A 72,089-nucleotide genomic window follows, 5' to 3' on the forward strand; every position below is an offset into this window, starting at 1 on the left:
ATAAACTAAATGTCTCTCACAGTTAGCTTAGCATAAGCCCAGGAATGATTAAGGACAGTTTGGAGGTTAAAGGCAAGATGGAGGTTGGTTAGATCAGATCTCTATTACTGTCATAATTTTCTCACTGTTATAATTTTTGCAAGGGTGATTTCAATAAGATGAATAAAACAAACAGGAAATGATGCAATAAATGATGGTATTTTATGTGGCGTGGCTGGGTATGGATTCTGGAAAAGGTAACAATGGAGTAAAGGAGTAACCTATTTATATCTGAGAAGAACTTTCTAGGCAGAGGAAGAGAAAATGCAAAGGTCCTTAGGCATGTTCTTGATATGTTCAAGGCAGAGCAAAGAGGCCTGCAAGGCTGGAGTATGTTGAGTAGGGGCAAGATACGTGAGATATGATCAGAGGTGTAACAGGGAGCTGCATGAGTTAGGTACTTCTGTGTAACAAAAAAGATCTTGGGGTTTATTTTGAGTGTGAAGAGAAATCATTGGAAGGTTTTGAACAAATAAGTGACATAACCAGAACAACGTGTGTGTGTGTTTTCCTAGTCTCTCTTTCTAAATCAATTACACTTTTTATTACAAACGTAAACACTCTAAAAGTTGTCACTCCCATACTAACAACAAGAGAAAAGCAGAAAACACTAAACATTACCCATGCTTTCTTAAATCCATCACATAATTGAGCACACAGCAATGCCCTGAAACTGGAGAGAGACAGACATGAAAATACAAAGAACTGGAGCACGCTGGAAGCAGAAGCCAGTGAAGCCACTGGAAATGGTAAGAAAACTTAAACTGTGATTGATAAATGGCAAGATTCTAAGTGAGGATTGGCATGAGAGTTAAAAACTCCAGGGTGCCCAGTCTTAAAAAAGTCCTCACACTTTTGTGAGTTTTACCTGCAAGAGCCCTGATAGCTTCTCCCACTAAAGACCAGAGTAAACACCTTCACGTTCTTTTCAGGGGGAGAAGTATAACCATTCTAAATACATCCATAGCATTCTGTTCTTTACTTTAAGATAAACTACTTCACCAGAGCTTAAATAGCAAGGAGGAAGGAAATACCCAACTCTAGCCCCTGCTAGTCTCCCTGTCTCACCTAAGTGGTGGTGGGAGGGGATGAGGGGACTCAGAAGCACTTGGGAAAGTCACAGCCTAAGGGCACAGTCTCATTAAAAGACTGATATCTGTTCGTAGGATTGTAGAATACACTACTCCTTCAATCTTATGCCACATCACAGGGCTGCTGTATCATAACAGAGGATTATGGTTGAAATAACTGCAAAGTGCTCAGACCCTATTTAAGGAGGAGTGTCAAACCCAAAACAAGAGAGACACAAACAAGCATGATAGAGGAATTTGAAACCTCATACCCAACAGCCACAGAAAATTGTAAACACCTTCTAACTCCTAGACATATAAACATAAAACTTAATGCTAAAACCCTATTTGCTTAGTTTCTATTACCTAATATATTATGTTCAGCTTTCAAAAAAATCTACAAGGCATAAAAACAAGTGAAAACACAGTTCGAAGAGACAAAGTAAGCAACAGAACTAGACTCATACAGGATAGAGATTTTGGGATTATCAGATGGAGAACTAAAAATAACTGATTAATATGCTAAGAGCTCTAATGGAAGAAGTAAATGACATAGAACAATTGAACCATGTAAATAGATAGGTTGAAACTCTAAGAAAGATACAAAATGAAATGCTAGACACCAAAAATAAAAAAGAATGAGAAAATGGAGCAGAATATTTAAGAAATGAGAGATAATTACAAAAGGTATAACATATGTATAGTGAGAATAACAAGAAAAAAAACAAACAGAAGAAATATTTGAGGTAATATGGCTTGGAATTTTCCAGAATTGATGACAAACACCAAATCGTGGATCCAGGAAGCTCAGAGACATAAACCAAGGTAAATACTAAAATATATGCATCTTGACATATCATATTCAAATTGCAGGCATAAAAGACGAACAGAAACTCTTAAGACAGAGGGACTGGGGAGAGACAGGTAGAGAGAAAGAGAGAGAGAGAGAGAAAGAGAAAGGGAGACTTTACCTATAAAAGAACAAGAATTGCACTGAGTGTCTCCACAGCAAGCAGGCAAGTAAGAAAAGAGTAGAGTGAAATATTTAACAGTCTGAAAGAAAAAAACAAACAGAATTCTGTGTGTAGTAAATTTATCCTTCAAAAGTGAAGGACAAATACTTTCTGAAAAGGCAAAAACCAAGGGAACTTGTCATCAGTACACCTGCCTTGCAAAAAATATTAAAAGAATTACTTCAGAGAGAAGAAAACAATATAGGTCAGAAACTCAGACCTACGTAAGGAAAGGAATAGTAGTAGAGAAAGAACAAATAAAGGTTAAATACCATGATTTGTTTATTTTTATTAATTGATCTAATGGGTAGCTATTCAAAATAACAAAAACAATATATTGGGTGGTTATAGTTTATAGATAAGTAAAATGAGTGACAACAATGCTATAAAAGATGGGAGGAAGAATTGAGAATACTCTGCTAAGGTACCTGAATTACTTGTGAAACAGTACAGTGTTGTTTGAAAGTGGTCTTTCATTAGTTGTAAATGTATATTGCAAACTCTAGAATAATTAGAAATAATCATGAACAATTTAAAAAGAGGTATTATTGATATGTGTAGAGAAAGGAGAAAACAAATCATATAAAATAATTAAAACCAGAGAAAGCTGAAAAAGAGAGAATAAAAAAAGAAACAAAGAACAAGTGTATAAATAAAAAAAATTTACAAAAATGGTAGATATTTACCCAACTATATCAATAATCACTTTAAATGTGAATTGTCCAACACCAACTAAAAGACTGAGTGGAGAAAACAAACAAACAAACCGAGACCCAACCACATATTGTAAACAAGAAACTCCTTCTAAATATGAAGACATAGAGTAAATAAACACCATGCTAACACTAACCAAAAGAAGACTGGAATAGCTGAATTAATTTCAGACAAAGCAGACATTAGAAGAAAGGAAATTATAAAGGATAAAATGGGTCATTAAATAATAAAAAGTAATCAGTACTCTAAGAAGCCAGAATAGTTTTATTGTGTATATGCCTAATAACAGATTATCAAAATATGTGAGGCAAAAAATGATTAAACTGCAAGCAGAAAAAGGCAAATCTACTCTTATAACTGGAGATTTCAACACACCTCTATCATTAATGAACAGATCCAACAAGCAGAAAATGAGTAAGAATATAGTTACCCTGAAGAGCATCATTAATCAACTGAGTCTAATTGACATTTACCAAATACTTCAGCAACATCAAAATACAAATTTTTCCTAAGCCCACATGGAATATACACCAGGGAACAAACTCTGGTTTATAAAATATACCTCAACAAACTTAAAAGAATAAGAATAATATAAAGTATGTTCTCATATCACAATGGAATTAAACTAGAAATCAATAACAAAAAAGGCTGGAAAATCTCAAAATATTTGGAGATTAAACAGCACACTTCTAAAATCACATAGATCTAAGAAATAGTCTAAAGAGAAACAAAATATTCTTAACTAAATAAATATTAGATACACCTTAACAGAATTTGTGACATGCAGTAAAAGCTGTTCTTAGAGGCAAATTTATAGCACTGAGTTTACATGCAGATATACCTTGGAGATATTGCAGGTACAGTTACAGACCACTACAATAAAGTGAATATCACAATAAAGCAAGTCATACAAAATTTTTGGTTTCCCAGTGCATAAAATATTATGTTTACAATAAACTGTACTAAGTGTGCAATAGCATTATGTCTAAAAAACAATGTGCATACCATGATTTTAAAATACTTTATTGCTAAAACATGCCAGCAATCATCTGAACCTTCAGCAAGTCGTAACCTTTTTGCTGGTGGGTGCTTTTGCCTTGATATGGATAGCTGCTGACTGATCAGGGTGATGGTTGCTGAAGGCTAGAGTGACTACGACAATTTCTGAAAAGAAGAAAACAACGAAGTTCGTCCCATTGATTGACTCTTCCTTTTTTGAAAGATTCCTCTGTAGCGTGTGTTGCTTTTTGATAGCATTTTATCCACAGTAGAACATCTTTCAAAATTGGAATCAATATGCTCTAACCCTGCCCCTGTTTTATCAACTAGGTTTATGTACTCTCCTGAATCCCTTACTGTCATTTCAATGATGTTCACAGCATTTTCACCAGGAGTAGATTCCATCTCAAGAAACCACTTTCCTTGTTCATCCATAAGAAGAAAAAGGATAATCTCCAACAGACAGTTCAGGAACAACTGGACATTCACATGCAAAAAACAAACAAACAAACAAAAAGATGTAGATGCTGAATTACTTCTTTCACAAAAATAAACTCAAATGGACCATAGACCTAAATAATAAAATGCAAAACGTAAAACTTACAGAATATTCCATAGGAGAAAATCTATGTGACCTTCTGTTGATAATTGATGATGACTTCTTAGATACAATACCAAAAGCGTTATCCATGAAATAAAACATTGGTAAGTTGGACTTCATTAAAATAAAAAGCTTTTGTTCTGTGAAAGACACTGGTAGGAGAATGAAAAGACAAAGCACAGAGTGGGACAAAATATTTGTAAAATACATGTCAGAAAAGGACTTGTATGCAAAATACACAAATAACTCTTTAGAAAACTCAACAATATAAAAACAAACAACTCTACCAAAAATGGGCAAAACTCTGAACAAACACCTCACTAAAAAAGATACACAGAAAGCTAGTAAGCATATGAAAAGATGCTCAACATCATATGTCATTAGGAAATGGCAAATTAAAATAACGAGTTACTACTGCATACCTATTAGAATGACTGAAGTTTAAAACCAACAAAAAAACTGACAATACCAAGTGCTGTTGAGGATGTAGAGTAACAGGAACTGTCATTTATTGCTGCTGGAAATGCAAAATAGTACAGTCACTTTGAAAGTTTTTCATGGTTTTTTAGAAAACGAAATGGTCTTATCATTCAGTCACTTTTAGGTACTTAATTAAATAAGTTGAAAACTTATGTCTTCAAAAAACCTGTATGCTAATGTTTATAGCAACTTTATAATTGTCAATTTATAATTTATAATTTGGGCAATTATAAAAATGCTTTTCAAAAGATCAGTGGGAGATATTTATTAATCTAGTAGCTATAAAAAATTATAGTTAGTAGAAATATGTTATTCTGTTCTATATCACTGTAGGATGACTATTGCTAATAAAAATATATAGTTTCAAATAGGTAAGAAGATATTGAGTGTTCCTAAAACAAAGAAATGGTAATTGTTTGAAATAATGGACATGCCAATTACCCTGATCTGATCACTATACATTAGATGTGTTGAAATCTCATTATGTACTCCATAATATGTAGAATTATTGTATGTCAATTAACAATAAAATTCTGAAAAGGTGAATGGAAAAAATGGTATATCTGTACAATGGATTATTATTCAGCCATTCAAAGAATGAGGTATCAAGCCACAAAAAGACATAGAGGAAACTGAATAGCATATTGGTAAGTGAAAGAAGCCAGTTTTAAAAGCCTACATACTGTATGATCCTAACTTTATGACATTTTTTAAAAAGCAAAGTTTTAGAGAAAGTAAAAAAAGCATTAGTTGCCAGGATTTTGCGGGCAAAGGGTGAATGGTGAAAAGGTGAAGCACAGGGGATTTTTAGAGCATGATATATATCGTGTAATGGTGGATAGGTGACATTATGACTTATAAAAACGTAACAATATACAACACAGAGTGAGCCCTAATGTAAACTATTAACTTCTGTTAATAATAATGTATCAATATTGCTTCATCAATGGTAATAAATATAGGACATGATGCAAATTGTTAATAATAGGAGAAACTTTGCCTTGAAAGAGAGGGGCTATATAGAACTCTCTGTACTTTTAATTTTCTGTAAACCTAAAACTGCTCTAAAAAATAAAGTCTGTTAATTAAAAATCCCTCAACACAGAAACAGATAAGCACACAGACAAACATATACTTCATAAACTATAAGGGAAATATCCTTGAAACCACCACCCAGATTTAGAAGTGGAACTTTGTTAACCACCATAACACCTCCCCCAATATGTCCATCCCATTGCACAAAAGTTACCACTATCTTAAACTGTATAGCGATTAGTTTTTAGTGTTTTTCATGGTTTTAGCTTGCAAGGATGTACCTATAAGTACCATAGTTTAGTTTTGCCATTTTAAATAATTTGATATATTCAAGTTTATAAATAAATGTACAGCTAGGGATATTTTGAAAATATCACTATGGGTTTTTGTGTGTGTGTGTGGAATATGGACTACTGCAGTACAAAGATGGAGGCAGGAGGAAACACTAGACTATTACAATGGCAGCTTAAACAAGGGTGTCAGCAAGGAGAGGTAGATGGAATCTCTTCACATTGAGAAAGTTGAATGCCAAAGATTTGGTGATGGATGGCATATAAAATAGGAGAGAAATAGAAGAACTGAAGATGACTGAAAGAAACAAATTGTCACTTGCAGAAAGGGAGAAAGATTGGAACAGTTACAGTTATTTAAAAATCATAAGCAGATCCATACTGATTTTGAGGATGTATGTGATATTAATTTAAAGAACCAATTTTTATTATTTGAGTATAATATAGTAAGTAATACAAGAGTATGTCCTCTTTCTACATCTTTCAAAAATGTGTGCACATTTATTTTACATTTTTTATAATAAAGGAAAATATGGAAAATAATCTAAAAACTGCACATAATTGGATCTATGGGAAAGAGAATTTTACAGTAATGTATGAGAGACTACTAATTTTATTGTAGAACCCTCAGTACTCTTTAGTTGTTAATATGAACATATTATTTCTGTAACTCAAATAATCAAAATTCTGCATACATATATGTGCATATATATACACCATAATTTTGAGCATACCAAGTCTTTTCCCTACAATGAATACATAGCTTGTAAGTTTAGAACTATAAAATAGTTTTGAATACCATGATTTTCAATTGCAGGCAGTTGAGAGTGAAAAACTGATTCAATAGGGGCCCAAGCCAGCCTCAAAAAGCCCAAAGAACTGGAGGTGTCGGAGAGAGTTCTTCATCCCCAAATCCCCCAGAAGGAATGTGAAAGTACTGAGAGGAACAGTGGATTGCAAGCTGGTTGGAGTAGGACAAAGAGGATAGATAGTGACACTAGCCACTGTAGAATCGGACAGGACTGTGGACACCCGTCATTATTTCTGGTTTATCACAAAGGCTCAGGTGGGATGAAATACCGTGTCAGAGGGGAGGGAAACTAGGATAAACTGAATCTCTTCTCTTAAAATAATAATAATGGCAAGCCCTTAAAATCTTAGATCAGCTCCAAGTAGAGAGGATAAAGGGGCAGGGAAAGCAGATAATATGGAATTGACTCAGTTTAAATACAAAATTAAACACATTTAAATCAGGAAGTATTTGAGAAGAAGTACTAGTGTGTGTGTGTGTGTGTGTGTGTGTGTGTGTGTGTGCGCGCGCTCTCAAATAGCTTAAGGGAGGGTCAGGGAGAAAGAGAGACAGAGGCTCTGGAGGATGGCAAAAAATAACTTTTGTGTGAGCATTTCGTGAAGTGACCACTTAATAGCAATTTAAGTTTATTTATTGTAAACATAGATTTGAGAGTTTGATATTTACAGTTTGATATTAATTTTACTGGGTGCTTTTTTGCAGTTTCTGCGTGATTTTATTCAAAAAAATATGTCCATTTTATCTGGGTAAATTAAAAAATTATCTGTGTTTTCAAAGGAATTAATTTTTTATGAAATTCCTGGTTACCTGAAAACTATTGATTTTTAAATTCATTAAATTTTGGTATGTTTACATTTTAGTGTAAAGTCAGTATGTTTATAATACGCATGATGAAAATCTCACCTGTTTTCCTTATATGTATAAAAACAACAATGGTATTCATTAATGTTTTCTGGTTATCAGGTATTACATACACACAAACACTCATATAAGGGAAAAAAGGCCGTTTGTTATATTACTGATGGGGAAGATTCAAAGGGAAAATAATAAAAATATGTTGAAAACTATGCTTTAAACTATGTTTGCTTTGCAAGCTATGCAGATTGACGTTTCAAATTGTGATTAGAGAAAATAGAGAATAATTACATTGAGTCTTTTCCAACTATGCATGCTGGTGTTCCAAAGAATGACAGGTCAGTTGAGGCATTAGTACAGGTCCTTTTAGCTGGATTCTTCTTTCTCTTTTAAATGGCATCAGTCAGCTGCAATTTCAGATCTATTGTCTATAGACCAAGCCCAGGGCAAGATCTTACTGTGGCACAATGACCTTTTTTATTTCTTTTCTTATAGTTCCATTAGTCTTCTTAATCTGTCTAATGCGACAAGTTTATGTCAGATAGCATTGTCTTAAACTGACATTACTTTGTCAGAATTTTCCAAACAGTTTAACAATTTGCCAGCTGTTGCTTTTCATAAAGAAAAGAAGGTTATATGTATTATTCAGCTGATGGTAGTGCAGGAGAAAAAAGGAAAGGAGGGGAGAGAAATTGTTCATTTCCAGTGCCCTAGCTTTTTAAACTTTGCCTGTGTTTTGAGGGTGCTGATACAGGGTGAAATAACCAAAGTGTAACTGGAAAGCAAGAAAGTGGTACTTTGGATGTATTTTCTGCAGTTATTTAGTAATCATTTTCTTTTGGGGAAACTTTATATTTTATAACTTGAAATCAATTTCTTTTATGCTAGAAGTAAATTCCTCCAGACTTGACTTTTATAAACATACATGGAGGTATATTCACATACACACACACTCACGTTTTCCTCTCCACTGAAGCTCATCTTGTGCTCTTGTTCTCTGGTCACCTCAAATGTTTATACTCTCCCAAGGACAGGATTAGAAGAAATTCACTTATTACAGTGTTCAGTGATAATTGATAGCTGTGCTGAATAATGAGAATAATCTATTAACTTGAAGAATGGCTCTATATTGGCTAATTATGATGGAGTTACAACATTATATTACAATAAAGAATGGATAAAATAATGTACCAAATTCTACAAGTTTGCTTATAAGGATGTAGAATGTTGTTGTCCACAGAACTATTTAGGTACATGTTTTGGGATTTGGGAGAAGGCAGGAAAATATATGTTTTAAACAGATATTTTTCATCAGTTTGAGGTTTTTATGGCCCATACATAAAGATTGTACTCTCATTACCAGACAGATGCTAAATGCTCACATAAAGAGAGTAAATATCTCTTCTGAGAAGCAATGTGGCCTATGTGTATTCATATGTGGAAAGCCAAGATGGAATATTCATAAAATACTAAGAATTCATGTCAAACAGGAATCAATGAGATGTAATGCAAGAATCAAAAGTTCTCAGAAGACAAAAAGATAGAGGAGCCAGGGAATTATACATTTTTATCAAGTTATAAACAGATTCTTGTTTAGAGATTTTTAAATCAAGTGAGTAGTACTTCCTACTGGTGTATGAAAAGTAATAGACTTTTATTATCATTGAGTCAAGAAGAATGAGATCAATATGAATCAATTTAAAGAATTTTCAAAAGGAAAGTCGATAGACCTTGGGTATTCTAGAAGTGTATACATGAATCAGTGTAGGGTTTTTTTTGTTTTAAATTTCTCAGTTTTTGCAATATCTATTTCAACTATGTTGACCCAATAGTTGCCTCCATTGTTCTTTAGGATTTACGTGAGTCCCAGTGGGAAAGGAATGAGAAGATTGGCAGCCTGATACAGCAGTACCTTCTCTTTCATGGCTGCCTTCCTGGTTTTCTGGTTCAAAAGGTTGAACTTCTGTCTCCTTTTCCTGCTCATGCCATAGGCTCCTTGCTATTTTAGGGTCCTGATTACTGAGGTAGATCCTCATCCCAGACTGCCTTTGCCTTCTTGCATGCTTCTGGGGTTTGTCTGACTTCCTTACTTTTTCTCCCAGGCTTATCCTCACCCACTCTTGGCATTCTTTTTGCCTGAGTGACCTCAAGAGGTAACTGTTTAAAAGTAAAAATATTAGAATGAAAATTAATTGAGGGCAGGGGTCATCTTGCTCTTAGCTCTTTATAAGTGACTAAAATAATACTTAGTGTGGTAGGCAGAACAATGACTGCTAAATATGCCCACGTTGTAATCGTGAAACCTGTGAATATGTTACCTTCTATGGCAAAGGGACTTCATATATGTGGTTAAGCATCTTGAGATTGGGAGATTTTTCCTGGATTATTTGAATAGGCCCTGTGATAGTGCGATATAATAAGAAACAGAGAGTCTCTGTTCCAGTTCCTGGCACATAGCTCCTAAAACTCCTGGAATCTCTGAAGTGATGAGTGTCTTTTGTTTGCTAATGAAATGACTGGTGTCTGGCAGCTCCTGGATAACTTCAGGATATAGGCAGGCCACCAGAATGACCAAAGCCTGACTAAAGTTTGGGACTTTCAGCTCTATGTCCTGACCCCTGGGGAGGGGAGAGGGGTTGAGTTGATCACCAGTTGCCAATGATGTAATTAACCATGCCTATGTAATTAAGCGTCCATAGAAACCCAAAAGAATGTCAATTGAGGAGCTTTGGGATAGCTGAACACATGGAGATTCCTTGAGGGTGGCATGCCTAGAGAGGGGATAAATGCTCCATGCCCCTTCCCACATACCTTGCCTTATCCATTATTATCCATATAATAAATGGTAAACATAAGTAAAGTGTTTCCTTGAGTCCTGTGAGCTGTTCGCAAATTAATCAAACCTGAAGAGGGGGGAAACATGGGAACCCTGGTTTATAGCTGATTGGTTAGAAGCACACGACACAACCTGGGGCTTGCAATTGGCATCTCAAGAGAAGAATAGCCTGTGGGATTGAGCCCTTAACCTATAGGACCTGACACTACCTCCAGGTAGATAGTATCAGGATTGAATTAAATTGTAGGACACCTAGTTGGTGTCTGCTGAAGAACTGATTAATTTCTGCTGGGGAGAAATTCCCACACACTTTGGTGACAGGTGGTGAAATATTCTGTGTTGAGTATGTGAGAATAGAAAAAGAAAACACTTTAGTTTGTCCCATCTCTTCAGAAGCCCTAAATGTAATCACAAATATTCATACAAGACTGAGGCAGAAATGCTCTAGAAAAAGGGGAGACAATGACTAAGGAAGCACAGATGGCAGTGATAAAGCCAGTAGCCAAAGAATGCAATTAGTCTCTGTAAGTGGAAAAGGCAAGGAACAGGTTCTCTCTTGAAGCCATCTAAAGAAACCAGCTGCTGACTTCCTAATTTTTGCTTTTTAAGACGCATTTTGGACTTCTGATCTGCAGAACTGTAAGAGAATACAGATGCCCCTTGACTTATAATGAGATTATATCTCATAACTCCATTGTAAGTTAAATTTTTTATTTTTTTATTTTTATTTTTTTAAATTTTTTAATTTTTTTTATTATACTTTAAGTTCTAGGGTACATGTGCATAACGTGCAGGTTTGTTACATATGTATACTTGTGCCATGTTGGTGTGCTGCACCCATCAACTCGTCAGCACCCATCAATTCGTCATTTATATCAGGTATAACTCCCAATGCAATCCCTCCCCCCTCCCCCCTCCCCATGATAGGCCCTGGTGTGTGATGTTCCCCTTCCCGAGTCCAAGTGATCTCATTGTTCAGTTCCCACCTATGAGTGAGAACATGCAGTGTTTGGTTTTCTGTTCTTGTGATAGTTTGCTAAGAATGATGGTTTCCAGCTGCATCCATGTCCGTACAAAGGATGCAAACTCATCCTTTTTTATGGCTGCATAATATTCCATGGTGTATATGTGCCACATTTTCTTAATCCAGTCTGTCACAGATGGACATTTGGGTTGATTCCAAGTCTTTGCTATTGGGAATAGTGCCACAATAAACATACGTGTGCATGTGTCTTTATAGCAGCATGATTTATAATCCTTTGGGTATATACCCAGTAATGGGATGGCTGGGTCATATGGTACATCTAGTTCTAGATCCTTGAGGAATCGCCATACTGTTCTCCATAATGGTTGAACTGGTTTAGAATCCCACCAACAGTGTAAAAGTGTTCCTATTTCTCCACATCCTCTCCAGCACCTGTTGTTTCCTGACTTTTTAATGATTGCCATTCTAACTGGTGTGAGATGGTATCTCATTGTGGTTTTGATTTGCATTTCTCTGATGGCGAGTGATGATGAGCATTTTTTCATGTGTCTGTTGGCTGTATGAATGTCTTCTTTTGAGAAATGTCTGTTCATATCCTTTGCCCACTTTTTGATGGGGTTGTTTGTTTTTTTCTTGTAAATTTGTTTGAGTTCTTTGTAGATTCTGGATATTAGCCCTTTGTCAGATGAGTAGATTGCAAAAATGTTCTCCCATTCTGTAGGTTGCCTGTTCACTCTGATGGTAGTTTCTTTTGCTGTGCAGAAGCTCTTTAGTTTAATCATATCCCATTTGTCAATTTTGCCTTTTGCTGCCCTTGCTTTTGGTGTTTTAGACATGAAGTCCTTGCCCATGCCTATGTCCTGAATGGTATTGCCTAGGTTTTCTTCTAGGGTTTTTATGGTATTAGGTCTAACATTTAAGTCTCTAATCCATCTTGAATTAATTTTCATATAAGGAGTAAGGAAAGGATCCAGTTTCAGCTTTCTACTTATGGCTAGCCAATTTTCCCAGCACCATTTATTAAATAGGGAGTCCTTTCCCCATTTCTTGTTTCTCTCAGGTTTGTCAAAGATCAGATGGCTGTAGATGTGTGGTATTATTTCTGAGGACTCTGTTCTGTTCCATTGGTCTATAGCTCTGTTTTGGTACCAGTACCATGCTGTTTTGGTTACTGTAGCCTTGTAGTATAGTTTGAAGTCAGATAGCGTGATGCCTCCAGCTTTGTTCTTTTGACTTAGGATTGTCTTGGCAATGCGGGCTCTTTTTTGGTTCCATATGAACTTTAAAGCCGTTTTTTCCAATTCTGTGAAGAAACTCATTGGTACCTTGATGGGGATGGCATTGAATCTATAAATAACCTTGGGCAGTATGGCCATTTTCATGATATTGAGTCTTCCTATCCATGAGCATGGTATGTTCTTCCATTTGTTTGTGTCCTCTTTGATTTCACTGAGCAGTGGTTTGTAGTTCTCCTTGAAGAGGTCCTTTACATCCCTTATAAGTTGGATTCCTAGGTATTTTATTCTCTTTGAAGCAATTGTGAATGGAAACTCATTCATGATTTGGCTCTCTGTTTGTCTGTTACTGGTGTATAAGAATGCTTGTGATTTTTGCACATTGATTTTGTATCCTGAGACTTTGCTGAAGTTGCTTATCAGCTTAAGGAGATTTTGGGCTGAGTCAATGGGGTTTTCTAAATATACAATCATGTCATCTGCAAACAGGGACAATCTGACTTCTTCTTTTCCTAACTGGATACCCTTTATTTCTTTCTCTTGCCTGATTGCCCTAGCCAGAAATTCCAACACTATGTTGAATAGGAGTGGTGAGAGAGGGCATCCCTGTCTTGTGCCAGTTTTCAAAGGGAATTTTTCCAGTTTTTGCCGATTCAGTATGATAATGGCTGTGGGTTTGTCATAAATAGCTCTTACTATTTTGAGGTATGTTCCATAATACGGAATTTATTGAGCGTTTTTAGCATGAAGGGCTGTTGAATTTTGTCAAAAGCCTTTTCTGCATCTATTGAGATAATCATGTGGTTCTTGTCTTTGGTTCTGTTTATATGCTGGATTATGTTTATTGATTTGCGAATGTTGAACCAGCCTTGCATCCCAGGGATGAAGCCCACTTGATCATGGTGGATAAGCTTTTTGATGTGCTGCTGAATCCGGTTTGCCAATATTTTATTGAGGATTTTTGCATCGATGTTCATCAGGGATATTGGTCTAAAATTCTCTTTTTTTGTTGTGTCTCTGCCAGGCTTTGGTATCAGGATGATGTTGGCCTCATAAAATGAGTTAGGGAGGATTCCCTCTTTTTCAATTGATTGGAAGAGTTTCAGAAGGAATGGTACCAACTCCTCTTTGTACCTCTGGTAGAATTCAGCTGTGAATCCATCTGGTCCTGAACTTTTTTTGGTTGGTAGGCTGTTAATTATTGCCTCAATTTCAGAGCCTGCTATTGGTCTATTCAGGGATTCAACTTCTTCCTGGTTTAGTCTTGGAAGAGTGTAAGTGTCCAGGAAATTATCCATTTCTTCTAGATTTTCTAGTTGATTTGCGTAGAGGTGTTTATAGTATTCTCTGATGGTAGTTTGTATTTCTGTGGGGTCAGTGGTGATATCCCCTTTATCATTTTTTATTGCATCTATTTGATTCTTCTCTCTTTTCTTCTTTATTAGTCTTGCTAGCTGTCTGTCAATTTTGTTGATTTTTTTCAAAAAACCAACTCCTGGATTCATTGATTTTTTGGAGGGTTGTTTCTGTCTCTATCTCCTTCAGTTCTGCTCTGATCTTAGTTATTTCTTGCCTTCTGCTAGCTTTTGAATGTGTTTGCTCTTGCTTCTCCAGTTCTTTTAATTGTGATTTGTTAGAGTGTCAATTTTAGATCTTTCCAGCTTTCTCTTGTGGGTATTTAGTGCTATAAATTTCCCTCTACACACTGCTTTAAATGTGTCCCAGAGAGTCTGGTATGTTGTATCTTTGTTCTCATTGGTTTCAAAGAACATCTTTATTTCTGCCTTCATTTCGTTATGTACCCAGTAGTCATTCAGGAGCAGGTTGTTCAGTTTCCATGTAGTTGAGCGGTTTTGATTGAGTTTCTTAGTCCTGAGTTCTAGTTTGATTGCACTGTGGTCTGAGAGACAGTTTGTTAAAATTTCTGTTCTTATACATTTGCTAAGCAGTGCTTTACTTCCAATTATGTGGTCAATTTTGGAATAAGTGCGATGTGGTGCTGAGAAGAATGTATATTCTGTTGATTTGGGGTGGAGAGTTCTATAGATGTCTATTAGGTCTGCTTGGTGCAGAGATGAGTTCAATTCCTGGATATCCTTGTTAACTTTCTGTCTCATTGATCTGTCTAATGTTGACAGTGGAGTGTTGAAGTCTCCCATTATTATTGTATGGGAGTCTAAGTCTCTTTGTAAGTCTCTAAGGACTTGCTTGATGAATCTGGGTGCTCCTGTATTGGGTGCATATATATTTAGGATAGTTAGCTCTTCCTGTTGAATTGATCCCTTTACCATTATGTAATGGCCTTCTTTGTCTCTTTTGATCTTTGATGGTTTAAAGTCTATTTTATCAGAGACTAGGATTGCAACCCCTGCTTTTTTTTGTTCTCCATTTGCTTGGTAGATCTTCCTCCATCCCTTTATTTTGAGCCTATGTATGTCTCTGCATGTGAGATGGGTCTCCTGAATACAGCAGACTGATGGGTCTTGACTCTTTATCCAGTTTGCCAGTCTGTGTCTTTTAATTGGAGCATTTAGTCCATTAACATTTAAGGTTAATATTGTTTTGTGTGAACTTGATCCTGCCATTATGCTATTAACTGGTTATTTTGCTCGTTAGTTGATGCAGTTTCTTCCTAGCCTCGATGGTCTTTACATTTTGGCATGTTTTTGCAATGACTGGTACCGGTTGTTCCTTTCCATGTTTAGGGCTTCCTTCAGGGTCTCTTGTAAGGCAGGCCTGGTGGTGACAAAATCTCTAAGCATTAGCTTATCTGTAAAGGATTTTATTTCTCCTTCACTGATGAAACTTAGTTTGGCTGGATATGAAATTCTGGGTTGAAAATTCTTTTCTTTAAGAATGTTGAATATTGGCCCCCACTCTCTTCTGGCTTGTAGAGTTTCTGCCGAGAGGTCTGCTGTTAGTCTGATGGGCTTCCCTTTGTGGGTAACCCGACCTTTCTCTCTGGCTGCCCTTAAGATTTTTTCCTTCATTTCAACTTTGGTGAATCTGGCAATTATGTGTCTTGGAGTTGCTCTTCTTGAGGAGTATCTTTGTGGTGTTCTCTGTATTTCCTGAATTTGAATGTTGGCCTGCCCTACTAGGTTGGGGAAGGTCTCCTGGATGATATCCTGCAGAGTGTTTTCCAACTTGGTTCCATTTTCCCTCTCACTTTCAGGCACCCCAATCAGACGTAGATTTGGTCTTTTTACATAATCCCATACTTCTTGCAGGCTTTGTTCATTTGTTTTTCTTCTTTTTTCTTTTGGTTTCTCTTCTCGCTTCATTTCATTCATTTGATCCTCAATGGCTGATACTCTTTCTTCCAGTTGATCAAGTCGGTTACTGAAGCTTGTGGATTTGTCACGTATTTCTTGTGTCATGGTTTTCATCTCTGTCATTTCATTTATGACCTTCTCTGCGTTAATTATTCTAGCTATCAATTCTTCCACTCTTTTTTCAAGGTTTTTAGTTTCTTTGTGCTGGGTACGTAATTCCTCCTTTAGCTCTGAGAAGTTTGATGGACTGAAGCCTTCTTCTCTCATCTCGTCAAAGTCATTCTCTTACCAGCTTTGGTCCGTTGCTGGCGATGGGCTGCGCTCCTTTGCAGGGGGAGATGCACTCTTATTTTTTGAATTTCCAGCTTTTCTGCCCTGCTTCTTCCCCATCTTTGTGGTTTTATCTGCCTCTGGTCTTTGATGATGGTGACGTACTGATGGGGTTTTGGTATAGGTGTTCTTCCTGTTTGGTAGTTTTCCTTCTAATAGTCAGGACCCTCAGCTGTAGGTCTGTTGGAGATTGCTTGAGGTCCACTCCAGACCCTGTTTGCCTGGGTATCAGCTGCAGAGGTTGCAGAAGATAGAATATTGCTGAACAGCGAGTGTACCTGTCTGATTCTTACTTTGGAATCTTCCTCTCAGGGGTGTACTCTCCACTGTGAGGTGTGGGGTGTCAGGCTGTCCCTAGTGGGGGATGTCTCCCAGTTAGGCTACTCAGGGGTCAGGGACCCACTTGAGCAGGCAGTCTGTCCGTTCTCAGATCTCAGCCTCCATGTTGGGAGATCCACTGCTCTCTTCAAAGCTGTCAGACAGAGTCATTCGGGTCTGCACAGGCCTCTGCTGCTTCCCCTGTTGTTTTTTAGCTGTGCCCTGTCCCCAGAGGTGGAGTCTACAGAGACAGGCAGGTTTCCTTGAGCTGCTGTGAGCTCCACCCAGTTCGAGCTTCCCAGTGGCTTTGTTTACCTAGTTAAGCCTCAGCAATGGCGGGCGCCCCTCCCCCAGCCTCGCTGCTGCCTTGCAGTTAGATCACAGACTGCTGTGCTAGCAATGAGGGAGGCTCCGTGGCCGTGGGACCCTCCCGGCCAGGTGTGGGCATAATCTCCTGGTGTGCCCGTTTGCTTAAAGCGCGGTATTGGGGTGGGAGTTACGTGATTTTCCAGGTGTTGTGTGTCTCAGTTCGCCTGGCTAGGAAAAGGGATTCCCTTCCCCCTTGCGCTTCCCAGGTGAGGCAATGCCTTGCCCTGCTTCAACTCTCACTGGTCGGGCTGCAGCAGCTGACCAGCACCGATTGTCCGGCACTCCCCAGTGAGATGACCCCAGTACCTCAGTTGAAAATGCAGAAATCATCGGTCTTCTGTGTCGCTCACGCCGGGAGTTGGGACTGGAGCTCTTCCTATTCGGCCATCTTGCTCCGCCTTAAATTTTTTATTAAGTCAAAAATACATTTAATGCACCTAACCTACCCAACATCAAAACTTAGCCTAGCCTTTCTTCTTGCTGAAGAAAATCAATGATTTTCTTCAAGCTCATTGATAGAGACTGGATAATAGAGAAGCTGTCAAAAGGAAGAAAAGCAACATGAAAGGAATCGTTTTTCTTAGGTATATTCCTAGGATCACCAGGGTAACAAACCACATTGGCCCCTACCGTTATGCTGGAGAAATGAGGCTATTTCCAAGTTTTCTACAATGACTTGTAGCTTTGTTTAAATCTTATTTTTGTGTATATAATTTAGAAATATTCACCAATATGCCTACATAGATATCTTTAAGAAGCTAGGAAGAAGTTTTACTCATTAAAGGATGGCAAATACTTCTGTTACACCTGTTATTGTATAAACCTGTTATAAACCTTTTATCAGGTTATTTTTGCTTTTATTTTTTTTCTTACACTCAGAATTGATGACTTTTAATTAATTGGTTTTGATGTGAATGTCTTATTAATAATGAAATGAAGAACAACCACAATTCTGCCACGGTAACACTCTTCCGAATTTGATGACTACAAAAGTCTTACACATTGAGGAACATACACATTGACGCCTGTTCAATATTTTACAAAAGCATTTTTGGTCATGGTACTTTTCTAAAGTTGCTGGATGGTTGTAGTAACTTACTATAGATGAAAATGTAGGCAATAATCAAATTTTGAAAACCTTTTTAAAAAATCATCTTACTTTGACTTCTTAGCTGAAGGCAGAAATTGTGAGATCATGGTGATATTAAATCAAAATTATTTTACTAACTTAGAGACAGGGAGTCCTGGTCTTTTATAAAATGTACAAAGCATATGAGCATGATTTATAAAGGGAAAGAGACTTAAAGTAAATGTTTTGCAGATGGAACACTATCTTAGTCTTTATTAAGGGGAATAAATTTTTGTCTAAGAGTCTCTGATAGTCTGTAAATACCGTCACACACACACACACACACACACACACACACACACACACACACAGAGCACGTTTTTAAACTACTTTCAAACTTTTCCAGCATTACCAGAGAGGGCAATACAAAGGAAATACAGAGATAAGGCAAGGATAGAAAAGAAGAATTTTAAAAATAGTGATAATATTGTTAATCGATTGATTTACATTTCTTCTCCATTTATATCGTGATTATTTATACCCACAAAGTGAGGCAAATTACATGTGGACTTACAGATCTAACTATAAGTTGAACATGGCAAATTGCCATTCATAGATGAGAACTACGTGCTTGTTAATTTTAAAATGTTCTGATGTCAGTTTCAGGGATGCTAAACCTTCCAGAGGAAGAGATTGGTCCCAGTGGACAACCGTAACTGAAGCACATAGCTCAAAGAGTGTATGAGTGTGTACTTGATTTCTTTGTATCGTCCACAGTTACTTCTAGATTAGGCTTTTTAATCCCTAAGTTTGGAAATAAATTATTTCTTCTTTTGGTCACCTAAAATTCCTTAAGAGGATGTATGTTTTATGTTGCATCTTTGTACATATATGAAATACTTACTTTAAAAGGTTTGATAATAATTTTCATGTTCTTCTATATACAATTCTGTGAATTCTTGCCCTTATCTAAGCTAATATTACTCACCCTTATTCTTACCTCCCCAGATCACTTTTACAAATGACTTTTCTAGGGTTTTCTGTAAACAGAAACTTTCTTGGTTGGTTTGAGCCCTGTCATTTGAGGCTGTCACCCCAAGTTTTATTTGGTGGCAAATGAGCTGATTCTATTTCAGAGCTGTAGACTAAAACTAACCTCAACTGGTATTTTACAAATCATCAAATGTAGAATGCACAATGGTTCATAAAAATCACTACCAGTATTGGAAATGAGAGTTACTATGTTTAGAGCATCTATTATGGGTGAGGTTCCTAGACACATTATGTATAGCATAGCATTTTTCTAATAAGGCATTACTCATATTTTATACATAAGACTCAGAGAAGTTATTTTTCCAATGGCAAACATGTATTCAGTAGCCAACCCTCAACTCCTATGATTTTTCTATTAAACCAAACTGTAAATATCTCAATGCTCATAGAGTAATCCTGTTGAGTCAGCAGCAGCATCTTCACATGAGAATTGTACGTGCTACAAATACATGTTTAAATAAGAATTTGCTGAATAAATAACTGACATCAATTTTAAAATAGTGGTATAAATATATCTTCTATATATAGTCTCTTATTCTTCAGAACTTATACCAAAAAAGGGGGCAAAACATTATTGAATAATTCATTCAACAAGTGTTTATTGTGTTTTTTACATTTGCATAGTACCTATATTAACCAGAAGAGGTTATGGTCCTTGCCCTTCAAACAAGGCATAGGGATGTGAAACAAACAAATATATTATGATACCAGCTAAAGTTTGTGTCAAAACAAGTGTTAAATACAAATGCACAGTAGAGCAGACAAAGTGAAAACATGGTGGAGATGAACCGTTAGAGAAGGCCTTATAGAGTCGTTTGATTTGAGTTTAACTTTGAAAGGTGAGAGAGTTGGCTGTGAAAGGATTAGAGGGAAAACATTCCAGGGAACTGGGACATCATTTAAAAGTACTGAAATAATGATTGAGGATAGCTGTGACATATTTATGATTACTGGGAAATATTCCTCTTTCTTCCTTTTGTGCTAGGTAGGGTTATATTTTTGTGCCTCACTGATGGTAGGCTTGTCTGTATGACTTATTTTGGCTAATGGAATATGGCAAATATAATATCTCCTGCCTGAGAAAAGGTTTTACATGTGATTTTGTAGTTAGGTTTGACCTCTGGCTCTTCTGTGAAAAGAACAGGTGCATCACATGCCTGACCTCTGGCCTGGAGCATAGCCACCATCAAATTTCAGTTTATATGAAACTGAAGCAAAAAATAAACATGTGTTGTTTTAAGCCAATAAGATTTTGAGGTTCTTACTTATTCAGCAAAACATAGTGAAAACTGACAAATATAATGGCATTGGAGGAAATCCTATAAGGAGTCCTGATTAAAAGATGGTTTATACTGGATTCTAAAGTTAAATAAAACAATGAAGACCTTAATTTCAAGACTTGAGTTTTATTCTATAGAACATGAACTTGGTTGTCAGTCTGAGATTAAAAAATGAAGTGTTGATTCCATTGTGACAGCAGTGTTGACAGGAACCTTTTTTTTCTAACAGTGATCAAATGCAAGTACTCTCAAATATGTTTTATTATGGCCAGAATTAATGTAAATAAATAGATCCTATGACTTTAACTTTCCTATGTAATACTCATCTCCAGTCATCAACCACCTTTTATCTGGGATGTCACTGTGGATTGCATGGGACTAGGATTTTACCATTAAGATAAAATTGAACTTGTATATAATTGGGCTGGCATTTTCATGACTTTTGTTTGCTGCCTTATTAAATGACTGGTAGAGTTTGGAATACATATTTAATCTTTACAAATTTCTCGTTTTGATTGAGAAATTATTTCTTTGAAAAGCTATTTAAAATCTTTAGGCAGTAAACTGAATAAATGTCAAAATCTATCTAGTCTTGTTAATCAGCTTAACATACCCCTACATCAATGGGATGACTATATAGTTTACTATCTAAATAAGGACACTTTTGAGAACAAAATAGAATACTACTACTAATAATTATGCTAGGACAACAAACATAAACTGAAAATGTTTAGGGCAAACTTAGATATATAGTCATCTAGTGTATGCAAGAATTGAACTATCACATTCATCACTGCTTTCTTGCTCTCTACTTCCTGGAGAAAATTTTAAAAAGGAAGATTTCACCAGTGACATTGCCCCTTTACTTGTAATCATCTGTCATGTATATAGGTCCTGCCTCTGTCTCCCTCACCTTCTACCCACTCAACTAGTTTTTGAGAGAAGTGAGAAAAAGGCCAGCTACTTCTGTATTCTGAATTCAGTAGTTAAAAACCCCATCACAACAGGGTTTCAGTGAATATATAAAAACTTTAAATTATGTTCAGCATAATAAGAAGAATGAATATGAATATCATTGCCTTTGTTCAAAATAGCATGAGAAATATAGATTTTTTATTTCAAAGAATTTGAGTTTTTCTCCAATATTTTTCTCTAATGTAACATATAACCAAAACAATACTTTTAGCTGTCCTAAGAAAACTGTCATTGTTAAGATGTTTTAATTGTCTTTAATTTGAGAGGGTTTTCAAAATGGAATATTTTCAGTGGAATTAAAATTATTTAAGAAATTCTACTTGATATGAACTCTTCAAAGTCAGTAACTATGCAACTTTTCTAACCTCATGTGACGTATACTGATATAGATTAAGAAATTAAGACTATCTAGAGTAGTAATGAAAAAGTTTCCAGAGATAAAGAGATATGACCTTGACTTTGAAAATTTGGAACAATTTAAATTTGCATAGAAGATTGGAAAAGGCATGGAAATAAAGTGACTAAATTCAGAAAAGTCAAAAAGGAAAACATATGTTCACCGTACACTGAAGAAAAAGCTATATAGAGCAGATAATTTGTTTTTCTGGAATGGCAATGATCTAGTGTTCCATGGATGGAAATATCTACGTGTCATCAAAAGCACTTATATTTACATTTGTATGTTCCTGGGTTTATATTATCATCAGTGGTTTCTATCGTAAAATAGAATTTTAGAATTTACTTGAACTATGTAATCCTTTTTTCCCCACCAAAAAAGGAATTGTATTTGATTAGGCTAGGGATTGGTATCAGAAATTACAGCAAGAGAATGATGTCAGAAAGATGGCCGACTAGAGACACCTGGCATTCATTCCCCTGACAAGAAAAGATCAAGGCAAAGAGTAAACAATGAAAATTCAACTGGCGTGTTAGAGGGAGAGTGCTGGAATGCAGCAAGGAGGTACCTAGGTCCCTGTGGTGCTCAGAAACCCAAGATAGCAACATAGAGAGGGGAATGAAGCACCCTGTCTCTGCTGCCCTATTTCCCCACCCAAGATCAGGTTACTCAGGAGGGTCAAGTCTTTAACCCTTGTAAAGAAAAGGTAAGCAAAAGACCCCCACCAGTTCTCATTGCCACCACAGACACTGGCAGTTCTTATTACAGGGTAATCCTACAATTCTCACAAGCCCTGAGCCAAGTCTTGGGAGCTACCTGGAATTCATGTGGCTGCATTGCTCTGGATTAAGAGTTATATACTCCTAATCCTGCCCAAGACCCAATCTGCTGCATTATGAAGCCATCTTGAAACCAGAGCCACTGCTGAAGTGTGACCTGCTCTGGGGGCCAGCAGTCACCACCTCTGCAGCCCTGGAGCTCTACCATCATTCCACCAAGCCCATCAAGTCCACATGCGTTCATGTGGGCTTAGCTACGACGATAAAACCCTGGTTGCTCAGAGCGTGGGATGAAGTATGAACGTAACTGTGGTCCTGCATAGTGGAGAAACCAACCCTGGACCAGCTGAACCATTGTGTGCCTGTATTCCTAGCTGGAGAAATGGCCTGGTAGACCCACCCCAGGTAGACCGTCTCCTGAGCTGGCTGGGAAGCAATGTCCCATGCTTCTACTGGAGTAATGGCCCAGCAGCCCCTATCCCAGCAAGCCAGTCCCAAGCTAGCTGACCCACTATGGGTACATACTTGCTCCTGTCCTGAGACAGAACCTTGGAAGCCCAACTCTGGCAATGCTACACCACTACTACCACTAACTCCCACAGCATAGGCCACTGAGGCACTTGCAAACATCACTAACATTGATTATAATGGAAGAAATAAACAGAGAATCCACTACTGTGTCCACCCAGAATCAATTGATGAGATGATAGATGAGATGACAGAATCAATTGATAGATGAGATGACATCTCATCTAATTGATACCACAGAACCCATCAATAGGAATGAGTCTTTTCCTATAAAACCTACTCCATGTAATTGGAGGAGACAACTGTTCCACCAGATGCGCAGATATCAATATAGTGACATGATAAATATAAAAAAGCAAAAAAAAAAAACAAAAAACACTTCCAAAGGAATACAATAAATCTTCAGTAACAGCCAAAAAAAAAAAAAAAAAAAAAAAAAAAAAAAACCAGAAAAATATGAAAGGCCAGAAAAGGAATTCAATATAATAATCTTATGAAAGCTCAGCAAAATGGAATTCAGCTAGAGAATATAATGAAATCAAGAAAAAAGTTTATAATCTGAATGAGACATTCAACAAAGAGATAGACATCATTTAAAAAAAACCTCAGAAATCTTAGACCTAAAGAATGTAATGAATTAAATTTAAAAAATGCCACCAAGAGATTCAACAACAGACTAGACCAAGCATACGAACACATTACTGAACTTGAAGACAGGTTTTTCTGAAATAACCCAGGCAGCAAAAAGAAGACAAAAGTATGAAGAAAGTTTACAGGGCTTATGGGACACAATTACGTGAACAGATATTCACATTATGAAGGCAGCAGAAGAAGAATGGAAGGGAAAAAAGTATGGAAAGCATATTTAATCAAAAAGAGCTGAAAACTTCCCAAGTCTTTGGAAAGAGATGAACACCCAGATCCAGGAATTTCAAAGATCCTCAGATAACACCCAAACAGATCCTCTCCAAGGCACATTACAGTGAAATTATCAAAAGTCAAAAACAGAGAATTTTAAAGACAGCATGAAAAGCGTATCAAGTCACATATAAGGAAATCCATATTAGACTAACAGATTTCTTAGCAGAAATCTTACAGGCCAGGAAAGAATGAGATGATATATTGAAAGTGCTGAAAGAAAAATACTCCTACCAATAATGCTCTACTTGGTAAATCTACCTTCAGGAAAAAAAGGAGAAATAAATTGTTTCACAGATGAGCAAAAACTGAGGAAATTCATCACCATTAGAGCAGCACTACAAGAAATGCTTATGGCAGTTTTACATCTGGAAACAAACAAAGATAACTGCCATCCTGAAAACACACAAAATTATGATTCACTAGCAGAACATGTACACAAAGCAGAAACAGAAAAAAATAAGATCTTATCTCTACAAAAAAATCACCAAACTGCAAAGATAAAAAAAAGAGAAGAAAAAAAAAAAAAAAAAAAAACAAATAGCATGCAAAACAACCGGAAAACAATTAATAAAATAACAATAGTAAGTCCTCACCTATCAATAATAACTTTGAATGTAAACAGATTAAATTTTCCAATTAAAAAATATAGACTGGACAAATGGATTTTTAAAAAACCCAACTATTTGCTGCCTACAAGAAACTCAATTCACATGTAAATACACATATAGACTGAAAGTGAAAAAAAGGAAAAAGAAATGTTGTACGAGCCAAAACCATAAGCAAGCAGGAGCAGCTATACTTATATAAAATAGATTTTAAGTAAAAACTGTAAAAAGAGACAAAAAAGAAAACCATTAATTAATTTTATTAATAATAAAGGGATCATTTAAGCAAGAGAATATAACAGTTGTAAATATTTATGCACCGAATGTTGGAGCACCCAGATACATAGAGCAAATGTTATTAGATCCAAAAACAGACAAAGACTCCAGTGTAATAATAATTGGTGACTTTGACATCCCACTCTCAGATTTGAACAGATTACTTAGACAGAAAATCAACAGACATCAAATTTAAACTGTACCATAGACCAAATGGATCTAACATTTACAGGACAGTTTATCCAAAACCTGTGGATACACATTCTTATCATTAGCACATGGAGCATTCTCCAGGACTGACTATATTTTAAGTAAGAAAATAAGTCTCAAAAATTTTAACAAATTGAAATTATATCAAGTGTCTTTTGTGACCCAACGGAATGAAACTAGAATTTCATAATAAGAGGAACACTTGAAATTGTACAAATACATGGAAATTAAACAAAATTATCCTGAATAATCTATGGGTCAAGAAAGAAATTAAGGAGGAAATGTTAAAAATTCCTTGTAACAAATAAAACCAGATACACAACATACCAAAACCAATGGGGAACAGCAAAAACAGTATGGAGACAAGTTTATAGCATAAAAGCAGAAAGATTTCAAATAAAATAATCATGTACTTTAAGGAACTAGAAAAACAAGAACAAACCAAACTTAAAATTAGTAGAAATAAATAGTAAAGATCAGAGCAGAAATAAATAAAATTGAAGTCAAGAAATACAAAGAATCAACAAAAGAAAATCCTTAATCTGTTGAAAAGATAAAATTTTTAAAAATTAGCTAGATTAAGAAAAAAAGAGAGAAAACTCAAACAAAATCAGAAACTTAAAATAAGACATCACAATAGGAACTACAGAAATGCAAAGGACTATTAGAGACTATTATGAGGAACTATACACCAAGAAATTGGAAAACCTCGAGAAAATGGATAAATGTTTGGATGTATACCAACTACCAAGATTATACTAAGACAGTATAGAAAAACAGAACAGACAAATAATGAGTAAGGAATCTGTAATAAAAAGTCTCCTAACAAAGAAATGCTCAGGGCCAGATGTCTTCACTGCTGATTTTTACCAAACTTTTAAAGAAGAACTAATCCTCATACTTCTAAATATTCAAAAAAAAAAAATTAATAAAGTGAAAGACTGGGTACTCTTCCTGACTCATTCTACATTGCCAACATAGTGCTGATATCAAAACCAGATAAGGACACCATTAAAAAAGAAAACTACAGGTCAACATTTGTGATAAACATAGACGCAAAACTCCTCATCCAAACACTAGCAAATTGAATCCAACAGCACATCAAAAAGACTACACATTATGGTCTAGTGGGATACATCCCAAGCATGCAAGGGTGGTGTAGAATACACAAATCAATAAACAGGATACATCACATCAATATTATGAAGGACAAAAACCATATGATCATCTCAGTAGACACACAAAAAACTATTTGATAAAATGTAATATTGCTTTATGAGAGAAAACGCTCAACAAATTAGGTATAGAAGGGATATACCTCAACACAATAAAGGTAATAAATGACAAAGCCATAGCTGACATCATATTAAATGAGGAAAAGCTGAGAGTCTGAGTCTTTCCTCTAAGAGCTGGTAAAAAATCAAGGAAAACAACTCTGACCATTCCTTATTTAACATAGTGCCGGAAGTCCTAACCAGAACAATTAGGTAAGAGAAGGAAATAAAGACATTCAAATTGGAAAGGAGGAAGTCAATGGATCCCTCTTTGCAGATGATATGATCCTATATGTAGAGAAACCTAAAGATTCCACCAAGAAAAACCTCTTAGAACAGATAAATGAATTTAATACATTTGCAGGACACAAAATCAATACAAAAATCAGTAGCATTTCTCAGAACTAACAACAAAGTAGCTGAAAAAAAAAAGCAATCTCATTTATAATAGCTATACATAATATCTAAGAATAAATTTAGTGAAGAAACTGACATATCTTTACAAGGAAAGCTATAAAACTGATGAAACAAATTGAAGACCCACATACAAAACATGGAAAGATATCACACGTTCATGGACTAGAAGAAACAATGTTGCTAAAATGACCATACTACCCAAAGCAATCTACAGATTCTATGCAATCTGTATCAAATTAGCAATGACAATCTTCACAGAAATAGAAAAAGCATCCTGAAATTATTATAAAACCACAAAAGATCCCAAATAGCCAAAGTAATCCTGAGCAAAAAGAACAAAGGTGGGGCATCACACTACCAGATTTCAAAATATACTGTGAAGCTATGGTAACCAAAACATCATGGTGCTTGCTTAATAACAGACACATAGACCAGTGGAACAGAATAGAAAAGGCAAAATTAAATCCACCTATTTATAGCCAACTGATTTTCAACAAAGGTGCAAAGAACGTTCATTGAGTAAAGGACAGTCTCTTCAATAAATCGTGCTTGGAAAACTGGATATCCATATGTAGAAGAATGAAACTAGCCTCCTATCTTTCACTTTATACAAATATTGACACAAAGCAGATGCAATATTTTAACGTAAGACCAGAAACTATGAAACTACTAGAAGAAAATAGAGCAGATACGCTGAAGGACATTGGTCCAGAAAAAGACTATAACTAACACCTCTAAAGCATAAGAAAAAAAGCAAAAATAGGCAAATGGGATTATATCAAACTAAAAAGCTTTTGTATAGCAAAGTAAACAACAGAGGGAAAAGGCAACCTACAGAATTGGAGAAAAAGTTTTCAAACTACTCATCTGACAAAAGAGTAATAGCCAGAATACATAAGGAACTCAACAGCAAGAAAACAACCCAATTTTTTAAAATGGGCAAATGATCTGACTAGACACTTTACAAATGAAACATACAAATGGCCAACAAATATATGGAAAAAATACTTAACATCAATAATAATCAGGAAAATGCACATCAAAACCACAATTAGATATCATCTCATCCTAGTTAGAATGAATATTATCTAAAAGACAAAAAAAAGAAATGTTGGTGAGGATGCAGAGAAAGGTGAACTCTTATGCACTGTTGGTGGGAATGCAAACTAGCACAGCCATATGGAGAACAGTATAGAGGTTACTCAAAATACAAATAGAACTACCACATGTTCCAGCAATCCCACTACTGGATATACACCCAAAGGAAAGGAGATCTGTGTATTGAGATATCTGGACTCTCATGTTTATTGCAGCACTATTCACAATAGCCAAGATATTCAATCAACTTAACTGTTTATTGACAGATGAATGGATTAAAATCATGTGATATCTATACACAGTGGAATATTCTTCAGTTATAAAAAAGAAGTGAACTACTGTTCTTCACAACAAATGAAAGAGCCTGGAGGACATTAAGTGAAATAAGCCAAGAACAGCAAGATAAATATCTTTATCTGCATGTTGTCACTCATGTGCAGAACATAAATAAGTTTGTCTCATGGAGGGATAGGGTAGAACAGTGGTTACTAGAGACTGGAAACGATAGGGAGAGAAAGGGGTAGAGAAAGGGCAGTGAGGGAGGGATTGGTAAAAGGAGACAAAATTGCAACTAGACAGGAGAAGTAAGTTCTAGGTTTTTATAGCACTGTAGAGTAACCATAGTTAATAATGATGTATTATATACTTTAAGACAGCTAGAAGACAGGATTTTGAATGGTCCCAACACAAATTATAAATAGTTGAGGTGATGGATATGCTCATTACTCTGATTCAATCATTATACATTTTATGTATAAAAAATCACTATGTGCCCCATAAATATGTACTATTATATGTCAATAAAAATAAAAATATAAAATAACAAAAACAAAGAATTATTAGAAAATATGTATTCTAAGTTTGTCCTTTAAAGAACAAACATACCCAAAGAAACCATATATGATGAAAGTCACATAGCAATAGACTGTTTTTGAATACAGTAAAGAGGGAGGAATATAAGACAATATGTTGACAGATCAAGTCTGCTTTTTATATCAATTCAGTATAAATGAGCTAAATGCCTCTGAAAAGAAACATTGGTTGAAACACTAATATATATCTATATAATACTAACATATATATACTATATATACTTATATATATACACACATACAATACACAGATATGTATACACACAAATGCACACACATCAGTTACTCATCTCAAAGAAAGTAACTCAGAAATACAAAAATAAAAATATATGCAAAGACATTCTAGAAATATTTAATATAAAAAGGCAAGGATAGCTTTCAAAACAGACAATAAATTTGAAAAGTGAGAGAAATAACATTAAACTGGAAAAAGGAAACTTTATAATGATAAAAGTAAGACAAAGTAAAGCTTTTCTGTTATAAGTATCTGTATGTCTAATAAAAATTCATGAAAATTTTATAAATCAAAACCAATAAGGAATAGAAATCCATAACAAGTAGCAGAATTTAATTTACCCCCTGCAACCCAATAAATTAAAATGACAAAAAGACATGTAAATATAGAGAAAACCTGAATAATATAATAAACATAGTAGATCTAATTGGTACTTTGGAACTTTGCATCCTAAAAAAATTCTTTTCAAATGTTCATAGAACATTAAAAAGATGACCATTTTGTTCTGTGCATTTACCAAGGCGCAAATAAAACATTAGTAAATTTCCATAAGTAGACAATGCAAGCAGCATCTGTTAATCATAGCGAAATCAAACTATAAATTAATAATTGTATTAGCTATCTTTTGCTGCATAACAATATTCCTACAAATTTACTTGCTTGAAGCACATCGATTTATTACCTCAAAGTTTCAGCTGCCTCTTCTGCAATGTTGCAGTGTCATTTGAGGCTTGATTAGGTGGGCAATCATTTCCATGCTCATGTGGTTGCTGACACATTCAATTTCTTATGACATGTACTAAGAGCCTCAGTTTCTTCCTGGCTGTTGGCTACAATACATTGCAGTTGTTTGGCAGAATAAGGCATCTCCATTTGTTCTGGAGTAATTGTCAAAGTATATTGAGAAATAAAAATGATAAGACACAGAAGTTGTAGATTGCCACTGTTTGTGTTTATTTTAATTTAATTTAATTTTATTTTCAACTTTTGTTTTAGATTCAGGGGGCACATATGCAGGTTTGTTACCTGGATGCATTGCATGATGCTTAGGTTTGAGGTACAAATATTGATGTCACCCAGGTGCCGAGCATAGTACTCAATCGTTTTTTCAAACCTTCCCCTACTCCTTCTCTTCCTTGTGTAGTAGTGTCTATTGTTGCCATCTTTACATCCATGAATATTCAATGTTTACCTAACACTTATACTTGAGAATATGTGGTATTTGGTTTTCTGTTCCTGCATTAATTCACTTAGGATAATGGCCTACAGCTGCATCTATGTTACTGCAGTTGGCATGATTTTATTTCTTTTTATTCCACGGTGTATATGTACCACATTTTCTTTATCCAATCCACTTTTGATGGGTGACTAGGTTGATTTCATGACTTAGCCATTATGAATTGCACTGGGATGAACCTATGAGTTCATGTGTCTTTTTGGTAGAAAGATCTGTTTTCTCATGCTTATGGATTAGAAGAATCAATGTTGTTTAAATGATCATACTGTCCTGTATTAGTCCATTTTCATGCTGATGATGATATACCAGAGTTTGGGCAATTTACAAAAGAAAGAGATTTAATTGGACTTACAGTTCCATGTGATTGGGGAAGCTTCATGATCATGGTGGAAGGCAAGGAGGAGCAAGCTACAACTTACATGGATGGCAGCAGGCAAAGAGAGAGAACATGTTCAGGGGAACTTCGCTTTTTATAACCATCAGATCTTGTGATATTTATTCACTATCACAAGAACAACACGGGAAGACTTGTCCGCATCATTCAATTATCTCCCATCAGGTCCCTCCCACAACACATGGGAATTCAAGATGAGATTTGGGTGGGGACACAGCCAAACCATATCATTCTACCCTGGTCCCTCCCAAATCTCATGTCCTCATCCTCACATTTCAAAATCAGTTAAGCCTTTCCAACAGTCCCCCAAAGTCTTAACTCATTTCAGCATTAACTCAAAAGTCTACAGTCCAAAGTCTATCCAAGACAAGGCAAATCCTTTCCACTTATGAGCCTGTAAAATCAAAAGCACATTAGTTACTTCCCAGATACAGTGGGGGGGTATAGACGTAGGGTAAATACAGCCATGCCAAATGAGAAAAATTGGCCAAAACAAAGAGGCACCATGCAAGTCCAAAATCCAGCAGGGCAGTCAAATCTCAAAGCTCTAAAATGATCTCCTTTGACTCCATGTCTCAAATCCAGATCACACTGATACAAGAGGTAGGTTCCCATAGTCTTGGGCAACTCTGCTCCTGTGGCTTTGCAGGGTACAGCTTCCCTCCCGGCTGCCTTTATGGGCTGGTGTTGAGTGTCTGCAGTTTTTCCAGGTGCACAGTGCAAGCTGTCAGTGGATCTACCATTCTGGGGTCTGGAAGATGGTGGCCTTCTTCTCACAGTTGAACTAGGTGGTGCTCAGTAGGGATTCTATGTGGGGTCTCTGACCCTGCATTTCCCTTCTGCACTGCCCTGGCAGAAGTTCTCCATAAGAACTCTGTCCCTGCAGCAAACATTTGCCTGGACATTCAACCATTTCCATACATCCTCAGAAATCTGGGTGGAGGTTCATAAAACCCAATTCTTGACTTCTCTGTACTGTCAGGCTCAATACCATGTGGAAGCTGCCAGGGCTTGAGGCTTGCACCCTCTAAAACCATGGCTCAACCCCTACATTGGCCCCTTTCAGCCATGGCTGGAGCAGTTGGGACACAGGACACCAAGTCCCTAGACTGCACACAGCACAGGTATGCTGGGCCTGGCCCATGAAACCACTTTTTTTCCTAGACCTCTGGGCCTGTGATGGGAGGGGCTGCTGTGAGGACCTCTGACATACTCTGGAGACATTTTCCCCATTGTCTTGGGGAGTAACATTTGGTTCCTAGTTACTTATGCAAATTTCTGCAGCCAGCTTGTATTTCTCCTCAGATAATGGAATTTTCTTTTCTATCTCATTGTCAGGCTGCACATTTCCCAAATTTTAATACTCTGCTTCCCATATAAAATTGAATGCTTTTAACAGCACCCAAGTCACCTCTTGAATGCTTTGCTGCCTAGAAATAGCTCCTGCTAGATACCCAAAATCATCTGAGACCACCTCAGCCTGGACCTTATTGTTCATATCACTATCAGCATTTTGTCAAAGCCATTCAACAAGTCTCTAGGAAATTCCAAACTTTCCTACATTTTCCTGTCTGCTTCTGAGCCCTCCAAACTGTTGCAACCTCTGTCTGTTATCCATTTCCAAAGTCGCTTCCACATTTTCAGGTATCTTTTCAGCAGTGCCCAACTCTACTGGTACCAATTTACTGTATTAATCTGTTTTCAGGCTGCTGATAAAGACATATCTGAGACTGGGCAATTTACAAAAGAAAGAGATTTAATTGGACTTACAGTTCCACATTACTGGGGAAGCCTCACAATCATGGTGGAAGGCAAGGAGGAGCAAGCCACATCTTACATGAATGGCAGCAGGTAAAAAGAGAGAGACTTGTACAGAACTTCTCTTTTTAAAAACATCAGATCTCATGAGACTTATTCACTATCACGAGCACAGCATGGGAAAAACTTGACCCCATGAGTCAGTTACCTCCCACCAGTTCCCTCCCACAACATGTAGAAATATAAGATGAGATTTGGGTGGGGACACAGCCAAACTATATCATGTCCAAAGCAATCTACAGATTTAACGCTATTCCTATCAAACTACCAATGATATTTTTCCCAGAATTTGAAAAAAGCTATGCTAATATTCATATGGAACCAAAAAAGAGCCCAAATGTCCAAGGCAATTCTGAGAAAAAAGAATAAAGCAATGAGCATTACATTACCTGACTTCAAACTATACTACAAGGCTACAATAATCAAAACAGCTTGATACTGGTACAAAAACAGACACATAGAGCAATGGAATATAACAGAGAACCCAAAAATAAGGCTGCACACCTACAACCATCTAATCTCTAACAAAATTGACAAAATAAGCAACAGGGAAAGGACTCCCTATTCAATAAAGGTGCTGGGATAGCTGGTTAACCATATGTAGAAGAATAAAACTCAACATCTACCTTTTATCATATACAGACATTAATTCAAAATTGATTAAAGATTTGAATGTAAGACCTCAAACTATAAAAATGCCAGAAGAAAACCTTGGAAATCATTGGCCTTGGCAAAAACTTTTTGGCAATTGCAACAAAACCAAAAATAGACAAGTGAGACCTAATTAAACGAAAGAACTTCTATATCTCAAAAAGAACTATCAACAGAGAATCAGACTACCTTCACAATAGAAGAAAATATTCACAAATTCTGTACCTGACAAAGGTCTATAACCAAAATCTGTAAGGAATTAAGTAACAGAACAAACAAAAAGCAAAGAACCCCATAAAAATTGGGCAAAATACATGAGCAGATACTTCTCAAAAGAAGACACACAAGTAGCCAACAAACATACGAATAAATGCTCATCATCACTAATTATCAGAGAAATACAAATTAAAACCAGTCAGAATGGCTATTATTAAAAAGTGAAAAAACAAACAAAACAAAACAAAAAAACAGGTGTTGGCGAGGCTGCAGAGAAAAGGGAATGCTTACAGACTGTTGGTTGGAGTGTAAATTAGTTCAGTCATTGTGGAAAGCAGTTTGGAGATTTTTCAAAGAACTTAGAACTACCATTCGACCCAGCAATCTCATTACTGGATATAGGTATATAGCCAAAATAATACTGTTGTCTTTAAATAGAAGTGTGTGTGTGTGTGTGTGTGTGTGTGTGTGTGTGTGTGTGTGTGTGTGAGAGAGAGAGAGAGAGAGAGTGTGTGTGTGTGTGCGTGCCAGTGTGTGTATGTGGTTTCTATACATAGCTCACCTCTGGAAGCTCTGTGAGACATTGGAGATGGTGAGTTGTCTTCTAGTAGGAAACCAAAATGGCTGGGAGGCTGAGTTGAACTAGTTCTTTTTTGTTTCTTTTTAAATTTTGTGTCTTGTGCTGCATTATTTATTCAAAATTAAAATATTTTTAAAATTAGTCTTAAGAAAGTCTGCTTGAGCATGCTACCAGAGGGGCTTTATTATAATGATTGTACACTGATGTGACTTTCTAATATTCCTATATTATATTTGTAAAACTTTAGAAACTTATTCTTTACCACAAAACTTTCAATATTTTATGAAAAAAGAGTTCCTTTATTTCAAAAATAATCTTGGAAACTACTTGAAGTTTAAAGCACTTTTGAATTAGAGCTGAAACAGAAAAGACTGGAAGTGCATTAAAATGATTAAAAGAAGTGTGATAATGGAGTGCCTGGAGCTCACAGGTGTATGTGCTTGGTTTGATGATTTTAGCTGAGATGGAAGTGAAAAAATAAAAGAAAATGCTAAAGGCTGATATTCATTCTCTGCTTTCTTTCACCGAGCCAGAAACCCATGGATTTACCCCAATATTCCCAAGCAAGGAGTGTCAAAACAAACTTGTAACTGGTAAATATTTTAGTTATAAAATTTTTATTTGTTTTCTAGACTGCAGCTTGATGTGTGAGATTTCATATTTCTCTAATTAGTACTCTGTTTATTTTTTCTTCTCTTTAGGTTGTGTTTAGAGTCAAGACAGTCTAATTTTACAATAAAATAGATTCAGTATTGTAGGTATTTTTCCATATGTTCATTTTCTGATAGGATGGTACATATTTCAGTTTAATATTACATACTGAAATAAATGATATGACAATAAAATTATCTCTCAGAACTATTTATATTAATTGTATTTACTAATGCGATATATCAATGTGTCACCAAAAATTTTTTGAAATGCCAATTAGCTTTTAAGGTTTTTATGTCTCTAAATTATTCGTGATTAAACCACACTAATTCTTTCAAAATAAACAAACTATGCCTTTCTAATAAGATTGGTGTGCTCTATACAGTTTTTATAATCATAATTTAAAACATAATAAATATCCAATTTCGAAATGGTAGTTTTCTTGAAAATTGCCCAAAAGTAACAAACGAGAAGGAAAAACAAAACCTGAATTCCATTTTCAGTAGTTATACGATCCAAGTGACCTCAAACCATAAGATATGAGAAAAAGTTATGAAATAAAATGAAAGTCAAATACAGGTTAGCGGTCATGTTGAAGCAGGATGCCCCTGGCTGTAGAATTTAGACAAAGACACAAGCTGAAGTGTTCAAAGTAATTAGCCCTTTGTGGTGCAAAAACAACCTTCATTTATTTAAATCAGTGGAAATGTTTTTGTAGGCTGATGGTGATGGTGGAACTTTTTTTTCAACTAGATTGGTCACACAATCTTGAGAAGCAGAGGAGAGGTTCTGAAGAAAGAAGCACCCTTGAAGCTATATTTGCAGAAAGCAAACTACAAATGAGGAAGTATAGAGGAAACAGAAAAAGAGGCATTTTTCTGTATAAAGCAAATGATCAATGCACAGAAACAAGACTCAAGGAGAAAAATGGAAAGACAGTGAAAAAAAATCTGAGTTTATTGAAATTAGATTTTTAACATGAAAATTAAAATGTCAGAAATGAAAAATAATTTGCAAACAGTTCAAAGGAGATAAAATATGAGAACAGATATAGAGGGTTGGAGAATAGAAAAGTAAGAAAAATTAAATTAAGTAATTAATAGTTTTTAAATATCCAGGATATATCATGTCTCTCATTCTGGATATTGGTAGGTAGTATCTTCTCTCCTTCATCCTGTCCCTTGACCAATCTGGGGAGTAATTTATCAATTGTGTTGATTTTCTCAGTTAACCAGCTTTTGGTTTAACTTTATTGTTTTTTGTTTTCTATTCCATTGATTCCTACACTAATCTTTATAATTTTCTTTCTTCTGTTTATGTTCGGATTAATTTAGTCTTTTTGTTTCTTAAGATGAAAACTGGGGTTGTTGATATGAAAAGTTTTCTTGGTAACATGAACATTTACGGCTGTAAATTTCCGCCTAACTGCTGCTTCAGGATGCACTATACAGTTTAAATTCCTCCCTTATAAAAAAGCACCATCCTACAAATGTTGACTTTTTTTTTTTTTTTTTTTTTTTTTTCCCTTTGAGAGGGAGTTTCCCATTTCCCTCTTGTTGCCCAGGCAGGCGTTCAATGGCACCATCTCGGCTCACTGAAACCTCTGCCTCCCGGGTTCAAGTAATTCTCCTGCCTCAGCCTTCTGAGTAGCTGGGACTACAGGCGCCCGCCACCAATTTTTGCATTTTTAGTAGAGACAGCTTTTCACCATGTTGTCCAGGATGGTCCCCATCTCTTGACCTCGTGACCTGCGTGCCTCGGCGTCCCAAAGTGCTGGCATTACAGGCGGGAGCCACCATGCCCAGCCTGACATTTTGTGTTTTTATATTTATTCATTTATATTAATTCAGTTCCAAATAATTTTTAATTTATGTTTTGATTTCTTCTTTTACCCTTGGCCCAGCCACAAAGAGTTATCTTAAAGAAGCCTGATGAAGATTATTTCTTTTTTTCATTTGGTGGATAACTTTATATTTTTAATGGCCAAGATTCTTCCATAGCTAAATTGTAAGAAAAAAAGCAATGAATTCAGAGTGAGACTATACATTAAAAGACAGTTCAAAGTTACATACTTAAGAAAAAAATGGACAAAATTAAATTATAGTGTTTAGGAGTACATACTTGGGTGATACAATTATTTTAAACAGCAAGAAAACAATTATAAATAATTGGAATATGATTTTATTTAATAGTTTTGTGGTGAGACAAGTGGTTATGACTGGGTGGGTATTCTTTGGGGGAGGAGGCTGCAAAGCTTTTTCCTCACACCTTTCAAAGCTGGGTCCTTGTCAACAATTACATTCAGCCTGTCACTTTCTCAGAGAGGTCCACTCTGACCACCCTATCTAAAACAGGTGTTTATGGTTCATTCATATCTCAGCCCTTTCTTTCCTTCGTAACTCACATTACAACTTACTTTTTTATGCCTCTGTTTTACTTTTTTTGTCACTCTTGTCTTCTAGAATGGATGCAACATGAAAACAAAGATTGCTGTCATATCACTAATGTCTAACACAGAGCCAGAGACATAATTGGAACTTGGTAATTATTAATTCAATGAGTGGTTGAAATTCAGAACCCTTCAGAACCCTGTGACACCGAAGTCCTTGTTCTTAGCCACTATATTGTGCTGTTACCTTCAGGCTCTTCTATTGTCACTTCTTGTCGCACTCCCTGGACTCATAATTCTAACACATATGCCTTGCTATTTTTATTGTTCTTTTTGCCTATATCCTTACATTACCTTTATATTGTATTTGGCTAGCTCTAATAATTGCTCAACATTTAGCTCAGGCATCGCTTCTTCCAGAAAACCTTCTCTGGTATTTCCACTTCCTCCAGGCCAGATTAGGTAGTATGTCTTTCATGTTCCCAGAATATTTTGTGCATAATCCCTCTCACTGTACTTGCCACAATTTTATGTGTCCACCTTTCTCACACACTATGCACTGAGTAAATATTCATTAAAAGCACATATATAAATAGAACTATTACTGCCGAGAACAAATCAATAAATAGAAATAATTATTTAAAATTATCTCAATATGTGAAAACCTGTCAGAGATTAAAAACAGGCTTAATAGAAACAGTTAACTACAGGTAGAAGCCATACATTAGGACTACTATCATTCATCTGAACTAAAATAGAGTCAGTTTTTTGTGATCAGGCTCATTAGCCATCTTAATCTTTATTGATAAGGCAGTGGCATACTGTGGTCTCTTCACATCAGAGAAGAATATGAAAATATGAAAAATGATTAATCTTCAATTAATTTCTAATGATGATGGATAGTATCAGTTAGGATACTTTTTGGCTGCAACATAGAACTGCATTTCAAGCTGGCTTGAAATAAGGGTATTTATCTTAAATAAAAGTTACTGAAAGCTAAGGTAATCTCCAGGCTTGTCTGAAGACAATTTCTTGAAGGAATCAGGTTTTTCATTTCTCAGCTCTGCATCTCAACAAGGCTGACTTCCCTCAAGGCTGCATAGATGACCGCAGCAGTTCCTAAATCACTGAATAAAATGATGTTATTTCTTCTGAGTTTTATTTTTAACAAGGAAGAGTCCTTTTCCAGAAGCCCCTTAAAGTCTTCCCATTGAATATCATTGGTCAGCACTGGTGACTTGTTCATGCCTAAACCACTCACTAGTAAGGGAAATAGGATACCAACATTGGGTCTACAATAATTGTTAGAGTTGAAAAGGATTAGAGAAATCAACGACATATATTGTGGTCAGTATATGACTAATGTCACTGTAAGCAGTTATTGATTCTAATGATTAAAAACCATGTTGCATCAGAAAAAATAGGAAATAATAAGTTAATGAAATAAATTGAAATGCAGTTACTGTCCATTTCACAATGTTATACAATTCATAAGAGCTAAAGTGGAGAATTGTGACTATTACCTACACCATAGTAATTCTTAGAATTCACGAATGTTAAACACATCTGCAGAGAAAAAGCAAAGATCAAAATAGGGAAACATGTTCAGTTACCTGATCTTGAGTCACAGAACATTCCAAAAATATGATTCATTCTTCTTATTGCCAATTAATTTTATTTTTTCTTCTAACACCCATTTTAGAATATTTCTACCACTGAGACTAAAAGATAAATAAAAAGTCTCTCTATGTACAGAAGGTTTTTCATTTATGACTGTGGGTGAAAGATACATTGTGAATAGTATCGATTTTCTTGACCTCAGTCAAGTGACATGAAAGCTTAACCTAGATTCATCCTCTCCTCACATTTGTCATAAATCTTCAACATGCCAATATTTTATATTTGAATGCTTTCTGCACATTAACAATATTGTAAAATCATATTGTATTGTGACAAGGCACTGAATTTATTTGAGAGAGGGTCCATTTTAGCACTATATGCGCTATGCATAATAAAGCAGTTATTGATTCTAATGACAGATTATCACAACATTAATAATTTAGTCAAAGCAAGATCTTTTTTCATTTAAAATCGGAAAACAGTTACTAAAGATAAAATAGCCAGCACTTCTATTAGCTTTTCTTCTAATGATGTTGATCATCATAATTATGTGTTATCATATATATCCATCTATATAGGTCACATTAAGTTCAGAAACATAGGCATATAACCTGTAACATAGTCATGGCTTTTAAATCTTTAATTCTCAATAATGATAATGGGGCAAAGCTTGTATATGGTCTGTATATACTCAGATAAAAATGGTGATTTATTTTCACCTCCGGCAAGACCTGCTATCACAAATCATAAAAATAATATCACTGTAAAAACAAAATCAGGTGACTTGTCTAAGGAATCAGAAATATTTAAATGAAATGGAAATGTAGTTTAAGGCATTTGTTTATCCTTAATTGAATTTATCTGAAGCACTAAGTGCCTGTGAAATTTTGACCACAAGATTTTATGTAAGATTAGCTGAGTTGCTAATGATATTTGGAGGTATTTGGAGATATTCAAGTACAATACACATTATATCCCATATTTTCAATTGTACTGAAATTCCTTGCATGAAGAAAAGTTTATTCTCCTTGTTGAACTGTTTTGTTGCCAAATTAGGCCAAGATTTGTCTTCAAACTCAAACATGCCATATCCCTATTTAAAATTTACTCTGTGATCTATCTATCTAACTATCTATTTATCTATCTGTATATGAATAGTATGCCCACTGTCAGGGAAACATGAATCCTCCATTTTTACTCTCAGTGTAGTAGTTCCGAGTTAGGAAAAGAATATTCAGGGCTTCCAGTCTAAGATAACTGGTAAAATGATCTGTAATTCAATCACCCTTCCCTCTGAAGCCAATCCCAATTATAAGATATTGAGAAACAAAATGTAATCATGTAAATCAATCTCTAAGGAAAGGAGGAATCACCTATAACCCCAAACAACAATATAGGAAGAAAATGCGTTAGTAATTGAACTAGATACAGACAGCACTGAGTGGATAGCTCTCTCTCTAGTTTTTCTACAGAAGGAATAGTTTTCCAAATTTAGAAGCACATCCTGTGAAGACAAACTTGCAAATCTATGCTTAGAACAGTAATGTTTAGATATAAGGGATAGAATTAAGAGGCTCCCTAAGCCCTGGTGGACAAGACAGAATGATCAGAAAATTGGGGCTGAGAAAAGTAGCACACAAGTGCCATAGAGCAAAGAACCACTACAAGTGCTAGAAGAAACAGAAAGTGACGAAAAACAACCCCAAAACTACTGATCTTGATCCATTAGAAGGATAAGTAATGGCTCAATCAAGACGCCCAAACATACACACGCAAACTCAATGCACACTTTCGTATTAAAAGCAGCTTTATTGTGAGTTCTATAGCTCTCTCCTCAGTGAAAGAAATTTGTAACCTTGGGCACAATATAGTCTTAACATTTTTGAAGGCTACAAACTGAATCTGCTTGCTACTCAAGTTAACTTCTTGTGCAGCTCAGTCACTCAACCCCTATTCAACACCCTGATGTTGAAAAAGCTATACCAGAAAAAACTTTCCTCATTAAAAAATAATTGGACCATCAGAGAATACTATAAACACCTCTACGCAAATCAACTAGAAAATCTAGAAGAAATGGATAATTTCCTGGACACTTACACTCTCCCAAGACTAAACCAGGAAGAAATTGAATCCCTGAATAGACCAATAGCAGGCTCTGAAATTGAGGCAACAATTAATAGCCTACCCACCAAAAAAAGTCCAGGACCAGATGGATTCACAGCTGAATTCTACCAGAGGTACAAGGAGGAGCTGGTACCATTCCTTCTGAAACTATTCCAATCAATAGAAAAAGAGGGAATCCTCCCTAACTCATTTTATGAGGCCAACATCATCCTGATACCAAAGTCTGGCAGAGACACAACAAAAAAAGAGAATTTTAGACCAATATCCCTGATGAACATCAATGCAAAAATCCTCAATAAAATACTGGCAAACCGGATTCAGCAGCACATCAAAAAGCTTATCCACCATGATCAAGTGGGCTTCATCCCTGGGATGCAAAGCTGGTTCAGCATTCGCAAATCAATAAACATAATCCAGCATATAAACAGAACCAAGGTCAGGAACCACATGATTATCTCAATAGCTGCAGAAAAGGCTTTTGACAAAATTCAACAGCCCTTCATGCTAAAAACGCTCAATAAATTCGGTATTCATGGAACGTACCTCAAAATAATAAGAGCTATTCATGACAAACCCACAGCTAATATCATACTGAATGGGCAAAAACTGGAAAAATTCCCTTTGAAAACTGGCACAAGACAGGGATGCCCTCTCTCACCACTCCTATTCAACATAGTGTTGGAAGTTCTGGCTAGGGCAATCAGGCAAGAGAAAGAAATCAAGGGTATTCAGTTAGGAAAAGAAGAAGTCAAATTGTCCCTGTTTGCAGATGACATGATTGTATATTTAGAAAACCCCATCATCTCAGCCCAAAATCTCCTTAAGCTGATAAGCAACTTCAGCAAAGTCTCAGGATACAAAATTAATGTGCAAAAATCACAAGCATTCTTATACACCAGTAACAGACAAGCAGAGAGCCAAATCAGGAATGAACTTCCATTCACAATTGCTTCAAAGAGAATAAAATACCTAGGAATCCAACTTACAAGGGATGTAAAGGACCTCTTCAAGGAGAACTACAAACCACTGCTCAGTGAAATCAAAGAGGACACAAACAAATGGAAGAACATACCATGCTCATGGATAGGAAGAATCAATATCGTGAAAATGGCCATACTGCCCAAGGTTATTTATAGATTCAATGCCATCCCCATCAAGCTACCAATGAGTTTCTTCACAGAATTGGAAAAAACTGCTTTAAAGTTCATATGGAACCAAAAAAGAGCCCGCATTGCCAAGACAATCCTAAGTCAAAAGGACAAAGCTGGAGGCGTCACGCTACCTGACTTCAAACTATACTACAAGGCTACAGTAACCAAAACAGCATGGTACTGGTACCAAAACAGAGCTATAGACCAATGGAACAGAACAGAGTCCTCAGAAATAATACCACACATCTACAGCCATCTGATCTTTGACAAACCTGAGAGAAACAAGAAATGGGGAAAGGATTCCCTATTTAATAAATGGTGCTGGGAAAATTGGCTAGCCATAAGTAGAAAGCTGAAACTGGATCCTTTCCTTACTCCTTATATGAAGATTAATTCAAGATGGATTAGAGACTTAAATGTTAGACCTAATACCATAAAAACCCTAGAAGAAAATCTAGGTAGTACCATTCAGGACATAGGCATGGGCAAGGACTTCATGTCTAAAACACCAAAAGCAACGGCAGCAAAAGCCAAAATTGACAAATGGGATCTAATTAAACTAAAGAGCTTCTGCACAGCAAAAGAAACTACCATCAGAGTGAACAGGCAACCTACAGAATGGGAGAACATTTTTGCAATCTACTCATCTGACAAAGGGCTAATATCCAGAATCTACAAAGAACTCAAACAAATATACAAGAAAAAAACAAACAACCCCATCAAAAAGTGGGCAAAGGATATGAACAGACATTTCTCAAAAGAAGACATTCATACAGCCAACAGACACATGAAAAAATGCTCATCATCACTCGCCATCAGAGAAATGCAAATCAAAACCACAATGAGATACCATCTCACACCAGCTAGAATGGCAATCATTAAAAAATCAGGAAACAACAGTTGTTGGAGAGGATGTGGAGAAATAGGAACACTTTTACACTGTTGGTGGGATTGTAAACTAGTTCAACCATTATGGAAAACAGTATGGCAATTCCTCAAGCATCTAGAACTAGATGTACCATATGACCCAGCCATCCCACTACTGGGTATATACCCAAAGGATTATAAATTATTCTACTACAAAGACACATGCACATGTATGTTTATTGTGGCACTATTCACAATAGCAAAGACTTGGAATCAACCCAAATGTCCATCTGTGACAGACTGGATTAAGAAAATGTGGCACATATACACCATGGAATACTATGCAGCCATAAAAAAGGATGAGTTTGCGTCCTTTGTAGGACATGGATGCAGCTGGAAACCATCATTCTTAGCAAACTATCACAAGAAGAGAAAACCAAACACCGCATATTCTCACTTATAGGTGGGAACTGAACAATGAGATCACTTGGACTCGGGAAGGGGAACATCACACACCAGGGCCTATCATGGGGAGGGGGGAGGGGGGAGGGATTGCATTGGGGAGTTATACATGATATAAGTGATGAATTGATTTAAAAAAAAAAGGATTTTAAAGGTGACTAACAAATTTTGTAAATGGAATCAAGTATTGAAATGCTCATTTGAAGTGATTATTAAAATGTGCAATATTTATAAATAGAATACTTTATAAATTGAATGTCATATATTAATAAATATATAGCTTTTTGTACCTTTAAAAAAAAATGATTGGGTTACCAGCAAAGATATTGCAGGAGAAGGAAGGGCAAAAATATGGGATTCAAAAGGCAGAATGCAGCCAGAATTATGTCATTGCCTAGGTTAATACTGGAGACAAATGCTTCTCCATGAAATAAAAGAAACTACAGGAAACATGCCTTCTGGAAGCAAAAATAAAAAGAAAACATGTCATCTGTAACAAATAAATGATAGAGAGATTAAAAGGAAATACGATGAGACATAAAATGGAGAAGAATATTGAACTAGTATAATTCATAAATAAAGTTTTAAAAACACAAAGTAATTGAAAGCAACTAATCACATCATAAATAAGTAGGGATACACAAGATACATATATAAGTAGGAACATGCAAGATACATTTATAAGTCGGTATGTATAAAGTACAAATAACATAAATTAAAAGTTGGTTCCAATTGATATGCTTATAATATTGCCCCCCAAGCGATAGTATAAAGTTATTCAAGTCCCTGTATAACATTTTTTAAAAAGATGATGTATTAGGTCATAAATAAAATAATAATCATATTTTAAAAACATACACATTTGTTTTTAATTAATAAAATTTGTTTTTAATTAATTTAAAAACTTTTCTGGTTAAAGAGGGAAAGCATCTAAGAATTCTTATCTGGGAAATGATGATTATTAAATCTTTACATATTTTTATAAGGCATACAGTTAATTCAGTGATCAGAGAAAAATTTATAAACTCAAATTCTTATATTATTAAATTTAAAAGAATGGCAATTAATGAATTAGGGCACTTAACACAAAAATATGAAAAAACTCTCAACTAAAACACTTATAGAAAGAAAATAATATTAATAAAGTCAGAAATAAATAAATTAGAAAATAGAACAAGGCCAGTCTCACTGGCTCATGCCTCTAATGCCAACACTTTGGGAGGCTGAGGCGGGTGGATCACTTGAGCCCAGGACTTTGAGCCAGCCTGGGCAACATGGCAAAACCTCGTCTCTACTAAAAACATAAAAATTAGCCGGGCATGGCGGTGCATGCCTGTAGTCCCAGCTACTCGGGAGGCTGAGGCAGGAGAATCACTTGAACGCAGGAGGCAGAGGTTGCAATGAGCTGAGATCATGCCACTGCACTCCAGCCTAGGCGACAGAGAGAGACTCGGTCTCAAAAAAAAGAAAATAAAATAGAACAAGAGTGTAATTAATGAATAGCTCCAAAGTTAGTGCTTTGCTAGAATTAATAACTTAAAGAAAAAATTTAAATGAGAGTAGATGGGAGTAGAAAATAACTTCTGATACTTGGGAAATTGGAAGTATGTAAGAGAGATCAATATTTGCTATGCCCAGTATATTTTATTTCCCTCCTTAGGAAGAGAATCCCAAACTTTTAGCTAGATACATAGCTACCCACAAAGTTTTATTGTCCAGCCTTCCTTACAACTGGCATCAGAAATGTCATGTTGCTTCTATTAAAGATATTCTCAAAAGCAGCTGGTGGGTGTCTGTTCCCCAACAGTTCTTTTTTCATCCTGCTGCCTGGTGTGCAGATCAGAAACTGAAGCTTTAGTCGCTATATTAGCCTGTGAGGACAAGAGCCACACCAAGGAATGGCAGAATTATGTGCTGGAATTAAGTCTAGTCTATCAAAAAATTGTAGAGTCACTACACGAACTTCAGACAACATTCCTTTGAAATTTAACTAAGAAAATAATAATTAAAAAAACACCTTGTTTGAGTATGTTCATAATCTTTTAATCTGCAATGCTCTATCTTGCATTCTTAATTTTAACTGATTCAATAAATGAACAAATATTTCACTCTATTTTGTGCAAACAAAACTGATATAGAAGATTAAATGGATTATTTTTGCAGTAATAGAAGACATGAAAATCTCAAACCTATCAATCACCACATTACATAAAAACTCTCAAAGAGTTAACCTCTCATATGGTTTTTATGGTAGTTTGAATTATTGTCCCCAATTCTCTCTCTCCTTCTCCAATCCCATTGACATAATGTGACTTGCTTGAGTACATAATATCAAACCAGAAGTGAAACACACCATTTTTTTTTGTAGAAGCTTTAAGAGCTGTAGCATAAGATTGCCCTTCTTCTTTTCCAATACTATGAAAATTTGGCAGTCTGGATCCAAGGATGAGAACACACATAGAAGAGTTTCAGGGTTTGTTAGCTGACACATAGCCAATATGAATTGTGATAAAGAAATAAAACTCTGTTTTTGATACTTTTGTGTTGCTACTACAACAAATTCTAGGGCAATAGTTCTTAATATGTGGTCCTAAGACTAGTGGCATCAGCTTGTTAAAACTGCAAATTCTTGGATGCCACCCCTCAACTTCCTGAAAAAGCAAATCCATTTACCAAGCCTGTTGAGTGATGCTGAGGTACACTAAAGTGTGAGAACTGCTAATCTAGTGGAAGCTAATGCATACTGTTTCCAGGTAAATTCTATAAAACTTTTAACATGCAGTAAACTCCAAAACTATTAGTTCTGGATCACTGAGGGAGAAATCAAGCTTCATTTATTCATGAAAGCAAGCTTTTTAATAAAATACAGTATTATTATTAAATGAAAAAATAGATTAAAGATAATTCCCCACTAATCCTAGATTTGGGTAAAAATGTTACAGTGAGTAAAATATAAACAGAACGTAACAGCACATTAATATTCCTCAGTGAAGCAGGGGTGATGCCATGGCTGAATATTGTACCCAGTACAAGCTTCTACTTGTAGCTGATACTAATCAATCACCTTATTAATGGGAAGAAGAGAAATATATATGATTCCATAGACACAAAAAAATTGGTCAAAAATAAAAGTTCCTTGATTTAAAAAGAATATCTTAATAAAACAGAAATACCTAATTTTAAAATATGACAAAAAGAGTATCTTTCAAGTCAATAACCAGCATAATGTCTATTTTTTAGGAGTCATATTTCTCCAACCAATCATTGAGAAAAAGGTGTTTTTTAAATGTAGGTTCTTAAAACATTTTGGAGGAAATAATGAAGTCTTTGAAAATCATTTCTTATCTTCAGTAAGTTAAATTCCAGACTAGTAAAGATTTAAACATAAAAATTAACCATAGAAGAACACATGGGACATAATTTTTGAATCAGAGTGTAGAAGTCACAAAACTTAGAAATCATAAAGGAAAAGTTAGTAAATTTGAATACCTAACAAATTGAAAACTTTTGCACTCAAAAACGTTAATAAAATAAATAATCAAGGGATAAATTGGAATAATAATTTTGTATTAAATGTGACATTGAAAATGCTTGTTTCTTCAGCATAAGAATAAGAACCAGTAATTTATTTAAAAATTGACAGGAGGCACAAAAAGATAATTGACAGGAAAAAAAAATTATTTTGTCTGGGCATAGTGGCTCACACCTGTAATGCTAGCACTTTTGGAGGCCGAGATGAGCAAATCCCTTGAGCTCAGGCATTCAAGACCAGCCTGGGCAACATGGTGAAACCCTGTCTCTAAACATAAAATAAAATAAAAATACATTTATTTTAAAAGTATGAAAAAAAGTTGACTTTTATTCATAAATAAATAAATAACAAAGTAACTTGCTTTTCACTTGTCAAATTTACCAAAATTAAAATGTCTGATGTCTTAGTCAATTTTCTGTAACAAAATACCTGGGACTGGGTAATTTACAAAGAAAAGAAACTTATTTCTCACAGTTCTGGAGGCTGGGAAGTTCAACAGCATGGCTGTTGCATCTGGCAGGGGTCATCTATGGTGAGAGGTCGAAAGCAGAGGCAAGCACAGGATACAGAAAGAAAAGCACCAGAGGCTGGAGTCACTTTATAGCACACACTCAAAATAACTAATCCACTTCCACTATTATGACATTAATCCCTTCTGGAGAGTTCTCTCATGACCCAATCACCTTGGTAAGCTTCACCTCCCAACACTGTTGCATTGAGGATTACATTTCATTGAGGATTAACTGACATATGAACTTTTGAGGACCATATTTAAGCCATAGCATTCTGACCCTGACTCCTCAAATTTATGTCCTTCTCACAATACAAAATACAGTTATTCCATCCCAATTGTCTCAAAAGTCTTAACTCATTTCAGTAACAACTCAAATGTCCAAAGTTTAAAGTTTCATCTAAATCGGATGTGGGTAAGACTCATGGCATGATTCACCTTGAGGCAGATTTCTTCTTGCTGTAAGCATGTGAAATTAAACAAGTTATCTATTTCCAAGATACACCAGGGGAACTAGCATTGGACAGACATTCCTATTACATGTGGGAGACAGAGGCAAGAAGAAAGGACTAACACACCCCAAATCAGTCCAAAACTCAACAGAGAAAATAATATTGTCTTAAAGTTGGAGAACAGTCTCCTTGGCTCCCTGTCCTAAGCTCACTGGTGCAGGGGTTGTACCACTAAGGCCTCTGGCAGCCCCACCCCCATGACTTTGCTAAGCTCAGACCATGCTTCATCTCTCTCAGTAGAGCTACAGTGGTAGCTTTACAGTTCTGGGGTCTTGGTGACAGTCCTGCTCCCCCAGCTTCATTCAACATTGCACTATTGGTGAATCTCTGAGGTGGCTCTGCCCCTGTAACCAGTCTCTGCCTGGGTTACCAGGCTGCCTTCAATATCCTTTGACATTTAGGCGGGGAAAGCAATGCGCCTAATGTTTTTACATTCTGTCTGCCTGCAGACTTTTATACCACATGAATGGCCCTAAGATTGGCCTGTTGCACTTTTCAGAGTTGCAGGTTTAGCCGCAGTTGTGGTTGCTTGAGCCACAGAGCTCAAAGTATGGCCAAAGAGCACTGTGCTGGGATGTAGGGAGTACAGACCCATGAAAGACCTGGGCAGTAAGCCTGTGGAGAGTGCCCTGGGCCTGTCACCTGGAACCAGGTGCCCTCCTAAAACTCTGGGCCTGTCATGGAAGTGGCAGCCTCAAAGATCTCTGAAGTGCCTTTGGGGTCTTTCTCCCATTGTCTTGATGAATAACATCTGGCTCCCTTCTATCCATGAAAATCTCTGTAGCAAATGGTCACTTTGCTACACCCTCAATGCTTTCTTCTGAACATGCTTATTCACTCTTTATCTGGCCAGGCTATCTGGCCACTCTTTATCTTGCCATTCTGCTTCCCTTTTAATTATAAATTTCATCTTTAAATAATCTGTTTGCTGTCACATTTCATGGTATGCAATTAAAATTGCCATGCCATGTCTGAATGCTTTGTTGCTTGGATATTTCTTAGGCCAGATATCCTAGTTCATTATTATTATTTTTTTCTGTAGGTTTTTGGGAAGCAGGTTGTGTTTGGTTACATGAGTAAGTTCTTTAGGGGTGATTTATGAGATTTTGGTCCACCTATCACCTGAGTAGTGCACACTGTATCCAATGTGTAGTCTTTTATCCATCACCCTCCTCCCACCCTTCCCCCAAGTCCCCAAAGTTCATTGTATCACTCTTAGGCCTTTTTATCCTCATAGATTAGCTCCCATTTATGAGTGAGAACATAGGATGTTTGGTTTTTCCATTCCTGAGTTACTTCACTTAGAATAATGGTCTCCAATTTCATCCAGGTTGCTGTGAATGCTATTATTTGATTCCTTTTTATGGCTGAGTAGTATGGTATATACATACCATGTTTTCTTTATCTACTCATTGATTGATTAGCATGTGAGCTGGTTCCATATTTTTGCGATTGCAAATTGTGCTGCTCTAAACATGCATGTGCAAGTATCTTTTTCCTATAATGTATTATTGTCCTCTGGGTAGATACCCAGGAGTGGAATTTCTGGATCAAATGACAGAATTGCTTTTAGTTCTTTTTATTTTTAATTATTATACTTTAAGTTCTAGAGTACATGTGCACAACGTGCAGGTTTGTTACATATGTATACAGGTGCCATGTTGGTGTGCTGCACCCATTAATGCATCATTTACATTAGGTATATCTCCTAATGCTATCCCTACCCCCTGCCCTCCACCCCATGACAAGCCCCGGTGTGTGATGTTCCCTACCCTGTGTCCAGGTGTTCTCATTGTTCAATTCTGACCTATGAGTGAGAACATGTCATGTTTGGTTTTCTGTCCTTGAGATAGTTTGCTCAGAATGATGGTCTCCAGCTTCATCCATATCCCTACCAAGGACATGAACTGATCCATTTTTATGGCTACATAGTATTCCATGGTGTATATGTGCCACATTTTGTGAATCCAGTCTATCATTGATGGACATTTGGGTTGGTTCCAAGTCATTGCTATTGTGAATACTGCTGCAATAAACATAGGTGTGCATGTGTCTTTATAGCAGCATGATTTATAATCCTTTGGGTATATATCCAGTAATGGGATGGCTGGGTCAAATGGTATATCTAGTTCTAGATCCTTGAGGAATTGCCACACTGTCTTCCACAATGGTTGAGCTAATTTATAGTCCCACCAACAGTGTAAAAGTGCTCCTACTTCTCCACATCCTCTCCAGTACCCATTGTTTCCTGACTTTTAGTGATCGCCATTCTAACTGGTGTTAGCTGGTGTGAGCTAGTATCTCATTGTGGTTTTGATTTGCATTTCTCTGATGGCTAGTAATGATGAGCATTTTTTTCGTGTGTTTGTTGACTGCATAAATGTCTTCTTTTGAGAAGTGTCTTTTCATATCCTTTGCCCACTTTTTGATGGGGTTGTTTGATGTTTTCTTGTAAATTTGTTTGAGTTCTTTGTAGATTCTGGATATTAGCCCTTTGTCAGATGAGTAGATTGTGTGAATTTTCTGTAGGTTGCCTGTTCACTCTGATGGTAGTTTCTTTTGCTGTGCAGAAGCTCTTTAGTTTAATTAGATCCGATTTTTCTATTTTAGCTTTTGTTGCCATTGCTTTTGGTGTTTTAATCATGAAGTCCTTGCCCATGCCTATGACCTGAATGGTATTGCCTAGGCTCTCTTCTAGGGTTTTTATGGTTTTAGGTCTAACATTTAAGTCTTTAATCCATCTCGAATTGATTTTTGTATAAGGTGTAAGGAAGGGATCCAGTTTCAGCTTTCTACATATGGCTAGCCAGTTTTCCCAGCACCATTTATTAAATAGGGAATCCTTTCCCCATTTCTTGTTTTTGTCAGGTTTGTCAAAGATCAGATGGTTGTAGATATGTGGTATTATTTCTGAGGGCTCTGTTCTGTCCATTGGTCTATATCTCTGTTTTGGTACCAGTACCATGCTGTTTTGGTTACTGTAGCCTTGTAGTATAGTTTGAAGTCAGGTAGCATGATGCCTCCTGCTTTGTTGTTTTTGCTTAGGATTGTCTTGGCAATGTGGGCTCTTTTTTGGCTCCATATGAACTTTAAAGTGTTTTTTTTTTTTTTTTTTTTTTTTTTTTTTTTTTTTTTTTTTTTTTTTTTAATTCTGTGGAGAAAGTCATTGGTAGATTGATGGGGATGGCATTGAATCTATAAATTACCTTGGGCAGTATGGCCATTTTCATGATATTGATTATTCCTATCCATGAGCATGGAATGTTCTTCCATTTGTTTGTGTCCTCTTTTATTTTGTTGAACAGTCGTTTGTAGTTCTCCTTGAAGAGGTCCTTCACATCCCTTGTAAGTTGGATTCCTAGGTATTTTATTCTCTTTGAAGCAATTATGAATGGGAGTTCACTCATGATTTGGCTCTCTGGTTGTCTGTTATTGGTGTATAAGAATGCTTGTGATTTTTGTACATTGATTTTGTATCCTGAGATTTTGCTGAAGTTGCTTATCAGCTTAAGGAGATTTTGGGCTGAGATGATGGGGTTTTCTAAATACACAATCATGTCATCTGCAAACAGGGACAATTTGACTTCCTCTTTTTCTAATTGAATACCCTTTATTTCTTTCTCTTGCCTGATTGCCCTGGCCAGAACTTGCAACACTATGTTGAATAGGAGTGGTGAGAGAGGGCATCCCTGTCTTGTGCCAGTTTTCAAAGGGAATGCTTCCAGTTTTTGCCCATTGAGTATGATATTGGCTGTGGGTGTGTCATAAATAGCTCTTATTATTTTGAGATACATACCATCAATACCTACTTTATTGAGAGATTTTAGCATGAAGGGCTGTTGAACTTGAGTAGGTAAACAAAGCAGCTGGGAAGCTCAAACTGGGTGGAGCCCACCACAGCTCAAGGAGGCTTGCCTGCCTCTGTAGACTCCACTTTTTGGGGCAGAGCGTAGCTGAACAAAAGGCAGCAGAAACTTCTGCAGACTTAAACGTCCCTGTCTGACAACATTGAAGAGAGTTGTGGTTCTCCAAGCACAGAGTTTGAGATCTGAGAATGGACAGACTACCTCTTCAAGTGGGTCCCTGACCCCCGAGCAGCCTGAGAGACACCTCCCAGTAGGGGCCAACTGACACCTCATACAGCTGGGTGCCCCTCTGAGGCAAAGCTTCTAGAGGAACGATCAGGCAGCAACATTTGCCGTTTGCAATATTTGCTGTTTGACAGCCTCTGCTGTTGATACCCTAGCAAACAGGGTCTGGAGTGGACCTCTAGCAAACTCCAACAGACCTGCACCTGAGGGTCCTGACTGTTAGAAGGAAAACTAACAAACAGAAAGGACATCCACATCAAAACCCCATCTGTATGTCACCATCATCAAAGACCAGAGGTAGATAAACCCACAAAGATGGGGAGAAACTAGAGCAGAAAAGCTGAAAACTCTAAAAATCAGAGAGCATCTTCTCCTCCAAAGGAACACAGCTCCTTACCAGCAGTGGAACAAAGCTGGACGGAGAATGACTTTGACGAGTTGAGAGAAGAAGGCTTCAGACGATCAGTAATAACAAACTTCTCCAAGCTAAAGGAGGATGTTCGAATCCATCACAAAGAAGTTCAAAACCTTGAAAAAAGATTAGATGAACGACTAACTAGAATAAACAGTGTGCAGAAGACCTTAAATGACCTGATAGAGCTGAAAACCATGGCACAAGAACTACGTGATGCATGTAGAAGCTTCAGTAGCTGATTTGATCAACTGGAAGAAAGGGTATCAGTGATTGAAGATCATATGAATGAAATGAAGTGAGAAGTTTAGAGAAAAAAGAGTAAAAAGAAATGAACAAAGCCTCCAAGAAACATGGAACTATATGAAAAGATCAAATCTACATCTGATAGGTGCACCTGAAAGTGACAGGGAGAAGGGAAACAAGTTGGAAAACACTCTGCAGGATATTGTCAAGGAGAACTTCCCCAACCTAGTAAGGCAGGCCAACATTCAAATTCAGGAAATACAGAGAATGTCACAAAAGTACTCCTTGAGAAGAGCAACTCCAAGACAGATAATTGTCAGATTCACCAAAGTTGAAATGAAGGAAAAAATGTTAAGGGCAGCCAGAGAGAAAAGTCGGGTTACCCACAAAGGGAAGCCCATCAGATTAACAGCAGATCTCTTGCCAGAAGATCTCCAAGCCAGAAGAGAGTGGGGACCAATATTCAACATTCTTAAAGAATTTTCAAACCAGAATTTCATATCCAGCCAAACTAAGTTTCATAAGTGAAGGAGAAATAAAATCCTTTACAGAGAAGCAAATGCTGATTTTGTCACCACCAGGCCTGCCTTACAAGAGCTCCTGAAGGAAGCACAAAACATGGAAATGAACAACCGGTACCAGTCACTGCAAAGACATGTCAAATTGTAAAGACCATCGATGCTAGGAAGAAACTGCATCAATTAATGGGCAAAATAATGAACTAATGTCATAAAGACAGAATCAAATTCATACATAACAATATTAACCTTAAATGTAAATGGGCTAAATGCTCCAAGTAAAAGACATAGACTGGCAAATTGGATGAAGAGTCAAGATCCATCAGTGTACTGTATTCAGGAGACCCATCTCATGTGCAGAGACACACATAGGCTCAAAATAAAGGGATGGAGGAAGATCTACCAAGAAAATGGAAAACAAAAAAAAGCAGGGGTTGCAATCCTAGTCTGATAAAACAAACTTTAAACCAATAAATATCTAAAGAGATGAAGAAGGTCATTACATAATGGTAAAGGGATCAATTCAACAAGAAGAGCTAACTATCCTAAATATACATGCACCCAATACAGGAGCACCCAGATTCATAAAGCAAGTCCTGAGAGACCTACAAAGAGACTTAGACTCCCACACAATAATAATGGGAGACTTTAACACCCCACTGTCAATATTAGACAGATCAACGAGACAGAAGGTTAACAAGGATATCCAGGAATTGAACTCAGCTCTGCACCAAGCAGACCTAATAGACATCTACAGAACTTCACCCCAAACCAACAGAGTATACATTCTTCCCAGCAGCACATCACAGTTATTCCAAAATTGACCACATAGTTGGAAGTAAAGCGCTTCTCAGCAAATGTAAAAGAATGGAAATTATAACAAACTGTCTCTCAGACCACAGTGCAATCAAACTAGAACACAGAATTAAGAAACTCACTCAAAACCACTCAACTACATGGAAACTAAACAACCTTCTCCTGAATGACTACTGGGTACATAATGAAATGAAGGCAGAAATAAAGATGTTCTTTGAAACCAATGAGAACAAAGATACAACATACCAGAATCTCTGGGACACGTTTAAAGCAGTGTGTAGAGGGAAATTTATAGCACTAAATGCCCACAAGAGAAAGCAGGAAAGATCTAAAATTGACACTCTAAATCACAATTAAAAGAACTAGAGAGGCAAGAGCAAACACATTCAAAAGCTAGCAGAAGGCAAGAAATAACTAAGATCAGAGCAGAACTGAAGGAGATAGCGACACAAAAATCCCTTCAAAAAATCAATGAATCCAGGAGTTGGTTTTTTGAAAAGATCAACAAAATTGATAGACCTCTAGCAAGACTAATAAGGAAAGAGAGAAGAATCAAATAGATGCAAGAAAAAATGATTAAGGGGATATCACCACCGATCCCACAGAAATACAAAGTACCATCAGAGAATACTATAAACAGCTCTAGGCAAACAAAATAGAAAACCTAGAAGAAATGGATAATTTCCTGGACACATACACCCTCCCAAGACTAAACCAGGAAGAAGTTAGATCCCTGAATAGACCAATAATAGGCTCTGAAATTGAGGCAATGAGTAATAGCCTACCAACCAAGAAAAGTCCACGACCAGATGGATTCACAGTCGAATTCTACCAGAGGTACAAAGAGGAGCTGGTACCATTCCTGCTGAAACTATTCCAATCAATAAAAAAAGAGGGAATCCTCCCTAACTCATTTTATGAGGCCGGCATCATCCTGATACCAGAGCCTGGCAGAGACACACACACAAAAAGAGAATTTTAGACCAATACCCCTGATGAACCTTGATGCAAAAATCCTCAATAAAATACTTGCAAACCGAATCCAGCAGCACATTAATAAGCTTATCCACCATGATCAAGTTCGCTTCATCCCTTGGATGCAAGGCTAGTTCAACATACACAAATCAATAAACTTAATCCATCATATAAACAGAACCAAAGACAAAAACCACATGATTATCTCAATACATGCAGAAAAAGCCTTTGACAAAATTTGACAGCCCTTCATACTTTTAGTTCTTTTCGGAATCTCCATACTGTTTTCCATGGTGGTTGTGGTAGTTTACATTTCCACCAACAGTGTTCCCTTTTCACCACATCAACACCAACATCAATTATTTTTTTATTATGGCAATTTTTGCAGGAATAAGGTGATATCGCACTGTGGTTTTGATTTGCATTTCCTTGAAAACTAGTGATACAGAGTTTTTAAAAATATGTTTGTTGGTCATTTGTGTATCTTCTTTTGAGAATTGTTCAATTTATGTACTTTTCTTAGCCCAGTTTTTAATGAGATTGTTTTTTTTCTTGCTGATTTGTTTGAGTTCCTTGTAGATTCTGGATATTAGTCATTGGTCAGATGTATAGATTGTGGTGATTTTCTCCCCCTCTGTGGATTGTCTGTTTACTCTGTTGATTATTTCTTTTGCTGTGCAGATGACTTTTTGTTTAATTAAGTTCCATCTATTTATCTTCACTTTGTTGCATTTGCTTTTTGGTTCTTGGTCATGAAGTCTTTGCCTAAGGCAATGTTTAGAAGGGATTTTCCAATGTTATCTACCATAATCCTTATGGTTTCAGGTCTTAAATTTAAGTCATTGATCCGTCTTGAGTTGCTGTTTTTTTAATTTAATTTTATTTTAGGTTCCAGAATACATACGCAGAACATTCAGGTTTTTTACATAGGTAAACAAGTGACATGGTGGTTTGCTGCACCTATCAACCCATCTCCTAGGTATTAAGCCCCACATGCAGTAGCTATTTGTCCTGAGGCTCTCCATCCCCCCACCCCCACCCCACTGTCAGGCCCTGGTGTATGTTGTTCCCTTCCATATGTCCATGTTTTCTCATTGTTCAGCTCCCACTTATTAGTGAGAACGTGCAGTACTTGATTTCTGTTCCTGTGTTAGTTTGCTGAGGATGATGGCTTCCAGCTTCATCCATATCCCTGCAAAGGACATGATCTCATTCCTTTTTATGGTTACGTAGTTTTCCATGGTGTGTATGTACCACCTTTTCTTTATCCAGTCTATCATTAATGGGTATTTCGGTTGGTTCCAAGTCTTTGCTATTGTGAATAGTGCAGAAATAAACATACATGTGCATGTATCTTCATAATAGAATGATTTATATTATATTGGGTATATACCCAGTAATGGGATTGCTGGGTCAAATGGTATTTCTGATTCTAGATCCTTGAGGAATCACCACACTGTCTTCCACCATGGTTGAACTAATTTACATTCCCACTAACAGTGTAAAAGCATTCCTTTTTCTCCACAGCCTCGCCAGCATCTATTGTTTCTTGATTTTTTAATAATCACCATTTTGACTGGTATGAGATGGTGTCTCATTGTGGTTTTGATTTACATTTCTCTAATGATTAGAGATGTTGAGCTTTTTTTCATCTGTTTCTTGGCCACATAAACGTCTTCTTTTCAAAAGTGTCTGTTCGTATCCTTTGCCCACTTTTTGATGGGGTTGTTTTATTCTTGTAAATTTGTTTAAGTTTCTTGTAGATTCTGGATATTAGACCTTTTGCAGATGGGTAGATTGTAAAATTTTTCTCCCATTCTGTAGGTTGCCTATTCACTTTGATGATAGTTTCTTTTGCTGTGCAGAAGCTTTTTAGTTTAATTAGATCTCGTTTGTCAATTTTAGCTTCTGTTGCAATTGCTTTTGGCATTTTCATAATAAAATATTTGCCCATGCCTATGCCTATGTCCTGAATGGTATTGCCTAGGTTTTCTTCTAGAGTTTTTATAGTTTTGGTTTTACATTTCAGTCTTTAATCCCTCTTAACTTAATTTTTGTATAAGGGATAAGGAACAGGTCCAGTTTGTTTTCTGCATATGGTTAGCCAGTTTTCCCAGCACCATTTATAAAATAGGCAATCCTTTCCCCATTGTTGGTTTTTGTCAGGTTTGCTGAAGATCAGATGGTTTTAGATGTGTGGTATTATTTCTGAGGTCTCTGTTCTGTTCCGTTGGTCTCTATGTCTGTTTTGGTGTCAGTACCGTGCTGTTTAGGTTACTGTAGACTTGAAGTATAGTGTGAAGTTGGGCAGTGTGATGTCTCCAGCTCTATTCTTTTTGTTTAGGATTGTCTTAGCTATACAGGCTCTTTTTTGATTCCATGTGAAGTTTAAAATAGTTATTTTCTAATTCTATGAAGAATGTCAATGGTGATATGATGGGAATAGCATTGAATCTATAAATTATTTTGGGCGGTATGGCCATTTTCACAATATTGATGCTTCCTATCCACGAACATGGAATGTTTTTCCATTTGGTTGTGCCTTCTCTTATTTCCTTGAGCAGTGCTTTGTAGTTCTCCTTGAAGAGGTCCTTCATATTCCTTGCTAGCTGTATTCTTAGGTGCTTTATTCTCTTTGTACCAATTGTGAATAGGAGTTCATTCATGATTTAGCTGTCTGACTTTCTATTGTTGGTGTGTAGGAATGCTTGTGATTTTTGAACGTGTTTTTGTATCCTGAGACATTGCTGAAGTTGCTTATCAGCTAAAGGTGATTTGGGACCGAGATGATGGGGTTTTCTGAATATAGAATAATGTCATCTCCAAACAGAGACAATTTTACTTCCTCTCTTCCTATTTGAATACCTTTATTTCTTTATCTTGCAGGATTGCTGCGGCCAAAACTTCCAATACTATGTTGAGTAGGAGTGATGAGAGAGGGCAACCTTGTCTTGTATCAGTTTTCAATGGGAATGCTTCCAGGTTTTGCCCATTCAGTATGATATTGGCTATGGGTTTGTCATAAATAGCTCTTATTACTTTGTGATATGTTCCATCAGTATGTAGCTTATTGAGAGTTTTTAACATGAAGAAATGTTGAATTTTATCAAAGGCCTTTTCTCCTTCTATTAAGATAATCATGTGGTTTTTGTCATTTGTTATGTTTATGTGATAGATTACATTTATTGATTTGAGTGTGTTCAACCAGCCTTGCCTCCCAGGGATAAAACCGACTTGATCATGGTGGATAAGCTTTTTGATGTGCTGCTGGATTCAGTTTGACAGTATTTTATTGAGAATTTTTACATCAATGTTCATCAGGGATATTGGCCTGAAGTGTTCTTTTTTTGTTGTGTCTCTGCCAGGTTTTGGTATCAGGATGATGCTGGCTTCATAAAATGATTTAGGGAAGAGTCCCTCCTTTTCAATGGTATCAGCTCCTCTTTGTATCTCTAGTAGAATTCAGATGTAAATCTTTCTGGTCCTGGGCTTTTTTTTTTTTTTTGGTTGGTAGGGTATTAATTACTGCCTCAATTTTAGAACTTGTTATTGGTCTATTCAAGGATTTGACTTCTTACTTTTTTAATCTTAAGAGGGTGTATGTGTCCAGGAATTTATCAGTTTCCTGAAGATTTTCTAGTTTATTTGCACTGAGGTCTTTATAGTATTGTCTGATGGTAGTTTGTATTTCTGTGGAATCAGTAGTGATATCCCCTTTATCATTTTTTATTGTGTCTATTTGATTCTTCTCTCTTTCCTTCTTTATTGATCTAGCTTTATTAGTCTATCTATTTTGTTAGCTTTTTCAAAAAAACACCTCTTAGATTCATTGAATTTTTGAAGGACTTTTCAAACCTCTGTCTCCTTCAGTTCTGCTCTGATCTTAGTTATTTCTTGTCATCTTCTAGCTTTTGGATTTGTTTGCTCTTGCTTCTCTAGCTCTTTTAATTGTGATGTTCAGGTGTCCATCTGAGATCTTTCTACCTTTCTGATGTGAGCATTTAGTGCTATAAATTTCCCTTTTAACACTGCTTTAGCTGTGTCCCAGAGATTCTGGTATGTTGTATCTATGTTCTCATTGGTTTCAAAGAACTGCTTACTTTCTGCCTTAATGTCATTTTTTACCCAGGATTCATTCAGGAGCAAGTTGTTTAATTTCCATGTAGTTACGTGGTTTTGAGGGAGTTTCTTAATCCTGAGTTCTAATTTGATTGCACTGTGGTCTGAGAGACTGTTTTAATTTCAATTCTTTTGCATTTACTGAGGAGTGCTTTACTTCCAATTATGTAATGAATTTACAGTGAGTGCCATGAGGTACTGAGCAGAATGTATACTCTGTTGTTTTAGGGTGGAGGGTTCTGTAGATATCTATCAGGTCCATTTGATCCAGAGCTGAGTTCAAGTCTTGAATATCCTTTTTAATGTTTGTCTCAATGATTTGTCTAATACTGACAGTTGGGTGTTAAAGTCTTCCACTATTATTGTGTGGGAGTCTAAGTCTCTCTGTAGGTCTCTAAGAACTTGCTACATGAATCTAGGTGCTCCTATATTGGGTGTATATACATTTAGGATAGTTAACTCTTCTTGATGGAGTAATCCTTTTACCCTTATGTAATGCTCTTCTTTGTCTTTTTTGATCATTGTTGGTTTAAAGGCTGTTTAAAATAGGATTGCAACTCCTGCTTTTTTTTTTTTTTTTTTTTTTTTTTTTTGCTTTCTATTTCCTTGGTAAATTTTATTCCATCCCTTTACTTTGAGACTATGTGTGTCTTTAAATGTGAGATGGGTCTCTTGAATACAGTACACCAATGGGTCTTGACTATTTATTCAATTTGCCTGTCTGTGTCTTAATTTGGGCATTTAGCCCATTTACATTTAAGGTTAATATTGTGATGTGTGAATTTGATCCTGTCATCATGATGTTGGCTGGTTATTTTGCACACTATTTGATGCAGTTTCTGTTATTGGTCTTTGTATTTCAGTGTGTTTTTGCAGTGGCTGGTACCGGTTTTTCTTTCCACATTTAGTGCTTCCTTCAGAAGCTCTTGCAAGGCCAGCCTAGTGGTGACAAAGTCCCTCAGCATTTGCCTGTCTGAAAAGGATTTTATTTCTTTCTTCTTTATGAAGCTTAGGTTGGCTACATATGAAAATCTGGGTTGAAAATTCTTTGCTTTAAGAAGGTTTAATATTGGCCCCCACTCTCCTCTGGCTTGTAGGGTTTCTGCTGACAGATCCACTGTTAATGTGATGGGCTTCCCTTTGTAGGTGACCTAGCTTTTCTCTCTAGCTTCTCTTAACATTTTTTCCTTGATTTCAACCCTGGAGAATCTCATGATTATATGTCTTCAGATTGATTCTCTCATGGAGTATCTTAGTGGGGTTCTCTGTATTTCCTGAATTTCAATGTTGGCCTGTCTTGCCAGGTTGGGGAAGTTCTCCTGTATTATATCCTGAAGTGTGTTTTCCAACTTGGTTCCATTCTCCCAGTCTCTTTCAGGTACTCAAATCAGTTATAGGCTCAGTCTTTTTACATGGTCCCATAGCTCTTGGAGGTTTTGCTCATTCCTTTTTATTTTTTTTCTTCTTCTAATCTCGTCTGCCTGCCTTATTTCAGTGAGATAGTCTTCAAGTTCTGATGTTCTTTCTTCTGCTTGATTTTTTTTTCTGTAATCGATACTCGTGTATGCATCACAAAGTTCTTGTGCTGTGTTTTTTAGCTCCATCAGGTCATTTATGTTCCTCTCTAAAGTTGTTATACTAGTTACCAGCTGCTGTAACCTTTTATCATAGTTCTTAGATCTTTGCATTGGGTTAGAACATGCTCCTTTACCTCAGTGAAGTTTGTTTTTACCCACCTTCTGAAGCCTACTTCTGTCAATTTGTTCATTTCATCCTAGTTCTTTACCCTTGCTAGAGAGGTGTCACAATCATTTGAAGAAGAGGCATTCTGGCCTTTTGAGTTTTCAGCATTTTTAAAAAATTATTTTGCATGTTCATGAGTTTGTCTAGTTTTGATCTTTGAGGCTGCTGGCCCTTAGATGAGGTTTTTGTGGGGATGTTTTGTTGATACTGTTGATGCTTTCTGTTTTTTTTTTTTTTTTCTTGTTGTGTGTGTGTGTTTCAGTAGTCAGGTTCCTCTTCTGTAGGGCTGCTGCAGTTTGCTGGGGGTTCACTTCAGGCGCTATTCATCTGGGGCACTCCTGCCCCTGGAGATGTCACCCAAGGAGGCTGGAGAACAGCAGAGATAGGTGCCTGGCTCCTTCCTCTGGGATCTCTGACCTTGGAGGGCACTGACCTGAAGCCAGTAGGAACACTCCTGTATAGGATGTCTGACAACTTCTGTTGGCGGGTCTCACCCAGTTGGGGGGCATGGGAACCAGGACCCATTTAACCAAGCAGTTTGGCTGTCCCTTGGTGGAGGGGGTGTGCTGTCCTGGAGGGAAAACCACTTGTCTGGGCTTCCCAGATTCCTCAGAGCTAGCAGGGGGAAAACTAAGCTTACTGGTCCAAGGAGACTACAACCATTCCTCCCACTAGGGGCTTAGGCCCAGGGAGATCAGTGTTACGCCCCTATCCCCCTGTGTGGAGTTGCTGAAGTTCTTGCAAGGAGGCCCCACCCAGTGAGGAGGGATGGGTCAGGTTCCAGCCTAAAGAGGCAATCTGGCCACTATCTACCATAGCTGGTGTGCTGCACTGTGGGGAATACCTCTTGGGACCAAGCTGTCCAGTCTCCCTGGCTCCTGCAGGGGAAAAACGTGGCCTTGAGCTGTAGTGATGGCTGCCGCCCTTTCCCACTGGGAGTTCAGTGTCTTACATAGTTAGCAGCCACAATACTGGTGGTTGTCCCTCCCCCAGGGAACTCAGTTTTCTTAGGCAGCTAAAGTGATGGTTGCTACCCCTCATCCAGGGAACTCAGGCAGTTTAGACAGCAGGCAGCAGCAGTGATGATGGCCACCCCTCCCTCGGGAAACTCAGTTGTCTTAGGTAGCCACAGTGATGGCTGCTACACCTCCCACAGCGAGCTCAGAAGGCTTAGACAGCAGGCGGCAGCAGCAAAGACAGCCACCTCTCTCCCCGGAAAATCAGTTGGTCTTAGGCAGAGTCCAGCTGTGTGGCTGTTGAGAATCTGCATGGCTCTGTGGTTTGCCCTGGTGGCATGGGCTCACAAGTGAGATCTTCTGATCTGTGGGTTGCACAGTTTCATGGAAAAAGCATGGTTCCCCAGGTTTGGTAGCATGCTCACTGACTGCCTCCTTTGGCTGGGGTGTGGGGGATTCCCTGCCCAGTGTGACTCTCAGGTGGGCCAACACACCACCCTGCTTTTCCTTGCTGTCTGAGGGTCACACCAACCACCCAGTCAGTCCTGATGATAGAACCTGGATATCTCAGTTGCCAGTGCAGGATTCACCCACTGTTTTGGTTCTTGGTGGAAGCGTCCAACCCGCCACTGCTTCTAGTCGGCCATCTTGGCCCTGCCCAGCGAGTTGATTTTTGTGTAAGTTGAGAGACAAGGATCCAGTTTCATTCTTCCACAATATTGTACATAATTCCAAAAACAGTCTATAAATTCAATGCAATTTCCATCCACATACCACCATCATTCTTCACAGAATTAGAAAAAAAAATCCTCAAATTCATATGGAACCAAAAAAAAAAAAAAAAAAAAAAAAAAAACCCTGCAAAGCTAAAGCAAGACTAAGCAAAAATAACAAATCTGGAGGCATCACATTACCCAACTTTAAACTATACTGTAAGGCCATAGTCACCAAAATAGCAAGGTACTGGTATAAAAATAGGCACCTAGACCAACAGAACAGAATAGAGAACCCAGAAATTCAGCCAAATACTTACAGCCAACTGATCTTTGACAAAACAAACAAAATCATAAAGTGGGGAAAGTACACCCTATTCAACAAATGGTGGTTGTTTATCACTTTTAAGTTCTGCCTTCTGTGAAACTCAAGGGCATGGACACAATACAGCCAAGTTCTATGCAACTGTACAACAAGGATGGCCTTTACCTCCATTTCCAATACCCAGTTCCAGCTAAGTCTTCATCAGTAGTGGCTTTACTGTTTGTATTTCTACCAATGTTCTGATCATGACCACCTATGTAGTCTAAGAAGTTGTGTACTTTTCCTACAGCTCTTCTCTTCTTCTAATACCCCATCATAATCACCCTTAATGCTTTAAAACAACTCAACCTCATGATAACTAAACCACCTTTTCAATAATGACATCAATCCATTTATGAGGGCTCTGCCCTCATGACCCAGTCACCTTTTACTAGGCCCCACCTTCCAACACTGTTGCACTGGAGATTAAGTTTCCAGCACATAAACATTTTGGGGAACACATTCAACTCACAGCATTTAATGAGGGTCTTATCTCACTTTGAAGAAGATTTAAACCCTCCAATGTCCTACAAAGATCTATCTGACTTATTCTCACTGTGTCTGGGAAACTCTCTCTTTCCACCCCCAACCCCTTGTATTCTCTGCTCTAGCCAGGCTGGTCTTCTTGCTCCTCCTTGGACACATCCACTAAAGAATGTCAAGAATTTTCTGCTTATTTTCCCTATACCAAGATGGCCCATTCTCAGATATTTAAGTCTCTTTATTCAGTCTATGCTTGAGTGTCACCATCTCAGAAAGGCCTTCCTTGACCACCCTCTCTGGGTTTACCCCCCTCCCACTCCATCACTCTCCATCCCTTTGCTCTGCTTTATTTTGATAGCACTGTTTACTACCTAAAATTACCTAAAAATATTTTATTCATTTAATTATTGACCATTTTAAATACATAATGGGAAGAATTTACACACAATGCTGTTAGGAACACTGTGTGTCTTGTTCCCTCAATAGCTACAGCACTTAACCAGGAACCTGGCACAGAGCAAACACTCTATATTCCCTGAATAAATGCATAATAGCTGCACAGGGTTGGGGAGCCTAGGACAAACAGACTGTCTCATTCACTTCTGGAAGATGTATAAATTGGGACAAACTAGGTAGTAAATTGTTAGTATTTACCAAATATTTTTCCATCAGAAAGGAAATTTTCCTTTTCAATTTTTACAAAAATAAATAATATAACTGGGCACAGTGGCTACACCTGTAATCCCAGCAGTTTGGGAGGCCAAGGTGGGTGGATTGCTTGAGCCCAGGAGTTTGAGACCAGCCTGGGCAACATGGCGAAATCCTGTCTCTACAAAAACTACAAAAAATTTGCTGGACATGGTGATATATGCCTGTGGTCCCAGCTACCCAAGAGGCTGAGGTGAGAGGACAGCTTCAGCGCGGGAGGTCCAGGATGCGGTGAGCCATGATCGCACCACTGCACTCCCACATGAGCAACAGAGTCCTGTCTCAAATAAATGAATAAATAAATAAATAAATAACATTCATAACCTCTTGAGTCTGCAATTCTACATCTAAGATTTTGTCATGAGAGCTTATTTCTACATGCGAATCTGACGTAGTTATATGGATTTACTGCAGTGCTGTTTGTAAGGATTATACATTGAAAACAAATGCCTGTCAGAAGATGACTAGCTAAATAGCAGGATACCCACAGAGGAGATCTTATGCAGCTATCAAAAATGAGATATATTTATTTATCTTTCTACATATCTGTCATTTTATATTCTGTGACTCTATGCGTACATGCCTGCATATCTGTGCTGCTCTCAAACAATATTTTAGATATGTTCAGTAAAGTAAATAAAGTGTAAACAGTTGTAGATTAGTCTCTAACTGCAGAAAATACACATACATATCTTTGTACATGCACATACTATATATATTTGTATAGATAAAAACAACTAGTGACACTAGCTGATTACAGGTAGGTGGACTGAGTACTAAGGGGCAGGTGTGAGAAAGAGAATTACCTCTTACTGTAAGCTCTTTTGTGCTATAACATTGATTTTTACTAAATTGATATTACTTATTTAGTAAATTTAAAAAATTAATAAAAGAAATAAATTTGCCTTTAATTTACATATGTCAAAGGATTATTCCTTTATGTTTTTCTAATTGTTTTGTATACACATGTGAAATCTTAGCATCTTTAATTGTATTTTCCTTGTAATTAAACTACAACAGTGTTATTTCATCCATGATTCATTAGAGCTAAATATTTTAATGTGTATCCTGAGTTGTAAATTTTTCACAAAGAAGCAATGTTGAAAACATCTATCTTTACATAATATATTTCTGTTACTATACTATAAAAGTATGTAAAAACAATGTAAAATAACTTTACCTTGATCAAACTGATAATAATGGAAATGTGTGCTTTATAAACCATGAAACTGTCTTTGCAATGTTTTCAAATAGCCAATTAACTTACACTCCATTTTGGCCTAAGTGCTCTGAATCACAGAATCACTCCATAAATCCTCAGTCAATGAACCCTTACTCTTCAAAGGTTAATGCTTCATCCTGCCTCATTGAATTGAATAGTTTTGTCTCTTTATATATTAAAGCAAAATGTATATTTTTAACTAGCATTTTATTTAGTTCTCATTGATATAAAAGGCAATGAGAACAAGGATGTTATGAAAATAGAATGGTGTAATAAATAGTTTCATTATGGGATTATTCTGCCCTTTCTCTCTAAAATAAGACAGTATTCTATGAAAGGAAATTATAGATACAAAATACAGCATTCTGTTTTCATTAGTTTATTTCTAATGTTCAGCAAGATTTAATATGCAATATTTTAAAACCCTCAGCCCAAGCTTTGCAAGTCACAGAACACTGCAGGGACATGATGGCAAGAACATTAATTTCTTTCTCTCTTGGCTATTATAAAGGAGCCCTTATGCGGCTACAGAAACTACTCTTTATATATTAATCTTATTCCACTGTGGACTGGAATTTTGTTCTTAAGTATGTTTCATAGAACTAATGTTTCAGTGATTGGAAGTAATAGTCTTAGAGCGATTTTATGCACATGAATTTCATCTCCAAAGTTATTGTCCTGCTCAGCCGCTGCTGGAGATGGACACATGGAGATTGGACAAGTGCCCAAGGGCATCAGTGCCAGGCAGGAATGCTTCAATCATGACAGTTTGCACAACACAGCCACTGTCATCTCATTAGCAGGCACGAGCATTTTTGCCACATGCTGATTAATACAGTCACACCTGGTCTCACCATGTCATCCTAAAGATTGGAGCTGGACTTATTTTGTATTCCTCCAAGCTTCCAGCCATTTAATTCCATGACATCACAGGACAACAAAGTCTGTCCAAGAGGTCACCTGGTCCAATCTGCTGCTTCCAGGAATACCAATAGTTAACCATTGAAAAATGAATGGGTTTCTGTTACATTTTAAAATGTCTGCTGGGATGGTGATTCCCCACAATTTGTAGCCAGCTTCAGTGTTCAATCAGCCTTATAATTGTAGTGGAATGGGATGGCTGGTCAAGAAAAAATTACATCTTATTTTTCTTTTAGTTAAAAGGCAGAAAAGCTGTCTTTCAAGAGCTGCCAGTCTTGTCAACTTCCACCCTTAGAGACAACTACAGACAGTTTTGGAGGATTTCCTGGTACCAGGAAGAATAACTTGAGTAGTTCCTTTACTTGTCCTGGAGCCTTCACACTCATGCATAGGAAGCTCTGAAGTAACCAGTTGAGAAAAGAACCGTATGTTGTCTCGTGTGTGTGTGTGCGTGTGTGTGTGTGTGTATGTGTGGGTGTGGGTGTGTGTGTATTTGGGGGGATAGTGACTAGAAGATTTCTGATTAATTCAGATCTTCACAAGTGAGGTTATCTGGTAGAAATAAATAGCTTTTAGATATAAATAAGTCTTTTTAGATATAATTAAAATAAGTCCCAATATAGAGCAAATTATCTTGATCTATAAATTAGGCCAAGTTGTTACTTCCCAGTCCTTAACTTCATTTTTGTTAACATCACCCAAAATCATTAAATAAAATACAGAACTTGCTTTTGTTTACTTTTTCTCTTTAGTTGATTCAAAATACCAAGGCCTCTTCTGCCACATGTGCCCAATAGTTCATTTTATTTTGTTTATAATTCTAATATTTACTACTTTACAATTTGTTTAATCTAATAACTATAAAGTCCTAGATATTTTTGCTATAGTACATTGTAGTACTCAATCATTTTCTTATCAGGAACTATGAAGATTGTACTAAGTGCTTGAGAAAGAACTAAATAGGAATAGCGGCTGTAAATATATATAATTAATTTGAACACTAAAATAATTTTAAAAAATCATCTTCTAACAAACTATTCATTATTTTCTCTTCTATGCATATGGGGCTGTTCTAGGAGAGGGATGTGGTCTTGATCCTCTCAGATTTATTTCCCCGTCTATAAAATGAAAGGCTTTATTGAAAGGCCGGGTTTATTTCTACTAATCTAGGGAGCCAGTGTAGTAGAGGAGAATGGATTAAGATAGATTCATTTACAAATCCTGGCTCAGTAACCTTCTAACAACACAATCTGAAGTAAGTTCCTCTGCTTTCCTGAAACTCTATTTCTTCAATAGTAAAATGTTAATAATCCCATTTGCAGGACTACTGTGAAAATTGAGATAATATATGTCAAGTGCTTACATGGTGTGTTCCCAAATTGGCAGTCATTATCTAAGAATTTTATCTTTGGACAAAAGTTAGTGTGACATATTTTAAATCATTAATGATTCCAAATTGAAAGTTAGCATCTGAACTCTTAAGCCAAAAATGCCATTTTATTGGCTTTTTATACCATGGGTTGCTTTTCCCTTGGCACCATTTGTAGCTCTTTTCTACCTAACCTAAAAAAAGAAAAAAGAAAAAATGGTACAGATTTGTCATCAGATACTATACAATAGTGGCTCAAACTTTTCCACCCTGGGAATTAGACAACACAAGAGAGATTTCTTTTTCAGACATAGCCATATCAGTAGTTTTCTCCAAAGAGACCAACATATGTTGCAAAATATAATTTCAGGAAAGAAAAAGGCCTATTTTAAGGTAATTATATTTAGCTCTGTGATATACACCTGAAAAAATTACAGATCCCTTTAGAAGGTAAATAGAAAGTATGAAGTTTGCACTGTATATATTCTCCCTCTTATGAAAAGGGAAACTGAAATAAATAAAAATAAATCACGTATTCAATATGCATTCAACAACTAAAGTATGCCAGGTAGTGTGATTACTTGGAAAACAAACAAACAAACAAAAAAATAAAGACAATTTAAACAGTGCGTTCAGGAATTTGACATGGGCATTCTAAGTTATGTGATATAAGACCTATGTATCAATAAGGGTCCTTATTACAAGCAACAGGATCCAACTTTTACATATAAAACATATTTCCCTAAAGGCTATTATGAAGCTCATTGAAACCTTGATGAAACTGAAGAACCAACGTGGAGGATGAATATATGGAAATAATTACCTGCACACCACAGAAGTGGTTTGGAGAGTTAGCCATTGCCCTGGGACAGAGCTACATGCTTCACTTATCACCTCATAGTACTTCTCACCCTCCAAGGACACCATCATCCTGACACTGCTGCAGCCACCACTACCAAGGAGAAGGTACCCCTGTACAAGATTCCAGATCTAAGTCCAAGTGTATGTCTCTGATTTGTAGATGGTAAGTCACCTGCCAGTACTGCAAAGGATGCTGGGAAATTGAATTTCTAATCTTCTCAGGTTCTATAATGAGTGGCAGCCACTGCTGAGTTTCATACAAAGTGAAATTCCTCAAAAGAAAATTTTCACTGAGCAGGTGAGTTCATAATCCAGGTTATCTAAAATAATGATAAATATTCACTATGCTGCTTGAAACTATCACCATGCTATTAATTTTCTACACATTCTATTAACTTTCTGACAGGAGTCAGGTTACTCCTCTCCTATGTTCTAAGTTCAGTCATGGGTCACTTATTGATGGGGATATTTTCTGAGAAATGCATCATTAGGCAATTTTGTTAATGTGTGAACATCGTAGGGCATACTTTCATAAACCTAGATGGTACAGCCTGTGACACACATAGGCTATATGGTATAGCCTATTGCTCCTAGGCACAAACCTATACGGTATGTTACCGTACTGAATACTGTAGGTAGTTGTAACACAATGGTATTTGTGTATCTAAACACATCTAAACATAAAAAACATACAGAAAAAAATATGATATAAAAAATAAAAGATGATACCCCTGTATAGGCATTTAGCATGAACGAAGCTTGCCAGACTGGGAGTTGCTCTGCGTGAGTCAGTGAGTAGTGAGTGAATGTGAAGCCCTAGGACTTTCCTCTGCACTACTACAGACTTTATAAACACTGTGCAGAACAGCCAGACTGCACTACGTTTATTAAAATATTTTTCTTTGTTCAATAATAGATTAACCTTAGCTTATTATACATTTTACTTTATAATTTTGAATTTTTTAAAAAATGTTGTCTCTTTTGTAATAGTATTTAGCTTAAAACACAAGCACATTATACAGCTGCACACAAATATTTTTAACATTTTTATGCTATAAGCGTTTTGCTATTTTTAGAATTTTTTTTTTAACTTTTAAAAATTTTTTGCTAAAAATGAAGACACAGACATACACATTAACCTGGGCCTATATAGGGTCAGGATCATCAAGACGTCACTAGGTGATAGCCATTTTTCAGCTCCATTAGGATCTTAAGGGCGCACCATGGGATATGTGGCCTGTCGTTGACCAAAATGTTGTTTGTAGTGCATGACTGTACACGGATAGATGGTAATGTACGTATTAGTACTCATAGTGCAAGCGAATCTTGACTAGAAGTCTGTAATAATCTGAAGACTCAACAGCTCCACCAAATCTCCCTTCCCTCTCCTTCAAGAGAACAAACTGTGTGGCTCTGTTCCTACTTTTCTAGCCCAGTCTTCTCACGAAGGATTTCTGCTGAATAAAATTCAGCCCCTTTGAACAGTTCACTTGGACCAATCTCTCTTGTGATTAAGACATCACTGCTTTTAATAAAGATATACTCAAATATATCTTTAGGGTGATTCTATCTCTTCTCTCATCTATTCTGGGATAGTTCATAGCATAACTGTCAGAAGGCAAACTTACTTAATTCAAAATAATAATATTTATTTATTTTTTCAATTCTTTGGTGATAGACACATTGCACACACTGTGTCAATTCCTTATAACCACTAGGCAAATGTAGGTATAAAACTTAGTTATCCTTAGATGTGAGGAGACGATTTTGGGAGGTTGATTAACTTACCCAAGATTTCAAAGCCAGAAAGGAACAGTGCTGGGAGATTCTACCACACTGTGGATATTCTCCATTCCTGACGCCCGCAAGTGGGTGATTCCGGGATGGGGATGGGGCAGTGAGGAAGACTTACCACGTCTCCTTGTGCTGGCGTCCATGTTGTTATTCAAATGTCAGGTGAATTCTATCCCAGTCCTTATCAAATCACTATTTCTACCTTCACAGAATGTAGATTTTAGTTACATGCAGACAGCTGTACAAGATTACATGTTCCTTTTTCTTCTGGTTCAAAATTTTTACTATCTTGTGATTAAAGCTGTTTATAAGATGCAGGTATGATATAGCTGTCATTTGCCAACAGAGTGGTTGATTATTTAGTACATGTATCTCCTGTCTTCTTAGGGATCCAGCTTGCTTAGGACTAGAAAACAAGGATTGCAAAATAGACATTGGTTATTAAAACAAAACAAAACAAAACAAAAAGCAAAAAACACCAGGAAAGATTTTCATTTATCCTGGAAAGTGTGTTTTCACGATTATTTGAATACATAACTTTTAACCAAAATTAGGGATGGGCATAGCACCTTTACATAGCTACTTTTCACATAATTGACTCAGAAATTTTTCAAACACTATGAAATGCCTTCTTTTATATGTGTTTAATTGAATATGAGGTAGTAAATATATACCCATGTTGTATTCAGACAACAAATAATTTTGTTCGTTTCGCCTTAAAGGAGATGTTTAAAATTCAACACTGAAGGAAACTGTTTTTTTAACCTAAAGTTCCAGTCACCTCTGAAATTAAGATAAATGGCTTTAAAGAGACCATCTTGCATGTCAAGAGTTTTGTTTACAAAGCACTATCTTAATGAGGTTAATAGAAATGAATTTGGAACAAATGGACTGAATAGCCTTGGAATACACAACTGAGAATGTAATGAAGAAAGTGTTTGGTACAAATGTTTTAGATTTTACTGTATCCAAAATATTTAGATTATATTATAATGGTGAATGTCCAGTCCAAAACATAGTTTCAAATATACTCTTTAATGCTAATCTGAAAGTATTGATACATCATATGTAATAAATGTACCCTTTGGTGTTTCTAAAGTAGGTTTTAGTATTATGTTATTCTATGACCAAGTCATATTTAAAGTAAAAGAAGATTTAAATAAATAAAATGTATCTTAATTCCCTCAGCATGTATAATGCAAACCTCATTGTTCCAGTGAGAACCCACACTATTTATAGTTAGCTTGATGCCTGGGTTTGACAGGCAGCCATCTGGGGCACTGCAAGAGGCCATTTTGAAAACACAAACCTTCAATAAGATCAAAGTCTCTACAGACGTATTAAATTATACCCAGATAGAAAAGTATGTGTCCTCAGTCTTTCATTTGAAATTTAACATTGATACGTGCTCTATGCGTTTTCAGTTTCATGTATACACATAAAATCCATACCACTGAAATGCTGAGAGATGGCTGGAAAAAAAAAAAAAAAAAGAATCTAAACTAGGATCACATGTCCTTTCCGGCCTCTAACTGTGGCATTCATCTGACATAATAGAGACTCAGAAACACAGTGCGCCTTCACTCTGCGGGGGTTACAAAGCTGTTCAGTGTAGGAAATCAGCACGTGAATATCTCTACCCCTAGCTAGAAAATGAAAAACACCTGACACTTGAGAACTGTTAGTACATGATTTGAATGCCATTAGGGGCTGCTCCTACACATTTCGTATTACAGCTGTGGAGTGTGTAACCCATGAATAGCACTTGTGTTATGTTTGCTTTAAAAAACTGTGTTGATCCCTCCAGGCGCTCTATTTG

The 72,089-nt window shown here is 36.6% G+C and overlaps 1 long non-coding RNA gene across 1 annotated transcript; it reads left to right on the forward strand.

Annotated features, from left to right (window-relative positions):
- The first annotated feature begins 6,018 nt into the window (after positions 1-6,018).
- Positions 6,019-34,046, forward strand: LOC115896438. The gene is made up of 3 exons (XR_004056315.1): positions 6,019-6,339; positions 11,119-11,121; positions 34,002-34,046. It is a non-coding gene; the product is annotated as an uncharacterized LOC115896438 (long non-coding RNA).
- The last annotated feature ends 38,043 nt before the right edge of the window (positions 34,047-72,089 follow it).

This window comes from Rhinopithecus roxellana, chromosome 3 (genome assembly GCF_007565055.1).
Source record: "Rhinopithecus roxellana isolate Shanxi Qingling chromosome 3, ASM756505v1, whole genome shotgun sequence".
NCBI classification, from domain to species: Eukaryota; Metazoa; Chordata; class Mammalia; order Primates; family Cercopithecidae; genus Rhinopithecus; species Rhinopithecus roxellana.